At 41.2% G+C, this 72,089-nt stretch overlaps 3 protein-coding genes across 3 annotated transcripts; all 3 read right to left on the bottom strand.

The window, feature by feature from the left end:
* Nucleotides 1-4,698: 4,698 nt before the first annotated feature.
* LOC134496407 (olfactory receptor 6M1-like) lies at nt 4,699-5,679 on the bottom strand. Its single transcript, XM_063302138.1, has one exon. The coding sequence runs from the start codon at nt 5,677-5,679 to the stop codon at nt 4,699-4,701; it is 981 nt and encodes a 326-aa protein (XP_063158208.1).
* A 9,647-nt stretch (nt 5,680-15,326) lies between these two features.
* Nucleotides 15,327-23,338, bottom strand: LOC134496405 (vomeronasal type-2 receptor 26-like). Its single transcript, XM_063302136.1, has 6 exons — nt 23,130-23,338; nt 21,550-21,841; nt 19,727-20,584; nt 18,518-18,745; nt 16,701-16,827; nt 15,327-16,225 (listed from the first exon to the last, which is right to left on the bottom strand). The coding sequence occupies exons 1-6, from the start codon at nt 23,336-23,338 to the stop codon at nt 15,327-15,329; spliced, it is 2,613 nt and encodes an 870-aa protein (XP_063158206.1).
* Nucleotides 23,339-43,307: 19,969 nt separating this feature from the next.
* On the bottom strand, nt 43,308-62,397 carry LOC134496404 (vomeronasal type-2 receptor 26-like). The gene is made up of 6 exons (XM_063302135.1): nt 62,390-62,397; nt 53,966-54,257; nt 47,439-48,290; nt 46,269-46,496; nt 44,480-44,606; nt 43,308-44,206 (listed from the first exon to the last, which is right to left on the bottom strand). Exons 1-6 carry the CDS (start codon nt 62,395-62,397, stop codon nt 43,308-43,310), a joined length of 2,406 nt encoding a protein of 801 aa, XP_063158205.1.
* Between the last annotated feature and the right edge of the window lie 9,692 nt (nt 62,398-72,089).

Below are 72,089 nucleotides of genomic sequence, written 5' to 3'. Positions count from 1 at the left end.
ATTGCAATGCAATCAGACATTAGAATTTAACCTTATCTACACCTCCAAGAAGGCAAAATGGCTGTCTGCTGAGACACTAGAAGTAGCCCAAGAAAGAAGGAAAGCAAAAGGCAACAGTGATAGGGGGAGATATGCCCAATTAAATGCAAAATTCCAGAGGTTAGCCAGAAGAGATAAGGAATTATTTTTAAACAAGCAATGCGCGGAAGTGGAAGAAGACAATAGAATAGGAAGGACAAGAGACCTCTTCCAGAAAATTAGAAACATTGGAGGTAAATTCCAGGCAAAAATGGGTATGATCAAAAACAAAGATGGCAAGGACCTAACAGAAGAAGAAGAGATCAAGAAAAGGTGGCAAGAATATACAGAAAACCTGTATAGGAAAGATAACAATATCGGGGATAGCTTTGACGGTGTGGTCGGTCAGCTAGAGCCAGACATCCTGAAGAGTGAGGTTCAGTGGGCCTTAAGAAGCATTGCTAATAACAAGGCAACAGGAGACGACGGCATCCCAGCTGAACTGTTCAAAATCTTGCAAGATGATGCTGTCAAGGTAATGCATGCTATATGCCAGCAAATTTGGAAAACACAAGAATGGCCATCAGACTGGAAAAAATCAACTTATATCCCCATACCAAAAAAGGGAAACACTAAAGAATGTTCAAACTATCGAACAGTGGCACTCATTTCACATGCCAGTAAGGTAATGCTCAAGATCCTGCAAGGTAGACTTCAGCAGTTCATGGAGCGAGAATTGCCAGATGTACAAGCTGGGTTTAGAAAAGGCAGAGGAACTAGAGATCAAATTGCCAATATCCGCTGGATAATGGAAAAAGCCAGGGAGTTTCAGAAAAACATCTATTTCTGTTTTATTGACTATTCTAAAGCCTTTGACTGTGTGGACCATAACAAATTGTGGCAAGTTCTTAGTGGTATGGGGATACCAAGTCATCTTGTATGCCTCCTGAAGAATCTGTATAACGACCAAGTAGCAACAGTAAGAACAGACCACGGAACAACAGACTGGTTTAAGATTGGGAAAGGAGTACGGCAGGGCTGTATACTCTCACCCTACCTATTCAACTTGTATGCAGAACACATCATGCGACAAGCTGGCCTTGAGGAATCCAAGGCTGGAGTTAAAATCTCTGGAAGAAACATTAACAATCTCAGATATGCAGATGATACCACTTTGATGGCTGAAAGTGAAGAGGAACTGAGGAGCCTTATGATGAAGGTGAAAGAAGAAAGTGCAAAAGCTGGTTTGCAGCTAAACCTCAAAAAAACCAAGATTATGGCAACCAGCTTGATTGATAACTGGCAAATAGAGGGAGAAAATGTAGAAGCAGTGAAAGACTTTGTATTCCTAGGTGCAAAGATTACTGCAGATGCTGACTGCAGTCAGGAAATCAGAAGACGCTTAATCCTGGGGAGAAGAGCAATGACAAATCTCGATAAAATAGTTAAGAGCAGAGACATCACACTGACAACAAAGGCCCGCATAGTTAAAGCAATGGTGTTCCCTGTAGTAACATATGGCTGCGAGAGCTGGACCATAAGGAAGGCTGAGCGAAGGAAGATCGATGCTTTTGAACTGTGGTGTTGGAGGAAAATTCTGAGAGTGCCTTGGACTGCAAGAAGATCCAACCAGTCCATCCTCCAGGAAATAAAGCCAGACTGCTCACTTGAGGGAATGATATTAAAGGCAAAACTGAAATACTTTGGCCACATAATGAGAAGACAGGACACCCTGGAGAAGATGCTGATGCTAGGGAGAGTGGAAGGCAAAAGGAAGAGGGGCCGACCAAGGGCAAGATGGATGGATGATATTCTAGAGGTGACGGACTCGTCCCTGGGGGAGCTGGGGGTGTTGACGACCGACAGGAAGCTCTGGCGTGGGCTGGTCCATGAAGTCACGAAGAGTCGGAAGCGACTAAACGAATAAACAACAACAACACACCTCCATAATTTTCATGGTCAGTGGCTTATAGTTTTAAAGGCAAGGGTTAAAATTTCAAATACCAGAATTTAAAAGAAAGAATTGGTGATTACTGTATAATTATAGTAGAAAATAACAATAGCTACCACTGGACACTGGGTACCACTGTTTCCACAGCTTTATATAGGCTGACCATACATCCCATTTTGAATGGGACAGTCCCATTTTTTTAACATTTCCCAACCATCCTGTCGTTTTAATATAAATGTCAGTTTTGTCCCATTTTTTAAAAATGTTGGAGCCATTATTGGGAAAAGCGGGAAAAAAATAAAATTGAAATTGAAAAGGAGGCTGACTTGGCACTAGTTCTCAATTGGGTGGGAAACCTAGAGTGGAACTGCAGGAACAGCTGATTGGCGGTGAGCAAGAGGAAGAGTTGCTGCTGCCAATCAGTGCAGTAGAAGATGGTTGGAAAAGTGCACCCAGCAGAAAAAAAATCTGATTGGCTCTCAGGCCAAAACAGCAGGAAGAAAATAAAATAAAAAGGTGTGCCACAGAGGAACAGGTTGTCGGGGACAACTGTTCAATAGACTCCTGTGTTCCTGTCCTCCTGTCCCAGCACACCACTGCCCTGAGCCCTCCACTTCTACAGCCTCCTGCCACCCTGTTCCTGTCCTCCCATCCAAGCTCACTGCTATCCTCAGCCCGCTGCTGCCCTCAGTCCTTTGCTTCTCCAGCCTCCTGCTGCCTCATTCCTGTCCTCCTGGCCCAGCTCGCTGCTGCCCTCAGCCCGCCACTTCTCCAGCCCTCCACTTCTCCTACATCCTGCCACCCTGTTCCTATCCTCCCATCCCAGCTTGCTGTTGCCCTCAGCCTGCCGCTGCCCTCAGCCTGCCATCACCCTTAGTCCTCCACCTCCTGCCACCTCGTTCCTGTTCTCCCATCCCAGATCACAGCTGCCCTCAGCTTGCTGCTGCCCTTAGCCCACCACTGCCCTCAGCCCTCTGCTTCTCCAGCCTCCTGCTGCCTCATTCCTGTCCTCCCATCCCAGCTCACCCCTGCCCTCAGCCCACCACTGACCTCAGTCCGCTGCTGCCCTTAGCCCACCACTGCCCTCAGCCCTCTGCTTCTCCAGCCTCCTGCTGCCTCGTTCCTGTCCTCCCATCCCAGCTTGCTGCTGCCCTCAGCCCACCACTGCCCTCAGCCCTCCGCTTCACCAGCATCCTGCCGCATCGTTCCTGTCCTCATTTCCCAGCTCACCGCTGCTCTCAGCCCACCTCTGCCTTCAGCCTGCTGCCGCCCTAAGACTTCCTTCAACCTCTCTGCCCAACACAACCCCTGCACCAGCCTCTCCAGAACCAGCCATTGCCACACCTCCCCCTCCTGCACTTTCCCAGCTTACTGTCGATAACCTTTTTTATCATCTTTTTCATGAATACGGAATATAACATAAGTTTAACCACGTCCCGTTTTGCCAACACAACGTCCCATTTCTGTCTCAAGGAAATATGGTCAGCCTAGCTTTATACCTCTATACAATTAACATGAAGATTTTCTTCAAAAAGCCTAAGCTAAATAAAATGTAATCATTAAACAGTTAAAATGAAATGAAGATGTATAATAGACAAGGGTTGGATAATCAGGTCATGCACACAGAGTCAGATTCTGACAGTTATTTAATGTAGTGTCCATGAAATCAGTGAGATTAAAATTAATCATAAATCAAAACTCATGCAGATGCTCTGTCTACTGACCAGTGTCCACATCATAGTGATTCAAAGTTCAATCAGTCCCTCAAATGCATTAATTATTAGAGCCACTTTGGTTTAGTGGTTAAGGCAACAGGCTAGAAACCAGGAGTCTGTGAGTTCTCTTCCTGCCTTAGGCATAAAAGCTGGCTGGGTGACCTTGGGCCAGTCACCCTCTCTCAGCCCAACTCACCTCACAGGATTGTTGTTCTGGGGAAAATAGGAGGCAGAAGGAGTATTAGACATGTTCACCACCTTGAGTTATTTATAAAGATAATAAAGGTGGGATAAAAATAAATAAATAAATAAATAAATAAAGGATGAATGATGAATGAATGAATGAATGGCAATAACATTAAACCAAACTAAACTGCTGAAGATATTCTCATTGAAAAATCTTCCTCAGTATTTTTTTTTTTCATTTCAAAGAAGTCTATATGTAATAAGTGGTCTTTATTGTCTCTAGAAGCACATAGTATAAATGAAGTGAAGTAATAGCAAGTAGTGAAAGTTGCTCTCCAATACTGCAGGTACCGTAGCTCTTAGGAATTCCACTGAAGGATTATCAGTTTAGGCTGGAGATATTGGGATATCTATGCCCAATAGATACAAAGGGCATTGCATTAAGGGATATACCTCACATCATAGTTATGGTACTGGATTTATCCATCTGCTCTTCAAGAATTCTTCAGATTTATTTGTCTACCTTATGCTTGATTTCACATTGATTTGTCTTTTAAGGACCACTTGAACATTGCAAAACATTCTTAGTACTTGAACAGCATGCAGTTTGTTTAGGACACAGTCCAAGAAAATGAGAGGAATAAAAATATAAATATATTTAAATAGTTAATTAATTGGAAGGATTACAAATGTAGGAAATTTTAAATATTTGCAAAAAATGAAATTTCTTGAGTAGTAAATGAAAAATTATAATAATGAGAACACTTGGTGATCAAATTTCACCAGGTGTTCCCTATTTAGAGTGCCACCACTCCCAAACAGACATATTTACAGATGAAATTCCTTGGATACTTCAAGCTCTTTCTTACTGATCTGCATTCTGAGGATAATTCTTTTCAAGGCTCTTTTCATATCTTGATTCCTCAATGTGTAGATCATTGGGTTGAGCATTGGAGTAACCACACTGTATATCACAGCTATTACTTTGTTCAGGTCAAAAGATGAACGGGTGGTTGGACTTACATACATAAAAATAACAGTTCCATAGTACAAAGAAACGATAGTCAGATGAGAGGCACAAGTGGAGAAAGCCTTGTGACGCCCATGTGAAGACTGTATTTTCAGTATGGTTATGCCAATGTAGATATAGGAGATGATGGTGCATAGAAAAGTGCTCAGAATCACCACTGCAGAAAGTAGGAAGATTATCTGCTGTATCAGTGATGTATCTATACATGCCAGTTTCAATAATGGTGGAATATCACAAAAGAAATGATTGATTATGTTTGGTCCACAAAACGATAAGTTTATTAACATAAGGGCAGCTACCAAAGGGGACAGGCAACCACTTAACCAACAAACAATCACAAAAATAACACACATTCTTCTATTCATGATTACTGGATATCTGAGTGGGTAGCATATGGCCACATACCGGTCATAGGCCATCACTGCAAGGAGGAAACATTCAGCTGACCCAAGGAAGAAGAAAAAGTAAGACTGTGAAATACAACCTACTAAAGAAATTGTGTGTATGTTCATCAATAATATGGAAAGCAATTTAGGAACAGTTGAAGAAGTATAGCCCATATCCAGTAAAGATAAATTTCCCAAAAAGAAGTACATTGGGGTTTGAAGATGGTTATCTGTATGAACAGTTATGATGATGATGATATTGCCAGTCATGGTAAGGAAGTACATAATGAGAAAGACAAAAAAGAGGGCAATTTCTACCTTCCTCGTATTAGGGAAGCCCAGAATAAGAAATGTGGTTATGCTCTGGTTCTGGGGTTCTGTAGAGGACAGCATCTGCAAAACGTAGGAAGATATATGAGTTGGAAGCACTACAGTTACTGTTTTAAAATCCCAATTAATAAATAAACTAAAATATTGAAGAGTTTTGGTTTTTCCCCCTTTCCTTCTAAAATTTACATCTTTGTAAATTATTTGAAAAGCACAAGCTATGTTGTTTTAAATGTACATAGTTTGCTACCCATGCAACCGGTACTGATAGATGTTATGTTTCTAATGTATTGTCACTGTTTCTTGAACTTATTAAGACTTCAGATGGACTAATGCTCCATTGATTTAAATGGGATTAAGATATTGTCTATCTAGCACCATGAATATTAATTCCATGATGTCTATCTGATATAGCTTGTATTAAATTTAGTTAAACTTACAACTGAGTAGATACATATAGGATTACATAGTTCATCTGGAGTGAAATAAACATATAAAATTGAAATTGCTGTGAGAAAACCATTTCTTCTATGTACTTAAGGCTGTGGCATCCTTTTGTATAATATGAGGTTTCACAAGACGAATATTGATGCTGGTGCTTGAATGAATATCATATATCTTTTAATTTTTAATTTTATTTTTTTTAATATTATGTTTCTTGGTGGAAGTGTGCATATAATTCAAGGTTTAGTTTTACACAACAGTTCAAACAGAAGTTCTTCTGGAGTGAAGAATTCAAGGGTATTTGCGAAAAGTAAAGTCTTTATGATATCTGTATCATTTTCATGATGTTATAAAAGAATATATGAAGCTGTTTCCTAAACTTTATGTCTGTTTATTAAATTTACAGACCATCTTCTTTCCATTAATGAACTCATGCTGGTAGATATAGTATGTCCAAGTTGGTCTCCCAGACAAGCAATGAGTTCCGTTATGAAATGTTTAGCTTCAGAAGGTTAACTATGGTTATGCTTTCAGGACAAAAGCAAAATTGTATCAGAAAATATATTTATAGAAACTGTTGTTTATAAGGTGGAAAAATTCCCTTCCCTAGGCTTTAGGCTAGTTACTTTATGCTTATTGAGTAATTTAACTGAATATCTTCTCCTTCCTATCTGCTCCTTTATGTCTCAGCAGTTGGAAACATTGTTTTAGTAAAACAATGATTTTTGTAACATCACGTATCAGAATAGTCATGAATGTTCCTATGAAGCCATCTCAAAGAACTAATGTTTCAATATAGATGTGTTAAGTGCATGGTGTCAGCAGGATTTATACAGGCTAGTCCTCATCAGTCAAAATTAAATTCTAAATTCAGTGGGCTTATTTTCAGCTAAGTATATAAGGAATAAAATTGGCTGGACTACTTTCCTAGTTTCTTTATGTGGTATATTTTGAAAGTATAACAATTAAATACGTTTTATTTATCAATTTATCTTTAATTTTCTTTGGAATTCAAAGGAAGACAATCTTCACTTGGAGGGAAAAATGGAGTGATACATTAAATTAAATTAAATCAAATTCAATCAAATATTGTTTGTTTGTTTGTTTGTTTGTTTGTTTGCAGTCAGGCACAAAAGGATCACTCCAAATTTGGTTCCTTGAAAACAGAAAGCTAAGAAACTTACCTTAAAAACATCACTTGATATTGTAGTAGATAGCTTTATTTTATGTGGTAAAATGGTGAAGCGTGAGTCACAAGCACAATACATATAAGCAGTTATCCTAATATGGATATCCTGAAGAAGCTTTTTTATAAATTAATCTGCTCAAATGGAGGCAATTGTATTTTTGAAAAAAAGTTGTCTTCTTTTTATTCCCCAGGAAAGTGAGCACTGATAGATAAAATTAGCTATAGTAAAACTCTATAGTATATTATACATCCCTTGGGTTTTAAGTGAGTCCAAGTGAAAATAAAATGTGTTTACATCAAACAGTTGAAAGATTAGCAGTCTGCTAATTAGCAGGAATGTCTGCAAGGTGGGTAAAAACAACAACAAGAACAACAAATCAAAATGGGAGAGGCAATTAAGCCCCACCCCTTTTTACAGATGTTGCATCATGACACACATAAAAGTGGCAGGGTTGCAGTTCCATGGTCATGCTTGCCATCTTGACTTTTTGGCCCTTCCTTGCAGATATCTCTATCAACAAGAATAGAATATCTCCAAATGATAGTCATATTGGCTTACTACTAGAATCTAATGAAGTGTGCTTGTCAGAATCCTGAGAACAATGATGTTTCAGTAATATCAGCAATCAAATTTTGCCCAGAGCACTTAAAATGTTATACAGCATTATTATCTCTCTCTCTCTCCCATTTATCTAAATTTGAAATCAGTACTGATAATATCTCGTATAGCTATAGCAATAAGCTTGCATATTTGCTTTTCTATTACTTCATATTAAAACTGAACCTTATATATACGTATAAAACCTTATCTGTTGCAGTATTGAAAAGAGCATTCCTTTCCCCTTTTGATTGTCTCAGTCTCTACAGCTATTACTTTATTATGTTTCTATATGGTCTCATCTTAATAAGAAATTGAAGGTTGACAGATTTATATCAATATAAAATTGGTGTGTTTTTCAGTTTTTGTACTTTTTAATCATATTTTTTTGTAAATTTCCTCCATAGCTGCATTATTATTGTTATTATTGTTATTATTTTGTTAAATGTAATAACAGCAATAATAATGCAGCTATTAGTTGCCACACAGAAAACTGAGAATTTTGCTTAGTTCATTTTTTACAAGAATTTGTCAACATTTACAAATATCTCTACAACAGGTAGAAAAAAAAAGTAATTTAAAATATGTAGAAGAGAGCAAAACTGACAATATACTATAATGTATTTATTTATTTATTTGTCATATTTCTTTATTGCCCAACTGATATTATAATGACTCTAGGCAGTTTACAGACAATTAAAAATAGAAGAATAAAATGTCATTAAAACAATACAATACCATTATCAATATATATATAAATATAAAAGTGTGAAATAAATAATATAAAATTCAAGAGGGCAAATAGTGATGTTATGTTATCGTTAAGGAGCCAACCACCCCCATGATCAGCTATCCCCTCTCCACCCCAAGCAAGGTGCCATAACCAGGTTTTAACACCCTTCTGGAAGGCCAGAAGAATGGGGGCCTGTCTCACCTCTGGGGGTAACTTATTTCAAAGGGCAGGGGCCATGGCAGAGAAGGCTCTCCTCCTGGACCCTGCCAATCAACAATCTCTCATGGGCATGGTCCATAGCATGCCCTCTCTGCCTGACGAGGTGGGATGGTTTGATGTAATGGCGGTGAGGCAGTCCCTCAGGTAATCTGGACCCATGCCATGTAGGGCTTTAAAGGTGATAACCAACACCTTGAATTGGACCTGGAAGCAAACTGGCACCCAGTGCAGCTTGCACAGCAACAGTGTTATATGTGCCCTCCTTGGAACTCCTAGAACAGCTTGTGCAGCCACATTCTGGATCAGCTGTAGTTTCTGGATACTCTTCAAGGGTTGTCACATATAGAGCACATTGCAGTAGTCTATATGGGAGATGACCAGGGCATGAGCGACTGTTTGGAGGGACTCCTGATCCAGGAAGGGGTGTAGCTGGTGCACAACATGGAGCTGTGCAAAGGGTCCCCTGGCCATGGCTGCCACCTGCTCTTAAGCAGGAGTTGTGAGTCCAGGAGAATCACCATTTTCCACACCAGGTCTGTCTGGGTGGTTGGACTTACATACATAAAAATAACAGTTCCATAGTACAAAGAAACTTTAGTCAGATGAGAGGCACAAGTGGAGAAAGCCTTGTGACGCCCATGTGAAGATGGTATTTTCAATATGGTTATGCCAATGTAGATATAGGAGATGATGGTGCATAAAAAGGTGCTCAGAATCACCATTGTAAAAAGCAGGAAGTTAATTTGTTTTATCAATGAAGTATCATTACAAACCAGTTTCAATAATGGTAGAATGTCACAAAAGAAATGGTTAATTACATTGGGTCCACAAAATGGTAAGTTTATGGCAATTTCTACCTTACCACAAAACGGTAAGTTTATGGCAATTTCTACCTTCCTCGTATTAGGGAAGCCCAGAATAAGAAATGTGGTTATGCTCTGGTTCTGAGGTTCTGTAGAGGACAGCACCTGCAAAACATAGGAAAATATATAAGCCAGAAGCACTACACATACTGTTTTAAAATCGAAATTGATAAATTAACTAAAACATTGAAGACACTTTCTACTTTCTTTCTAAAGGATATAAAATATTATAAATATATAATGTCTCTATCTGGTGTAGTCATATTAAGCTTTATAAGTCATACAACTAAGTAGAGATATGTAGGATTCCATAGTTCATAGTCCAGTAAAAATCCAACATTAAAATTGCTGTGATAGAACTATTTCTTCCATATAGTTAAAGTTGACACATAATTTTCCATGACATGAATATTCAGAAGGCAGATGTTGAGTTTGTTGTTTGAATGACCACCATACATATTTACACATTCCAAACTGCTTTTATAGGGCATTGTATATTTCCCCGTAGAATGGCCAGTATAGTCTAAGTTTTAGTCTATAGCAAACATTTATGTAAATTTTCTTCTTCAGTAAAATAATCAACAGTATCTGAGTGAAAATAAGGTGTTTGCAACACCTGCAACAGAGTGTTGTAGAATTCTTCCATAGTTAGAAAGGCATAATAGCACATACAAATCCATTTTGTTCTATTGTCTTTTGTGTATTAAATTTATAGACAACCTGTCTGCCAATAATGAAATAAAATGTCTTCCATTAATCAATCTTCCATAAATAAAATAAAATAAAATAAAATAATAAAATATAAAATAAAATAAAATAAAATAAAATGGATTATCTAGTTGGTCTACCAAGGACTGAGTTCAGCAATCAGTTATTTAGCTTCAGAAAGATATCTAAGCTGATGCTTTCAGAACACAAGGACAATATTTCAAAGATACATTTTTATAAAACCTGTAAATTGTTTCCAAGCTGGAGAAATCCCTTTCATACTTTGTTTCAACTTAATACATTACTTAACTGACCACCATCTCCTTCCTATGTGCTCCTTTATATCTCAACTATTTGAAATGCTAGAGTCAGAGTAATTTATTTTTATCTTTCTTTTTACCGTTTTCATAAAGTAATAATGTGTTAATCACAATTCAGTATTCTAATGTAGTTTCTAATGAACCCCTATAGAAGAAATATTTCAATATAGAAATATTGAATATCTAATGTCAGCAGTATTTATATAGTATCATCCTGTCCAAATTCAATGAGATTCAGTATGATTTTTTTCAAGTAGTAAGTAAAGCCTTTTCTCAGCCTTAGTGCATAGTTACAGGCAGACTGTATCCTTGATTTCTTTTTGTAGAATAAAATTTATCTTAAAAGTGCAGTTCATTCAGATAAATCTATATCTATCTACCTATTTAATTTTTTAAAAAAATGCAAAAATGTGGAATGATAGACAAGCAAGAAGCAGTGCAGTTTCTGCTTTAAAGTCCCAATTAATAAATTAACTAAAATATTCAAGACTTTTAGTTTTTCTCCTTTTCCTGCTAAAATGCACATATAATCAATAATGTGTAGTCTGCAAGAAAGGAATTCTTTGGACATGTGCAAACTGTATTGTATAATGTTTACATAATTTGCTCTTCATGCAACCTGCTACTGATGGGTCTTATGTTTCCAAGCTATGGTCACGCTTTCTGGAAATCATTAAGACTTCAGCTGGAGTGATGTCCCATTAACTTAAACAGATTTAAGTCCCATCTATTACTATGAATACTAATTATACTATTTATTTAAAGGAGAAGGGCTTTCCCATGCAGTGAAAAAAGTGTGGAACAATTAAAAAATAGAATATACATCCTACATTCACTCCATTTTTTCCCTCTATATAGTTAAGACAAGAGATCAAATAATCATGCCATGTTAGGATCCCTGAAAACCCAGAGTCATTTGCACAAGATAGACAGTGAAAAAATGTGATAAATAAATAAATAAAAATTGAAAGCTAAGTAACTCACCTTATAGTCTTAAAAAGTTCACTTAGGGTTGTTGAGGATTGATTTAGGTTTATTTTTATTTATGCTGGAGAAATGTTGTATTGTGAAACATGAGCACAACACTTCTGAGTAGAGGCTTCAAAAAAAAGTAGTTTTTTTTTTTTTTTTCAATTAAGCTACTAAATTAGAAATGGCAGAATTTCTGAGGAAAAGAGTATCATGTCTTCTTGTCTTCCCCAAGAAATAGAGTACTGGCACTGAGGCTAGATGGAATTAACAGTAACATCTCTAAGGAGATTATAGATCTCTTGGGTTTTAATTTAGACTAACTAAGAAGAAATTTATTTACTTTTCCAAAAGTTGGAACAATAACTTAGTAACAAGAATGCCACATTCCCCAATGACAGTGATACTGGCCAACCATGAGTCCCTAGTGAAAACTATGTGTTTGTCTGGAGCCTAAAACCAGTACAGAATCTATTGCTTCAGGAGCATCAGCATCACAATTTTGCCCAGAGCATTCAAAATGTTAAAACCATGTTGTGATGAAATGAAGATAGGGGTGTGCTTGCAACTTTCCTTTCCTATTACTTTCTATTCAGACTGAATCTTTTAAAGAAAGTTTACTGATTGCAGTATTGAAATATACCTTTTCTTCCTGCTTTGATTCTCTCACTTTAAAGAGCTATGACTAAATATGTTTCAATACAGACCAGATTTAAGAATATGTTGAAAGGTTTACTTAGTTTTGTATTAATAACTCATTAATTTATTTTTTGTTTAGTTTCAGTACATTTTAATGGTTAATAGCCATTAATTAATTTGTATTGTCACAGCATTATTATTATTTCTATTGCTGATTATATGTTTGTTGTTCAATTTTATCATAAAAAATACTAATATATATATTTTTAAAAACCTATTACATGGCCCTAGGTAAGACTGAGAAGTTAGTTTAGTTCAACTTTACAATAGATTGCCAGAAATCAGAAAATGTCTCCATGATAAGGTATAAGTATTTGAGACTATTTTCTCTTAAAGTGTCTATGAGAAATCAAATCTCTCAAAGATATAGTAAAAATTTTCTGAGAGATTTGATTGGCTTCAGCTACTTTATCAGGATCAGAGTAATGCTTTTATCTTTCTCATATTCAGACTCTGCACCATATTTCCTTCCACAGCTATTTTTCCTTTGATGCTTCATCTTCAACTTTTAGAGATAAAACAGATATTTTAGAGATAAAAATAAAAATAAAAAAAATTGTTACAGCAAAATGAAGTGCATGATTGTAACGTAACTGCTGAATAGTTGATAATAACTTTTTGAATTGTTCTGTAACTGCTGCACCATATCTAGTTGTTGCTTCAAGTTTTAATTCAAAGGTTTTGAGTCTTTTCTGAAGGAAAGATAACAATTTTCTGCAGAACAGGTCCCATAAATATTTATTAAAACAATATCAATATTGTCCCTTTCAATGACATGAATAATTGAGAATGCTATGATGTCCACTGGTTGATAAAGTTTTTAATAAGAAAAATTAAATTATAAGTGATTTTTAAATTGTCCACCAGACCAACAATTCTGAATTGGTGAATTTTAAGGGTACCTGTGGAGGTTTATATAATCTTAAGAATATGGTGTAAGTGAAAGTGTATTCTCTTTCTCTGTTCCACTTTGTGACAAGGAAAATAATTGTACTGCTGGACTTAAGGCAGGACTAGAAATCAGTTTTCCCCACACTCCTGGTCCAGGGCCTTAGCCACTAATATAAACTGTCATAATAACTCATTTCATCACAGTATTTTTTTATTATTATTATTACTCATAGAATCTGCAGTATGTCAGTACTGGGGAATGGAGAAATCCAATACAAGATACATGCTTGCTTGAAGGAGAATGCAGAATAAGGACACAGGAGCTGGCAAACAGTTTTGTTGAAAAAATCTGATTCTATATTCTGGCGTCATAGTTCTAGAAAAAATGAACCATGATGATCTTTTGCCCACATGCACAAATCACACTATCCTTGTGAGAATTATGACAAAGAGTGTTTGATTGATCAAGGAAAATAGAAGTGCATAAATGGCTAAAGTGAGACCCAAAGATTTTTCATGAAGTAAGAACTTTATATTAGGATATATTATTTATTTATGCATCTATTTATTTAGAATATTTATATATTCTTGTCATCATTTGCACAACAATACTAATATTAGTTATGTTTTATTGATTTGCAGTGGAATACCAGGAAAAAACATACAGTGTGCAGTAAAAATGAAGAACAAAGAGATATTGTTGATGGTAATCTGAAATTATTAAAGTAGCTCAACAGTCTTTAGTTGTAAATAGCAGTTGCTTGTGTACATTTTCTGCACTTCTGCCTTGAGAAACTCTAGCTATAATGAAATAGCAATCACTCTTCTCTTCATTTGTCAGTTCTCTCCTATTCAGTGTGCAAATGAAGACCAGGTACCAACCTTCTTTTCCCTCTTCTTGTCTCAACATGGGAGACAGAGGTGGCCCTCTTCTCTTCCTCTTGGTCTCCTTAGCTAAAAGACCATGCCTGTCAAAAGCCAAGGGAGAACAGGAATTCCCTCAGGCATCAAAGCCCTTGCAAGACCAGTTGCCTGACAAATGACAGAGGAACCTGTCCCCACGCTCCCTCTTTAATCACCCAGCCCCTTTGCCCACCAGGTCCTCCTCCTCCTCCTCCTCCTCCTCCTCCTCCTCCTCCTCCTCCTCCTCCTCCTCCTCCTCCTCCTCCTCCTCCTTCTCCTCCTCTCCTGAGGCATTCTCTAGGCAGTCAGATCACTGGGGTCCTGCAAATGGAAACAGCTAAGGCAAAGAAGTAAATATTCACCAGCTGCAACCTCTCAGGAATGGACAGAATTCAATCCCTTTTTCTAATAAATCAAATATTCCAACCACCCTCACCTGCCCTAAGAATCTAGAACGTCCTCTGCTTCAAACTCCCCCTCCTCATCTACTGAGATGAGAACAATTAGTGCAGATGAAAGTCTTCATATGGGGAAAACAACAACAACAAGAGGGACAGCTAAGGCCTCGGTTCTCTGTTCTTCCTTGGAATACCAAACCCCTTTCAAGACCCAGTGTCAGAAAAATGACAGAAGAGTTGAGAAGGGAGAAGGGAGGAAGAAAGAGCCTCTATTGCTACTACTTGGGCACTCAGGTAGAGGGATTGCCTGGAATCAGCAGAATAGGATTCAAAATATGTCATGGAAGTAGAGCTTTTGAAAGGCCTACTAGCTTCCATATCATTCACTCCTGTCTTCTTATCTCCTGAGCACATGTAAAAAAGCAGCCCCTTCACCCTTCACTTCCCCTTCTCCTTCCAATATTCAAGTGCTGCCATCCAGAGGGAAAAGGTCGCAGCACATCTAATGGCTGTGATCTCCATTTGGTTTGAGGGAACAGCACCCTACTTACACCCTGCTCAAAACATTCCTACTATAAGCACAACAAATTGATAAATAAGGCAGCTTAAAAGGTCTTTAATATTCTAGTTGTTTCCTAATTGCTTCATTCTGTTAGGCCAGACATAAAGACAGCTCCATTTATTTAATATTGTTTGCACAACAGCAATCCACTCCAAGCGTACTATTCATTCTTAAGGGGTTCAGGGCATTATACACCTCAAAAAGGGAACAAGCTTCACTACTGCTTCCTTCTTAAGAACTGCTTCTTGTTCAGCTCAGGTCGCAACAAAATGATGTAGCATTTGGGGAAAAAGAGGCAACCCAACAATCCAGCACTGGAAGATAAGATACAGAAGATCTCCACCACTACTATATATTTTCCTTGGGCACTCAAGTAGGTGGGGACAAAAGTGAACCAAACACTACAAAACACCAACATGCTGAATGTGATAAGTTTGGTTTCATTAAAGCTATTTGGCAACTTGCGGGCAAAAAAAGCCACGGTGAAGCTGGCAATGGCCAGGGAACCCATGTAGCTCAGGACACAATAAAACATGACTGGTGATGACTCATTACACTTCAAAACAATTACTTCAGGGACTGAATGCACGTCAGTATCTGGGAAGGGAGGAGAAGTTGCCAACCACACCAGAGAGACACTTACTTGAAGAACAGAGCAAGAAAGAACAATAGAGCAAGCCAGGCTGTTCCCTACATACTTTTTGAGCCTGGATCCTGGCTGGGTAGCCATAAAGATGAGAACCACGGTGATGGTTTTTGCTAGCACACAAGAAACAGCCAATGTGAAGACAATGCCAAAGGCTATTTGCTGGAGGAAGCACGTTGCCTTCTTTGGCTGGCCAATGAAGAGCAATGCACAAAGGAAGCACAGCATGAGTGAAATGAGAAGGGTGTAGGTAAGGCCACGGTTGTTGGCTTTCACTATGGGAGTGTTGTGATACTTCAGAAATATGCCTAGTATCATAACTGTTGCCAATGAAAATGAAAGGGCACTAGTACCTAAGCTGATACCCAAGGGTTCTTCATAAGACAAGAAGCTTATAATCTTGGGAACGCAGGTTTTCTGATCTTCACTAGCATAGTATTCATCTGGGCATCTGAAACAGTCAGCCATGTCTGAAAAGGAGAAGTTTTCTAGTGAAATTATATTATGTTGACTCCAGGATCTTGAAGGAGGCATGGAGACAAAGTATGCTTTAACATTTGAAATCAGCCTCACAAACCCACCTCACACATTACTGGAGTCAATTGCATGCCAGCATTTTATGAATAGATACGTTTGTAGGGAGTGGAGTAAAGGGGAAGGGTAAAAATAAACGGTCAGGGGAAGAGACAACAATATTCCAAATGACATTGGAACATAATAGGTTAGATATATGTCTCTTCCTACCCTCCATCTTTTTTTTGTGGGGGGGGACGACACTATGCAAATGTAGCATAAACCACAAATCTAATACAGAACTGTTTAAAAATAAAGAGCATAGATAGATACATGAGCAGGACAAGGCTTGGATGACCTATCTGTGTATCTTCCATGAATGTTTCTTTTGAAAATCAGCTCTGTGATATCTCTTAACACGTTAAATCTCACCCTTGTGTGGTGATATCAATCCTTTAGGGCACACAATGCAGTCATAGCAGCAGAAGGGTTCCCCTTCTTTCCTTTTTTTTCTAGATCCAGGTTGGCAGTGAGCATTACAGACTGAAAGAGGCAATGCCTGTCCACCAAAGAAGGAGCAACAAGTTAATTCAGGGAAACATAATTTAAATTGATTAACTTTCAGGAAAAAAAAATGTAGTACAAACTATATTGTGGACATGAGGTTTGTGGAGGACAGAAGTATGCAGTAACAAAACTTTGCCAGGGTTTTTCTTTCATTTGTTTTTTTTTATTTTAGCAGAACCCATACAGATCCCCTCCAAAACTTGGAAGGAAATTGTAGTTTTTAATGTGAAAGAAGGAAAAAAATAAATAAATCCATGGGACATCACCATGTTGTTACAAGTAATATTATTTCCATTGGATTGAAATGTGAACTAATATTAATGAGATTGGAATGAAAAAAATAATTAATTCAAATCCCCCTGTTATCTGAGATACATACATTTCTTTTTCCCAGCCCTGCCTCTTTTGGGAAAGGGACCTCAGGATAGCCCACAAGCACCAAGTCACCTGGTACAATTTTCCATGAGTTGTAATTTTTTAGTCATGGAATGTTAAGATCTACGTGCGTGCAATGGAAAACAGGTAATCACCTGATAGGCAATCCCGCCCACCTCAACATTACCTGTATAGCAAATATACTCCTGTGTCTCAGTATTTGTAAGGGTTGAGACTGATGAGGCACGAACCAGCGGTTCACAGGCTAAAGAGAACCATTATGTCAACATATTTCAACTGCCTCCAAAAGCCATCAAGAAACCTGCCAAATGTCAATAAACTCAGCAGGTGGATCACAAAGCCTGAAAAAGCCTGAACTTTGTAATATACTCTTCCTCTTAGTTGTACTGTAGAAGATGGTGACCTGTTCTATTTAAGGCTTGATTCTAGCCTGTAATAAAGATTCTAATCTAGCCAAGTTTGATGTGGAAATATTTTGCCAAGTAAAGCCAAGGTTTGAAAAAGGGATCAAGCGTCTTTAGAATGAAGATTTCCTGTTGAGCCCTACTGTTAAAACTGACAGTGTTCACATACTATTTTTCTAACCAATTTGAAGATGGAATGCTTTGAAAATGGATTAAGGAGAAATATACTTTATAAAATGCTTAGGTGAAATGCCTTAATTTTTACATTTGGTATCTTGTCACATTATGAGGTTTCCATTAATAGAGAAAATCTATGTCTATTAGGGTTGGTTTGTTCCTTATTGGCATTTCTATTTCTCCAACTGAGAAAAAAATACCCAAAATGATGTAGCATCATTTGAGGGAACATTACATCCAGAGGAGAGAATTTGGTCTCCAATGACTCCAAGCCTAGGGGTGATCTGAGGCTGAAGCCCAGGAAAACTGGGCATGTTCTGTTTTTTTGTTTGTTTTTCTGGTTTTATATTCTGTTTATTGTTTTTAATCTTTTCTTGCTTTTGTGAGCCACCTAGGGTTATGTTTCATTAAATGGGTAGCTATACAAATCTTCCAAATAAACAAAGAAAGAAAGAAAGAAACATTAGGGATAGTTCAATTAATTAGTTTCAGTGGATCTACTCATCTAATAGCAGACTGATTCTGATGTATAAAATATCTGTAATTTATAGAAATTTTACCACTCTATGGAATGGAGCTCTTGAATACAAAGATAAGCAAAAGAGAGAGAAAAAGAGAGAAAGAAGGGGACAAGACCTTTTAATTCATCTGGACAAAATATGAATATAGGAAAGATGTAAAAAAATATTTTCAGTGAACTCCTACCTGGTTAAACCAGCTTTGCCATACCATTACGTCTTCATTTATGGTGAATGCTTCCTCTGGAGCAGATTGAGGGTCCATTTTTCCAACTTTCACTCTGGTGAATGTTTGGTTTGGAAAGATCACCCAGTTGATGATGTCAAGTTCTTGAACTAGCTCCCTATTCTTATCAAAGAAAATCCTTTCACCAGCACTGTTGTTAAATGATACAGCTTTCATAAAATGAAATAACTAGATCAGAAAATAAAAGATTTTAACAAACTTTGCATATAGCAGCCTTATTATTATTATTATTATTATTTTATGTATTGCCATTTTTTATTAGATTTACTCTAAGTTCCTGCTCAGAGACTCTGGGCTGCTTACAGCTTATCCAATGTTCAATTTAAAAAGTTAAAAACATAACAACAAAATATAATGGCCCAGAGAAGGGGACAACCCTAACCATTAAAAACTATAGCGGGGTTGACATAAACACTAACCCCAGGTCTAGTAACACAGCCTTAAGGGCCTTCTGAGACCCTAGGAGAGTGGGTGCTGATGTTCTAATTCGAACACCTGTTGTGGCACAAAAACCAAACATGTTCTCAATGGGTTTCTTATGTAAAGTCCTCAACAGCTGTCTTTATAAAACCTTTTACTAGTGTACAGATGACCAGTAAAACTGTTTTCTTAATGAAACATTTTACAGCATGAAACACAAGAACTACCAGTGACATTACTGAGGCCCTGATGAGAAAAAAATATAAAAAGGAATGTTAAATTCCAGAAGAAAAGTATCAAAGAAAACTATCAACATATGGAAGAAGAAAAAACAAACAACCAAACAAAACACTCAAGTAATATTAGGGAGACTCATGGTCTGTTCTACTCCTAAAAATAAATAATACATTTGAAAGGAGTTCGTCTTGGTAGAGACTATATAGAAACTGTATTGAATCATCTCTTATTCATACGAATGTGGGTCCAACATAGTGCTTGAGATTTTCTATAGTTTATGAATTCAGTCTGCCCTTTAAATATTACTATCAATGCCATTCATTCTTGACAGTTCAATTCTATCTCTCAGAGGAAAAAACATCTTTTCCAACATGATCTGTACTAGTACAAGAATTGTTGTCATGTAGTCATTCTTGCCATGTGCAGAGAATTAATGTATAGGGAATGGCAATACATGGAGTAGACCATAGACAAAACTGTTGAGTCCATTACCAGCCAGAGCCCATGATTATGAAGCTTCCTTCCTTCTCCTTTCCTTACTGTCTTTCTTCCAGATGTGGATGAATACGTGGCGTGCAGAGCATGAGCCACAGCATAGACAGCATTGTAGATGCTATAGCTGTGGCCTGTTATTCTTTTTGGGAAAACGTGCTCAGGAAGGCTCTCTAGCTTCTCCTCTCCAGTGCAAACATCCTCCACCTCAACTCCCAGATCAGAATCTTGAAATGCACATCCAAATGCATGAGTCCAAAACTCCTCGATAAAACCATCTTCTTTAACAGAGGAAGGCTTTCTGTCCTGAATATGTTGTTGGAATCCTTTCAGTTGTTTGGCATGAATTGCAAATGATATGGCACCATGGAAGTCCTGCAAATCCCAGTTCTTTTTACTCGGAAAAAACTTCAACTCCATCCCAACAGTCAGGATCCATACCTTCCCTTTTGGGTTTCCCATTAATTCTTTATAATCTGTATTTAATAAATATCTCAAAAAGATCATGGAACGCATATCTCCATTAAAAACCATGACACTGACTTTGTTATCCATTATTTTCTCATAAAATGCTATTATACATTTTAAAAAAAATCCTGTATTGCCATCATAACATGAACTGGTGAATAACTCTATGAAGGCAAAGCAAATGCCTTTTTTGGAAAACTCAGGAACCAGGGTCTGCATGAACCAGTCTAAGTTCATCCCATTTGCGACAAGGAATCCGATCCACCTCCAGTTGAAATGTAGAAGTAAGTGGAGGATCCCTCGATACTGGTAAAGTCCATTTGGAACCATTTGAAAGAAGGAAGGGAGATTGCTGTCCCCTGTTTCAACTCTAGCAGATCCATACATGAGCTGGCAAAAAATGGAATTGTAAGGCAGAATGTTTTTTATTATGGCATAAATATTGAATGTGAAACAGAAAAGAACAAAACCTTTCCACTGAAAAGTGATATAGTTTCGAGTTCATAGCAGGTGGCAGCATAAAATAAACTATATCTGTACTTGAAAAGGAAAAATTGTAGCCATCATACACCCATACTTTAATGGGTGTAACAAGAAATTGCATGGCTATTGTTTAGGCTTGACTGGGAGGGTAAGACAATATCCTTGTCGTTGTCATCATCATCATCATCATCATCATCACCACGACCACTACCAGCCCAGAAGGAATCAATGCCTACTCACTTCCTGCTACTGCAAAAAGACACCATATCCATTTCCATGTAGTCACCGAGAGTGAAGCTTGACTTGGGGGAGACATTTACTTTTCATTTTTAAAAAAGAAATGATTTATAAGTCCTATATTTTAAGTGTAATGAATGTAAAGTGGATTTTCTCCTTTCCACAATAGTGACAGATCAGGTACAACTGGACTATATATGAACTAGACATTAAGTCCTAGTTGTTGTTTATTCATTCAGTCACTTCCGACTCTTCATGACTTCATGGACCAGCCCATGCCAGAGCTTCCTGTCAGTCATCAACACCCCCAGCTCCTCCAGGGACGAGTCCGTCACCTCCAGAATATCATCTATCCATCTTGCCCTTGGTCGGCCCCTCTTTCTTTTGCCCTCCAGTGTACTGTAGTATAAAAGTGTAGTGTAACACATATCAGGAACAGATTTAAAATTATTTAGAAGGTCAGAAAGAACTCCTTCCAAAACTTTTGAAAAAAGTGAAGGCAACAACAATTATTTAGTAACACATTAAATTATCATCAATATTTGTTATAAGGAATAAAAGAATTGGGGATTATTGAAAACAAATACATGACCCCAAAAACACCACAATGTGCGGGGGGAGGTGGGAGGACTTACCTGTGGAATTTTATAAAGACTCATAACAATTGGAAACTGGTGTATGATGTCTGAGACCAATCCCTCAATAACTGCAAAAAGGTTGTCCTGCATCATGCACTTATAGTTGGGTAAAAACTTGCTGTTTGGAGAAATCAATTGCATTGCCGCGTGATAAGTCCACTTTGCATTCAGGTGACTATCATAAATATTGATTCCCAAGGTGACATTGGGTAACATTTGGGCATTTTCATTGATCTCCTTCACAGCAAATTTCAAAGCCAAGACATGCTGGTAGTTCTCAGTCACTACACTGCAAAGGAAATGATCAACCTTGGATCACACTCATCTCTTGCAGCTTCTAAAGGAAGCAACATGTGTTTATTTATTAAGAATGCACTTATATTTATATTGCAAAGGATCTATTAGTTTCCTAAAATACTTTCAGCAAATACTTTCCTCATCCCATTCATGGTCCTTCATTATACAGATACTCATGACCTAACAAATGTTATAGTAATCCCTGAATGCAAATATGGGAGTGAGTTTGGAAAAGAGTGGGAGGCATGTGGCCCTCCAGACTAAGCAGATTATGAAAAGGAGAAAATCATTGGAGCTAATGTAGTTTGAAATGACCTTAGAAAAAAACGCTTGAGGGGGTGGAGAATAGAGGGGGGGGGAAATAATTACAGTGAACTGTATGTTCAATTTGGTAAAGGAGACTTAAAAGAAAGTTCTTCAGACATGTAATATGGCAGAGAAGAAGGAAGAGTAAAAAACAGGAGGGAATGAAAATATAAAGCAATAAATAAGCCTAAAGGAATATTAGATAGCACTTCCAGCCAGAGGTAGGCAACATGTTATTCTCCAGGTGATTTGTGAACATTCTCTGAAGGTCTGGGTTGAAGTCCTAAACATCTAAGAGCATCAGATTGGTTACCTTTGTTTTATAGTCTAAATGTAATTTAAGAAACTTGTTTGCATTACTGCTTATGTTTCCCCACTTTTTAGAGCAGTGTTTCTGAACCTTACAAAATTAAGATGTGTGGACTTCAACTTTGAGAATTCCCCACTGAGCATGCATCCCCAGTGGCTGGGAGATTCTGGGAGTTGAAGTCCACATATCTCAAAATTGCTAAGGTTGAGATACACTGCTTTAGAGGCTAAGATTTATCTATCTAATTCTTCTGTTCAAACACAGAATATGAACTTTAACAGCTTTAGCCTCCATTCATTCTTTTACCAAATTTGGATCATTTTGTGAGTTACACTATTCTTTTTCTTCCATGTCAAAGCAAATCAAAAGGGAAAAAAAAAAAAAAAACAGAATCAAACCATCCTTTCAAAGTAAATACATGAATGAATGTGTCCTCCACTTCTCTTTTCAAAGCATTTCATGAGGAAGAATGGCTTCGGTACATATTCAGAAGAGGAATGGACCAAGAAGGATTTGCTCTACTGCAATACAATGGTGTGCTTCCCCAAGGCATTTGCTATATCAAGTCACAGCAATTGCCTCTATATGGTGAAGCACCTTGTCAAGGAGGATCACAGGTGAGCTGTTCACTTCCATATTGTAGAGAAAAAATACTTATACAAACATTTTTCCCAAAGGTGGCCCAGAAGGATATTTCTGGAAGTTGTATGGATTCATATAGAAGGCAGTTTGATAAAGAATGCCTCCATAGATGAAATCTCCTGACTGATAATACTTGGGAACAGTCAGCTGAGTGTGCCGTATCCCACATTTAGCATGCCCAACCTTGCATCCTATATCAGGCAGCAGCAGCAATAGTATTAACAGCATCATTCTGGTTTCTAATGTGTTTGCTGCAGACAATTCTCTCTTTGCAGCTATTGTACTATTGGTAGAACGTTCAGAAGAAAAAAGTCACATTGTGCCTTGTCAGTTGGAACTCCTGATGCTGTGGTGCTTGGAGATACATTTGCAGCATCCTTTATAGATGTTCATTTCGTAATTGGCCATAGCAATCCCCAAGGGGAATTTCAAGGCTACAGAAGCAATTGCAGCCCTTCTGGTAATTGCAGGGGACATTGTTTGTTCTCTGTGATATTGCTGAACAACTACTTTTGTGCCCACTCAGAAACCGGAAGTAGAAACAGAAGACAGGAGCAAATTGATCAGATTAAAATCATTATTATTATTATTATTATTATTAATTTATTTTTAAGTCAACTGAATGGAAAAATTTTCAGCAATTTCTGTGTAGAACTCACTTGGGTTACCTGTTCAGCAAGGATATCAGGTCTTCAGATATTAAGCCAACATGAGCACAGCACATGAGCAAGTTAAATGTTGCATGTAGATATGCCCAATATGGATATATCCACTGGATTATTACAATTTCCCTGAACACACATAGCCTTTTCTCATTGATATAAGCCTTTCATTCACCATCTGTCTGTGGAATAAAGACCTGTAGCTGTCCTACCTTATCAATTGGAGAAAGGTGATTATAGCAGGCTATGGAACAATTTTCCTGGCCTAAAGCTTGATCCATTTTAGAGAAATTCACTTGAGACATTTTTCCTTCCCTTTATTTATTTAATTTAAGACAACCGACAGGACAAGGACAAGGATAGGACAGGAACTGGACTAAAACCTGTAGACCATGAGTTCTAATTCTGCCTTAGGCATGAAGGCAGCTCAGTGACTTTGGGCCAGCCATTCTCTCTCAGACATAGGAAGAAGGCAATGGAAGCTGCTTTTGAAATTTGTTGGAAATAAAAGCCATGGAATTGTCTGCCTATCAGCTAGGAGTCAAGACCACCTTTGGCTGCAAAGGATGTAGTCAATCTGATTTTGGTGTTGTCCATCTGCTGAAGTCCATGCATAAAGCCATTCTTCTTGGAATGACTTACTATCCAAAAGTGATTTCAGCATGGAGAGTTTTTAATATGCTGCTATTAGACTTCTGTAAACTCTAAACTGCAGAACAGAACCCATATAGTGTACTGGCTGTGGTGCTGAACATAGAATAGGTTCAACTCACCAGTCAAATATGAAGCTTCTTGCTTGACTTTAGCATTGTTGTTCTCTCTCTCAACCCAAATTGCCTTGAAAACCCCCATGCAAGCAGCCTTGAGGTCTCAGAGGCAAAACAACATAAGTGGCAAATCAAATCAATCAATACATGATTCACTATGACTCATTTATTAATTAATACCATTTGATATCATTGGCTAGCTGTCATGTTCACTGATTCAATGTAGTTTATACATCATAACGTTTCACATGCCATGGTGCTGATGCATGTTTCTGTTTGGGACAGAGCTGCTGTGAAACCTTGTACCAAGCTCTGTATGTGAAATCAGTACAATGGAATGTGTTTGGGTTATGTTTTCTGTTCAAAGCCTTTTCCCGCAGACCATCAGAAACCGTTAGGAGCACCTAGGATTGTGAACTTGAGAAGATTCTATGGGGGGAGGGATTTCATTTGCACTGAGGGTTTTTAGTTTGAATTTTCCATGCTTTCATCATTCTCAGCTTTCTCTGTGATCCTGCATAACATTCTTTAATAAATCAGATATCTTTGAATTCCCATTTATGAGTCCGATAGTGTTAGAATAGGCAATCATTACATACCCGGGTCGCAAGAATGGGAATCTTGCATGATACCTCTACACCAGCGGCCTGGAGAAAGTCCTTCTGTAACTGAGAAGGAACTTGCACTTTCTGCTTCCCAGACTGGCCTGGGGGCGGGGTCGTCTGTGCATGGGTCTGGCTCCAAGTGACAGCAACCAAGCCCAGTTGTGGTTCAGTGAGAATAGTCCCAACCACATCTGCCATCTGGTCAAGGTCCTGAGGTAAATGTGACAAAGCATCGGCCAGAAAGCTTTTCTTTCCTGGGATAAATTTTAACTGGAAGTTAAAATGACTGAAAAACTGAGCCCAGCAAATTTGTTTAGGACTGAGACACTGGGGTGTGTGAAGGGCTTCCAAATTCCTGTGATCAGTCCAATCCTCGAAAGGGCATTTAGCGCCTTCAAGGAGGTGATGCCAGGTTTCTAAAGCGGCTTTTACAGCAAATGCCTCCTTTTCCCATACATGCCAATGGTGTTCGGTTTCAGAAAATTTCCTGGACAGATAAGCGGAGGGTTTTAAGTGATTTTCAGAATCCCTCTGTAAGAAAATAGCCCCAACTGAGGAGTCAGAAGCATCAACTTGGATCACAAAGGGGCGTTCAGGATTGGGGTGCTGTGGAATAGGCTTAGCAGTGAAAAGCGTTTTTAATTTCTCAAATGCTGCCTGGCATTCAGGAGTCCAATTCAGCACGGCTTCAGGGTGTTTTACTTTGTGTGTCTCCCTCAAGCCCTTGGTACAGAGTAAATCAGTGAGTGGCAAGGCAATCTCAGCAAACCCCTGGATAAATTGGCAATAATAATTACTGAACCCTAGGAAACATTGCAATGGCCTCTGGGTGTGGGGACTTTCCCAACTTAGAATCACCTGAATTTTTGCAGGGTCCATCTCAATGCCCTTGTCAGACACTTGATAGCCAGATAGTCAAGATGGGTTTTGTGAAATTAACATTTGGAAAGTTTGGCATAGACTTTGGCATCTCTAAGTTTGCTTAACACCTGTTTGAGGAGGCCTTCGTGTTTCTTCTCGATTTCAGTGTAAATAAGAACATCATCTAAGTAAACCAGGACCACTTTAAACAAATGAGCATGTAAAACTTCATTAATCAACTGCATGAAGACTCCGGGTACCCCTGCTAACCCAAAAGGGAGGACTTTGTACTGAAACGATCCTAGTGGGCAATTAAAAGCGGTTTTCCACTCATCCCCAGCTCTTATGCGAATGCGGAAATAGGCTTCGTGAAGATCGAGCTTGGAGAAAATCTTGCCCTTTGACAAATAAGCTAACATGTCCTTCATGAGAGGGAGAGGGGACTTGTTGACAATAGAGATGGAATTTAACCCACGATAGTCCATACAGAGTCGAAGCGTGCCATCTTTCTTTTCCCGGAAAAACACAGGGGCCCCAACTGGGGAATTAGCAGGTTCAATAAATCCCCTGGACAGATGTTTGTCAATGAAGTCCCGTAATGCCTCAAGCTCCTTCTGAGTCATCGGATAATTTTTTGGCTTGGGCAATTGAGCATTGGGGACCAACTCTATTGCACAGTCAGTTTTCTGGTGGGGGGGTAGCTGATCTGCTTCCATCTCCCCAAATAGGTCTGCAAAGTCTTGGTATTGATCAGGCAAGTCTTCTAAATGTGCCAAGTTAGGGTGTGGCATGGCGATCGCAGCCCTTCCAACCCCCGAACGTGCAACTATCTCCACTGTAGGAGCTTGGTAAAATCCATCTTTACAAGTCACAGTTCTGTGCTCCCAGTTCATATAGGGGCTTCAATAGGTCAACCAGGGGATCCCCAGGATTACCAAGGGGTTGCCAACAGGTGCCACCATGAATTTCAAAGTCTCACGGTGGCTGCCCATTTGCATTGCCACAGTTCCAGTGAAATGGGTTGCAGGACACACACACACACACTGTTGAACCATCCAACTGTGTGAAGATCAAAGGCTGCTGGAGTGGGAAGCTAGGCAGGTCCAGAGCAGCAACCAGATCAGGGTGAATTAGACACCTGGAACAGCCAGAGTCCACTAAAGCCCATACCTCTGTAGTTTTTGTGTGGGAACCCAATTTCACTTTCACTGCTAAAGTGGGACAGTCAGCACTCACCATAGCATCTTCGCACCCATCCTCCTCCACCTGCCCACAGGTGCTCTTCATGGCAGGTGGCTGGCGTTTCCCTCCAGCTCCTTAGAGTTGTCTTCAGCCTCTTCCAAGAAGTAGATTACTTCCTCAGTGTCAGCTGTACCTTTGGCTGCTGTCATCCGCCACGAGGGGGGGGGGCGATTTGGCCGGTGGCTTCCCCGCTTGATCTCCAGCTTTGGCTTTTGAGCAATCAGCTGTTTGCTGGCCCTCCTTTCTGCATCGGAGACACTGACCCCTCTCAAAGGGCTGATCTCTCTCCTCATCCCAAGCTCTGTAGCTTGGCTGGGCAGCAGTCGTAGCACTTCGGGGTCCCCTCATGGTGGCAGGTGATCTTTCAGATTTTCTAGTTTGCATGAAGGTATGCTGAGCATGCTCAGCCTTCCCTGCCAGACAGATCCAGTCATACAATGACTCTGGGTCATCTCTACACAATGCCCACCGTAGGACGTCCTAGTTGAGTCCCTCTTTAAACCGTTCTATTAAGGTTGACTGAGACCAGTCAGGGATTTTCCCAGCTAGAGCCTTAAACTCTAGGGCATAATCAGCTACAGTCATTTGGCCCTGGGTAAGTTCCTTCAGCACCTTCTTAGCTCTTGCCTTGGCCAGAGGATCCTCAAAATGCAGCTTTAATGCCCACATGAAATCATTGAAATAATCAAGTGCAGGGAAGTCAGCATCACTTAATTGAACATACCGGTCAGCCACTCGACCCTTCAACTTGGTGGCAATGGCAGTTATCTTAGCCTCTTCAGAAGGGAAGTATGCTCCAAACTGCCTCATGTAACTTTTAGCATTAGTTAAAAAAAAAAAAACTTTGTTGGATCCGCATCAAACTTGTCAGAAAATTCTGTCACCCCTACTCCAGTTGGAGCAGAATTGGCAGCTGCTTCAGTGGTTGGGACCCAGGTTACGGTAGTTCTCCCTCTTCTGGGTGGGGACACTGGTGATCAAGACCTGCGGGGTGGGGATTCATCCAGGAGCCATCTCTGGCCCTGCTGCACCGGCGGTCTGGATGGGAGGATGGGGGGTGGTTGCAGGAAGCTGGGATCTCCTCCTCACCTCCCCTGCCCCTCCAATGACAGAGACAGGATTCTTAGCATGTACTCTATTGATTCTACTTTGGCCTCCATCACTCTTAGCCTTTCAGGGGTTTGAGAGTCCTCCCTCCCTCGCGAGTTCAGCTTTCTCTCTGTTGACACTGTAGTAGATCCTTTGTCTGGGGTTAGCGGGAACCGATACTTCCAGGATGCCCCTGACGTCCCTGGCTGGGGTTCCTCTACTTCATCCAAGGTGATCAACACTGCAAGCAATTCACTGGGTGCCGGTTGCTATGGCTCTTCCCCATCATTAGATTACTCCACATCAGAATTGGAACTTGATCCATCCCAGGAGTCTAAAGGTTCTGGGGTGAGGTTCAGTTCTCCACTCTTGACCATCGACTCGGGCATCAAGCTAGCCATCTCCTCAAGTCCCCCGGTTGTGAGCTTGGACTCAGCCATCGTTAACTATCTTCCCTCACAAGAAACTGATCTTGGTAGGAGCTAACGGTACAACTTTGAGGATTCTCAGCTTTATGTAATGATTGCCTATTCTAAAACACTATCAGACTCATGAACAGGAATTCAAAGATATCTGATTTATTAAATAATAGTATGCAGGATCACAGAGAAAGCTGAGAATGATGAAAGCGCACAAAATTCAAACTAAAAACCCTCGGTGCAAATGAAATCCCTCCCCTCGCAGAGAATTTTCAAGTTCACAGTCCCAGGTGCTCCTACCAGTTCCTGATGGTCTGCGGGAAAAGGCCGTGAACAGGTAACATAACCCAAACACATTCCATTGTACTGATTTCACATACAGAGCTTTGTACAAGCTTTCACAGCAACTCCCTCCCAAACAGAAACGCGCGTCAGAGCCATGGCATGTGAAACATTACGATGTATAAACTACATTGAATCAGTGAACTTGACACTAGCAAATTTTTGAAAAGGAGAGGCGGTACTCTGAAAATCATTCTGTCGTTCTTCTGATTTAATTTTTCTGTAATGATAGGTTCATTTGCTCTATTTCTAAATTATCTAGAAGAATAGATTTAGTTAGAATAAATGTCAGATTGCTGAATTTGAAACTGAATGTTTAAATTGCAAATTTTTGTTCAAGAGTTCATGTCAGAATTGGAAGTTTGTTTGCTTTCCTATTTTTCTTGAATTTTAACTAATAAGCAAGACTTTAACTAACAAGCATGACTCCCTCCTGAATGCCCTATTTTCTGGTATATCACCAAGAGTACAGTATTGAAGAAACCAGAACTACCCACTATACCTGCATTGTCTTTTCAACAGAATTCTAAGATTGGTTGGGATTGCTTTTTATTTAAGGCTTATTTTTTTTATTTTTTTCTGCTGCTGGTTAGATATTTTTTGATTATCTTTTTTTTTAGTTCATTGTCTTCTTATTTTGATTTTTTACAATTGGATTATCCTATTTTAAATGGTAATAACTTTGAGTTTGATTTTCTCCTGCAAAAGTAAAACAAAAGCAAAATAAAACAAAAACAAAAAATAAACCTACCACCCATTAGAATAAACATGATATCCAAATCAATCCTTCCCCCCCACCCCACCACACAAGATTCACTGTGTGAAATCTTGTATTTTTTATTTTTTTATTTTTTTATTTTTGGTATAGCAACACTATGATTCTTCAGCCAGGCTCGTTACCTTATCATGGTGCTGGAGATTGAGCACCTCAATGATGCCATGAGCTAAACCATGAATGGTCACCCAGGATGGGAAGATCATGATAGAGAGGTCAGACTAAATGCGATCCCTGGAGGAGGTAATGGCAACCCACCCCAGAATTCTTGCCATGAAAACTAAATGGATCAGTACAAGCAAAGATATGTCAGTATACCATCAGAAGATGAGACTCCCAGGTCAGAAGATGGTCAAAATGCTACTGGGGAGGAACAGAGGATGAGTTCAACTAGCCCCAGATGTGATGACGCAGCTAGCTCAAAGCCGAAAGGACGGCTAGCAGCTGACGGTGCTGGTGGTGATCAGTGAATCTGCTGTTCTGAGCATGAACACACCATTGGAATCTGGAATGTAAGATCTATGAGCCAGGGCAAATTGGATGTGGTTATTGGTGAGATGTCAAGATTAAAGATAGACATTTTGGGCGTCAGTGAACTGAAATGGATGGGAATGGGCCACATCACATCAAATGACCACCAGATCTACTACTGTGGACAAGAGGACGACAGAAGAAATGGAGTAGCCTTCATAATTAATAGTAAAGTGGCTAAAGCAGTGCTTGGATAGAATGTGAAAGACGATAGAATGTTCTCAATTCAAATTCAGGCCAAGCCATCTAACATCACAATGATTGAAATATACGCCCCAACCACAGATGCTGAAGAAGCTGAAGTAGAGCAGTTCTATGAGGATCTGCAGCACCTACTGGACAATACACCTAAAAGAGATGTTATTTTCATCACAGGAGACTGGAATGCTAAGGTGGGCAGTCAAATGACACCTGAAATTACATGTAAGCATGGCCTGGGAGAACAAAATGAAGCAGGACATAGGCTGATAGCTTGCAAACCCAATTGGGGTTCTGTCCACAGTGTACCCACAACGTCAGGTGCCTGGACCGAATCCTGGGGCAAGCAGGAAAGCGCATCAGCCAGGAAGTTTTTCTTGCCCGGAATGAATTTCAACTTAAAGTCAAAGTGACTGAAAAATTGAGCCCAGCGGATCTGCTTAGGACTGAGCTTACGGGGCATGCTGAGCACTTCCAAATTTTTATGGCCAGTCCAAACCTCAAAAGGACATTTAGCCCCCTCTAATAGGTGGTGCCATGCCTCCAAAACAGCCTTGACTGCAAAAGCTTCTTTCTCCCAAACATGCCACCACCTTTTCATCTCAGAAAATTTCCGGGACAGATACGCACACGGCTTCAGGCGGTTGTCAGCATCCGCTTGCAGCAAGAGCTCTCCAATTGAGAAATCGGAAGCATCCACTTGAACCACAAAGGGTTTAGTTGGATCAGGGTGTTGAAGAATGGGTTCAGCAGTGAACAGGCTTTTGAGTTTGTCAAAAGGCAACTGGCAGTAAGGTGTCCAATTGAGCAATGCCCCCGGGTTCTTTACCTTGTGTGTGTCCCCCAACCCCTTCGTACATAACAAGTCAGTTAGAGGCAATGCACTTTCTGCAAACCCCTGGATGAATTGGCGGTAATAGTTGGAAAACCCAAGGAAACTTTGGAGCTGCCTACGGGTGCGCGGGCACTCCCACCCTAAGATGGCTTGAATCTTTGCAGGATCCATCTCAATGCCCTTGTCAGAGATCCTGTACCCCATGTAGTCAAGCTGAGTCTGATGAAATTCACACTTAGAAAGCTTAGCAAAGAGCTCAGCCTTTCTCAGTTTGCTAAGCACCTGTTTCACCTAGCGCTCATGTTCCTCTTCTGTTTCAGTATAAATCAAAACATCATCCAAATAAACCAGTACACCCTTGAACAAATGTTAATGTAACACTTCATTGATCAATTACATGAACACCCCTGGTGCCCCCACCAACCCAAAAGGCAAAACTTTATACTGAAAAGAACCTAGTGGACAATTGAAAGCAGTCTTCCATTCATCCCCCTCCCATATGCAGATGTGGAAATAGACTTCCTGCAAATCCAGCTTAGAGAAGATTTCCCCCTTAGCCAGATGTGCTAACAGGTCTTTTATTAACGGCAGAGGATATTTGTTTAATATCGAGACTGCATTTAATCTGCGGTAATCTGTACAAAGTCTCAATGTCCCATCCTTCTTTGCTCGAAACAAGATGGGGGCGCCCACTGGTGAATTTGCTGGTTCAATAGAACCCCTGGCCAAGTTTTTGTCCACAAACTCCCTCAAAACCGCCAGTTCCTTTTGAGTCATGGCATAAATTTTTGGTTTGGGCAGTTGAGCATCGGGGACCAACTCTATCGCACAGTCAGTTTTTCGATGGGGTGGGAGTTGGTCCGCTTCTTTCTCACCAAACACATCCACAAAGCCTTGTTATTGCTCTGGCAAGCCCTCCAGTGGTGTGACACCGAAATGAGGGTTGCTGCCGCCACCCTCCCCACTGCAGCCTCCGGAGCATCGTCCTCCCCATGGGCTTGATAGAAACCATCCCCAAAAGTCAAAGTCCTGTGTACCCAATTTATATAGGGGTTTTGTTGGACCAACCAAGGAATCCCCAGAATGACTAAGGGATGCCCCACAGGCGCCACCACAAACAGCAGCCCCTCATGGTGGCTGCCCATTTGCAACGCCACCATGCCCGTGTAATGGGTGACTGGTTTCCCCCCCGCTGTAGAACCATCCAGCTGGGTGAAAATCATGGGACATTGCAGTGGAAATCTGGGTAACTCCAAAGCATCCACCATGTCAGGGTGCATCAAGCAACGCGAACATCCCGAATTGATCAATGCCCAAACTTCAACGGTTCTTGTGTGGGAGCCTAACTTCACTTTCACATTCAGTGTGGGATAGTTGGCACTCACCGAAACATGTTCGCGCCCATCCTCCACCACCTGCCCACAGGCGCTCCTTAGAGCAGGTGGCTGGCGTTTCCCACCAGCTGGTGTAGATCAGGCTCCCCCTCGCCCCCGAAGTAAGGAACCTCCTCCACTTCAGTTTCAGCCATGGCTGCCTTCATTTTCCTGGGTAGGGAGGGAGATTTCCCCGTCGGCTTCCCCGAACGATCATTGGTCTTGCCCTTCGTGCACGCCGCCATTCGGTGACCTTCCTTTCCACATCGGAGGCACTGCCCTTTCACATAGTGGCGCTCCCTCTCCTCCTCCCAGGCACATTGACCGGACTTTCCAGTAGGTGCAGCAGGGCGGGAACCCTTGCTGAACCCAGAATATCTCATCACCTTCCTGTGAGCGAAGGTTTCATGGGCATGCTCAGCCTTCCCTGCCAACTGTATCCATTCATACAGGGTATCTGGGTGATCCCTACCGAGCGACCACCTCAGGACCTCTGTGTTCAGACTGTCCTTAAAAAGTTCTATTAAGGTAGATTGGGACCAATCCTCGACCTTCCCAGCCAGAGCCTTAAATTCCAAAGGATAGTCTGCTACCGATTGTGGCCCCTGGCTAAGCTCCCTCAGTGCCCGATTTGCCCTTTCTTTAGCTAACAGGTCTTCAAAGTGTAGCTTCAATGCCCACAGGAATTCTTTGAACTCCTCCAGGTCAGGGGCATCTGATTGACATAACTGCACATACCAATCGGCAGCCTGCCCCTTGAGCTTAGTGGCAATGGCATTAATCTTGGCTCTTTCTGAACAAAAATACAGTTCCCATTCATCTATATAACTCCTTGCATTGGTAAGGAAGAACGATAGCTTAGTTGGATCTCCATCAAATTTAACTGTAAAGTCCTTAACCCCCACTCCAGGCGGTCCCTTCGCCACAGCTGGGCATTCGGACTTTCTTTTTGCTCCCAGGGATCTCCTCTCTCGAGGAGGGGACCTTGAAATTCTAACCCTCGGTGCCCTTACCTCCTCTCTGTGCCGGGTCCTACTCCTTTCCTCCGGGGAAGGTGGGGGCAAAGAAGGAGTCAAATACCTATTACTGGACTCCTCTCTCCTCCTCTCCCGGGGACCCCAGTCCATTGACATTTTCTGAAACATAAATTCTAGTGACTCCAATTTGGTCTCTACCAGTCTTATATGGTCAGGAGTTTGGGAATCCTCCTTTCTCTCCTGCCTCACCACAGATGGGGAACTGGGGTACCACTGTTTACAAGAAGTTTTGGACGTCCCTGGTAGGGGTCTCTGTGTTTCATCCAAGGTGACCAGTTTGCCTGGCGACTCTTCGGTTGGTTCAGGGGCTCTTTTACCTCCAACCTCCTCTTCTCCCAGGCTGGAGCTTGGCACCTCCTGAATTTCTGAGAGCTCGCGAGTAGGGACCCTCTCTGTTCTTATCACCGTGGAGTCAGGTTCCCCCTCGCTCGATTCCTCACTTTCTGTGGCTTGGGGATTTGTTTGCTCATCGCTAGCACTTCTCCCTCACAAAATAAATCTGGAAAGGGGCTAACGGAAATTTGTTTGAGATTCTCAGCTTTATGTGAGGATTGCCTACCCTAATAGACTCAGACTCACAAGCAGGAACTTGACGATATCTGATTTATTAAAGAATAGTATGCAAATACAGAGAAAGCTGAGAATGAGCAAAAGTGCACCAAATACAAACTAAAAACCCTCGGCTCAAATGTAATCCCTCCCCTCACCCTGCCGTTGCAAACTCCCCCCCCCCTCCACGTGCCAGGTGCTGGTAACCATTTCTGCTGATGTCCTGGGTAATAAACCTTGAACACACGAGATAACCCAAACACATTCCAATCCAGCTGCTAACATACTACAATCCCATGAGATGGAATCCTCCTCCCCTCCCAGACGAAACACGAATCAGCCAAATGACATGTGAAACATTACGATGTAATGGTAACATTGGAACGGTGAACATGACACATTGCTAATAAGGCAGCAGGAGACAACAGAATCCCAGCTGAACTGTTCAAAATCTTGCAAGATGATGCTGTCAAGGTAATGCATGCTATATGCCAGCAAATGTGGAAAACACAAGAACGGCCATCAGATTGGAAAAATCAACTTATATCCCCATACCAAAAAAGGGAAACACTAAAGAATGTTCAAACTATCGAACAGTAGCACTCATTTCACATGCCAGTAAAGTAATGCTCAAGATCCTGCAAGGTAGACTTCAGCAATTCATGGAGCGAGAATTGCCAGATGTACAAGCTGGGTTTAGAAAAGGCAGAGGAACTAGGGACCAAATTGCCAATATCCGCTGGATAATGGAAAAAGCCAGGGAGTTTCAGAAAAACATCTGTTTCTGTTTTATTGACTATCCTAATGCCTTTGACTGTGTGGACCATAACAAATTGTGGCAAGTTCTTAGTGGTATGGGGATACCAAGTCATCTTGTATGCCTCCTGAAGAATCTGTATAACGACCAAGTAGCAACAGTGAGAACAGACCACGGAACAATGGACAGCTTTAAGATTGGGAAAGTAGTACAGCAGGGCTGTATACTCTCACCCTACCTATTCAACTTGTATGCAGAACACATCATGTGACAAGCTGGCCTTGAGGAATCCAAGGCTGGAGTTAAAATCTCTGGAAGAAACATTAACAATCTCAGATATGCAGATGATACCACTTTGATGGCTGAAAGTGAAGAGGAACTGAGGAGCCTTATGATGAAGGTGAAAGAAGAAAGTGCAAAAGCTGGCTTGCAGCTAAACCTCAGAAAAAGCAAGGTTATGGCAACCAGCTTGATTGAGAACTGGCAAATAGAGGGAGAAAATGTAGAAGCAGAGAAAGACTTTGTATTTCTAGGTGCGAAGATTACTGCAGTTGCTGACTGCAGTCAAGAAATCAGAAGGCACTTAATCCTTGGGAGGAGAGCAATGACAAATCTTGATAAAATAGTTAAGAGCAGAGACATCACACTGACAACAAAGGTCCGCATAGTTAAAGCAATGGTGTTCCCTGTAGTAACATATGGCTGCGAGAGCTGGACCATAAGGAAGGCTGAGAGAAGGAAGATCGATGCTTTGGAACGGTGGTGATGGAGGAAAATTGTGAGAATGCCTTGGACTGCAAGAAGATCAACCAGTCCATCCTCCAGGAAATAAAGCCAGATTGCTCACTTGAGGGAATGATATTAAAGGCAAAACTGAAATACTTTGGCCACATAATGAGAAGACAGGACACCCTGGAGAAGATGCTGATGCTAGGGAGAGTGGAAGGCAGAAGCAAGAGGGGCTGACCAAGGGCAAGATGGATGGATGATATTCTAGAGGTGACGGACTCATCCCCGTGGGAGCTGGGGGTGTTGGTGACCAAGAGGAAGTTCTGGTGTGGGCTGGTCCATTAAGTCATGAAGAGTTGGAAGTGACTAAATGAATAAACAACAACTTGGAAACAGCTAAGGCAGAGGAGCAAATATTCACTGTGTCATGTTCATCGTTTCAATGTGCCTGGTACATCGTAATGGTTAGCATGCCAGAGCGCTGACACGTGTTCCTAGCTGGGAGGGAGCTGCTGAGAAACCTTGCACCGAGCGCTCTATCTCTGTGCGCTAAGCAGGAATGTGTTTGGGTTATCTTTTTGTGTCAAGGTCTTTTTGCCCGTTGATCAGCAGAACTCGTTAGGAGCACCTGGGAACGTGAAGTTCTGATGGTTGAAGGGTTGGGTGGGACTCTGTTTTTAATGGGGCTATTTAGTTTGATTTTAGGTGTGCTTTTCTCATTCTCAGCTTTCTTTATGTTTGCACTCTATCCTTAATAAAACAGAACTTATACTTTGTTTTTGAGTCTGAGCAATTTATTGGGAAAGGCATTCATTACATAAAGCTGAGAATCACTTTAAAATAGCTCGCTAGTCTCTACCAAGAAATTTTCTTGCAAAAGAAGTTAGCGATGGGAGAATTGAAACAGGAGTCCACGGGGTTGAGAGAGGCAACTAGACAGCATTCCCAAGCTGGGATCCGAGCCCCCTCCCTTCTCACCTTGCCCGCTACCCGGTGCATTCCAGCTCCAGCCTGGAGTTGGGTGGGTCAGTGGAGGGGGGAGAAATGGAACAATCCATAACAACTGGCTCCCCTCCTCCGGAGATGATGGGGGATACGATGGGGGATCCCCGACCGGGGACGTCTCACACATCTTGGAGACTCCATTATTCCCTGACTCCTGAAGTGGAGTCTATGACGGTGGCGGCAGGACGACAGCCCGAGACTCCACGACAGGGTGAAGCTGTCACGCCTGAAAGGATAAGGGTGATAGAGGCGAAGCTGGAATCGATAGAATAGATGTTGAAATCGATTTCCTTGGCAATGGGTGGCCAGGCAAGAGACGAGGGGAGTCCAGGTCCCAATCAACCCTCCCCCATCCCCCCTCCCCTGCTGCAGTTGCTGCGAGGCCGTGGACAGCCGCGGGACACATCCCCACCACGGAAGGTTCCACCGTCAGTGTCCTGGGGGGCACCTGCTCATCCCGCGGCCAGACCCACACCAGCTGGAGGGGTCACGAAGGACTTTTCCTTTAAGTTTGATGGTGACCCTACCAAGTTATCCTTCTTCCTCACCAATGCCATGAGCTACATGGAACAATTCAAGCATTGCTTCATGTCAGAAAAGGCTAAAATCATGGCAGTGGCCACGAAGCTTAAGGGCAGGGCAGCCAACTGGTATGTGCAGTTAACTGAGGCAAAAGCCCCTGAACCTGGCTCTTTTAATGATTTTTTGACTGCCTTAAGGTGATATTTTGAAGATCCGCTTACTAAGGCTAGAGCCAAGGAGGCTCTGAAAGATCTCGTTCAGGGCCACAAGTCAGTTGCCGACTATGCCCTAGAGTTTAAAGTCTTGGCGGGAAAAGTGCCCGAGTGGTCACAAGTGAATTTAGTGGACAGATTTAAAGATGGGCTCAATCAAGACGTTCTGAAGTGGGCGCTGGGCAGAGATGACCCAGAATCACTACATGATTGGATCTGTCTAGCCAGTAAGGCTGAACATGCCCAGTGTACCTACATGCAAGCCAGATGGCATGACAGACCACCTTTCATGGGGAAGGGACCCTGAGAGGGAGCTGCAGCAGCGTGGGACGATGAAAAACAATGCCGGTATGCCCATGGCCAATGCTTCAGATGTGGCAAAGCAGGGCACCAGGCCGCAGACTGCCAGAAGGGCAAGCCTGGAGAGCGCCCGCCAAAGGTGCCGCCAAAGGCGCCTACCCCCCCCTCCCCATCGACTGACTGCGGCCAAGGCAGCGGAGGACAAAGGAGGAGGATGTCTACATGACAGAAGATGCACAAACTGCCTCTGAACAGCCAGTGGGAAAGGTCTTCCACCTGCCTTAAATGGCGCCTATGGGCAGGTGGTGGAGGATGGGTGCAAGAATGACCTGGTGAGTGCTGACTGCCCCATTTTAGCTGTGAAGGTCAAGTTGGGCTCCCGTACCAGAACTGCTGACGTTTGGGCTCTAATTGACTCAGGGTGCTCCAGATGTCTCATCCACCCTGACCTAGTGGCCGCATTGGAGCTAACTTGCTTTCCCCTCCAGCAGCCACTGGTTTTTACCCAATTGGATGGATATACGGCGGGGGGTGGGCCGGTGACACAATTCACTGGCTCAGTGGCATTGCACATGGGCAGCCACAAGGAAACTTTGAAATTTATTGTGGCACCAGTGGGGAACCCACTGGTAGTCCTGGGGATTCCCTGGTTAGCGAGCCGCAACCCCTACATCAATTGGGTGCACCGAACTGTCACTTTTGCAGACGGATTTTATCAAGCCCCAGTACCAGAAAGTTCCATAACTGTGGGAGTGGGGCGGGCTGAAATTGTCGAACCCCAGCCCTCCGGGCTGTCTATGGATGGTTTACCTGCCCAATACCAGGACTTTGCTGATGTGTTCAGGGAGGTGGAGGCGGACCAATTGCCCCCCCACCGCAAAACTGACTGTGCCATAGAACTGCTTCCAGACACTCAGTTGCCCAAACCAAAGATCTATGCAATGACCCAGAAGGAACTTGCTGCATTACACGATTTCATTGACAAAAACGTTGTGAGGGGTTTCATAGAACCAGCTAACTCGCCGGTTGGGGCGCCCATGCTTTTCTGCGAAAAGAAGGATGGCATGCTTAGACTTTGTACAGACTACTGCGGGTTAAATTTGGTCTCAATTTCCAACAAGTACCCTTTGCCTCTTATGAAGGACATGTTAGCCCATTTGTCCACTGGTAAAGTCTTCTCCAAGCTCTACCTCCACGAAGCGTACTTCCACATTCGCGTTCGGGAAGGGGATGAGTGGAAAACAGTGTTTAACTGTCTCTTGGGTTCTTTTCAGTACAAAGTCCTCCCTTTTGGTTTGGCGGGGGCCCCAGGTGTTTTCATGCAATTGATAATTGTTCAAGGGGGTCTTGGTCTACTTGGATGATGTCCTCATTTATACTGAAACAGAGGAAGAGCACAAGTGGCTCTTAAAACAAGTATTGACCAAGCTCAGAAAAGCTAAGCTGTATGCCAAACTTTCGAAGTGTGAATTTCATAAGACTCAGCTTGACTATCTAGGTTACCGGGTCTCTGACAGGGGTATTGAAATGGATCCTGCTAAGGTTCGGGCTGTTCTAAATTGGGAACGCCCCCACACCCGGCGACAGCTTCAAAGTTTTTTGGGGTTCACCAACTTTTATCGCAGTTTCATCCAGGGGTTCACGGAAATTGCATTGCCCCTCACCGATTTACTGCACACCAAGGGGCTGGGGGAAATGTGTAGGGTAAAAAACCCAGGGGCAGTGCTTAACTGGTCTCCTGCCTGTCAAACTGCTTTTGATAAGTTGAAAGCCCTTTTTACATCTGAGCCTATTTTGTCACACCCCAATCCTGAACGACTCTTTGTTGTCCAGGTTGATGCTTCTGATTTTTCTATTGGGGCAATTTTGCTTCAAAAAGTTTCTAGTGAGCACTTGAAGCCTTGCGCTTATCTCTCCTGTAAATTTTCAGAGACTGAACGCTGTTGGCATGTTTGGGAAAAAGAAGCTTTTGCTGTTAAGGCTGCCTTGGAGGCTTGGCATCACATTTTGGAGGGGGCTAAGTGCCCTTTCGAAGTTTGGACAGATCATAGAAACCTGGAGGCTCTCCGCACTCCCCAGCATCTCAGCCCTAAGCAGATCCGCTGGGCTCAATTTTTTAGCTGCTTCAATTTCCAACTATAATTCATCCCAGGTAAAAATATTTTTTTGGCTGATGCTTTGTCCCGTTTACCCCAGGACTCTGGACCAGTGTCCGATGTGGTCGGCACCATCCTCACAGAACCTCAATTGGGTTTAGTCACTGTCACTAGGAGCAGGACCCGTGCACAAGCACCCTCCCCCTCCCAGCCTATCCCACAAATATTTTCGGCTGGGGACCCTACTAGATGGAGGCGTCTGCAGATGCCTGGTCAGCTGCGCACTGATTTCGTCTCTGTTTTAACTTCTGATCCCTGGCTCTTAGCAAATAAGGACAAAGTCTCTTTTGACCATGACCTAGCTTGGGTAAGTAAACGGTTGTACATCCCTGACTCTCAGCGGGCTGCCGTTCTCAGCCGTTCTCATGACAGCAAGCTGGCTGGTCATTTTGGCTTTCTCAAGACCCTGCATTTGATTCGGCACCAGTTTTGGTGGCCGACCCTGCGACGTGACGTCAAAGACTATGTCCCTTCTTGTCCTGTTTGTGCCATGTCTAAATGGCAGCCTGGCAAGCCTCAGGGGCTCCTGCAACCGGTTGCCAACCCCTCTCGCCCTTGGGAGGAGATTTCTATGGATTTCATTGTGGATCTGCCCCCCCAGCCAAAGGAAAACTGTCATTTGAGTGGTCAAGGATTACTTCTCAAAGCAAGCCCATTTCGTCCACTGTGTGTCCGTTCCCTCCACGCAACAACTTGCACGTTTGTTCCTCGTGCATGTCTACTGTGCCCATGGATGCCCCTCCTGTTTGGTGACCGACAGAGGGACACAATTTACTTCTAAGTACTGGAAGGCTTTTTTGAAGCTAATTGGTACTGAACAGGCATTGTCCACCTCTTCGCATCCCGAGACTGATGGATCTACTGAGGTCCTTAATGCCACCCTTGAGCAATTTCTTAGATCCTACATTAACTACCATCAGGACAACTGGGTAGACTTATTGCCTTTCGCTGAGGTGGCATACAACAATGCTGTTCATCTGGGTACTGGTCAAACCCCCTTTCAAGTGGTTTCTGGTTGGGAGTTTGTTCCCATCCCTGAGCTGCCGCAACCCTCCTCCCCCTCAGTATCTGCCTGTGACAGGGGTGCTCGGCTGGTTGATTCATGGCCGGTGATTAAACAGGCTCTCGCTGATGCTCAGGCTTCTTATAAGCTCCATGCTGACAAGCACCGCTCGGTGCAGCGTGCTTTTCAGGTCAGGGACCTGGTTTACCTTTCCACCAGATTTATCAAGTCCCCTCAACCATCCAAGAAGCTCGCTCCTAAGTTTATTGGTCCCTTTCCTATCACTGACATTGTCAATCCTGTCACTGTTCATCTGGATTTGCCTCATAATTTGAAACGATTGCACCCTGTCTTTCATTGCAGTTTACTTACACCTGTTCATGACTCTACACTCTGGCATCCATGACCTCCCCCCCCCTGCTCCTGTCATGATTGACAGACAGCAGCACTTTGAGGTCAAGGAAGTTCTGGACACTCACAGACTTCGAGGAATCTTGTTCAATGGAAACACTTCCCCCACCCCGAGTGGGTGCCTGCTCGCCACATCGCTCCTCCTGATTTAGTGCACACTTTTCATGTTAATTACCCTTGCAAGCCTGCTGCTTAATTTTCTGGGGAGGGCGGTATGTCATGTTCATCGTTTCGATGTGCCTGGTACATTGTAATGGTTAGCATGCCAGAGCGCTGACACGCATTCCTAGCTGGGAGGGAGCTGCTGAGAAACCTTGCACCGAGTGCTCTATCTCTGTGCGCTAAGCAGGAATGTGTTTGGGTTATCTTTTTGTGTCAAGGTCTTTTTGCCCGTTGATCAGCAGAACTCGTTAGGAGCACCTGGGAATGTGAATTTGAGATGGTTGAAGGGGGACTCTGTTTGTAACGGGGCTATTTAGTTTGATTTTAGGCACACTTTTCTCATTCTCAGCTTTCTTTGTGTTTGCACTCTATCCTTAATAAAATCAGAACTTAAACTTTGTTTTTGAGTCTGAGCAATTTATTGGGAAAGGCATTCATTACACACTGGTTGCAACCACTCTGGAATGGATAGAATTCAATTTCTTTTTCTAATAAATCAAATATTGCAAACATCCTAAGAATCTACCCTAAAAATCTAGAATGTCCACTGCTTCAAACTCCCCCTCCTCATCTACTGAGATGAGAACAATTAGTGCAGATGAAAGTCTTCATATGGGGAAAACAACAACAACAAGAGGGACAGCTGAGGCCTCAGTTCTCTGCTCTTCCTTGGAATAGCAAAGCCTTTTCAAGACCTGGTGCCAGGAAAATGACAGAGGAGCTCTGAAGGGAGAACTGAGAGAGGAAAGGCCTCTATTGCTACTACTTGGGCACTGTCAGGATGAGCCCCCCACCCCCACCCCAAACAGGGTACCATTCTGCCATAAAAAAGCAAATCACCAGCAGGAAGGGGCTGCCTTTCGAAACATGCCAGACTGCATGGAGCCAGCCTGCCATAAAGTGGCTGAGGCTTGGCCAGTCTGGCATGGTACCAGAAGGAAAGCACATATCAGCCCATTGATATAAATCAGCAAGAAGAAAGAGCAAACACATGAAACATCACAAACCTGACAGTACACAAACTTGTACTGTCACAGGTGAATCACCAGTTATTTGGATCTTTAACGTGTTTTGAGTCACCTGCCCAGTAAAGACTCTTTCATATACCTAACCAGTCTGTGCCAAGAGTTCTCATTTCCTGGATTTAGAACCAAAGCCACGACAGGAACTCAGAGAAAGAGGTTGCCTGGAATCAGCAGAATAAGTTCCAAAACATTTCTTGGGAGTAGAAATTTTGGAAGACCTGGTAGCTTCCACATCATTCACTCCTGTCTTCTTTTCTCCAGAGCACATGTAAAAAAGCAGCCCCTTCACCCTTCACTTCCCCTTCTCCTTCCAATATTCAAGTGCTGCCATCCAGAGGGAAAAGGTCGCAGCACATCTAATGGCTGTGATCTCCATTTGGTTTGAGGGAACAGCACCCTACTTACACCCTGCTCAAAACTTTCCTACTATAAGCACAACAAATTGATAAATAAGGCAGCTTAAAAGGTCTTTAATATTCTAGTTGTTTCCTAATTGCTTCATTCTGTTAGGCCAGACATAAAGACAGTTCCATTTATTTAATATTGTTTGCACAACAGCAATCCACTCCAAGCATACTATTCATTTTTAAGGGGTTCAGGGCGTTATACACCTCAAAAAGGGAACAAGCTTCACTACTGCTTCCTTCTTAAGAACTGCTTCTTGTTCAGCTCAGGTCGCAACAAAATGATGTAGCATTTGGGGAAAAAGAGGCAACCCAGCAATCCAGCACTGGAAGATAAGATACAGAAGATCTCCACCACTACTATATATTTTCCTTGGGCACTCAAGTAGGTGGGGACAAAAGTGAACCAAACACTACAAAACACCAACATGCTGAATGTGATAAGTTTGGTTTCATTAAAGCTATTTGGCAACTTGCGGGCAAAAAAAGCCACGGTGAAGCTGGCAATGGCCAGGGAACCCATGTAGCTCAGAACACAATAAAACATGACTGGTGATGACTCATTACACTTCAAAACAATTACTTCAGGGACTGAATGCACGTCAGTATCTGGGAAGGGAGGAGAAGTTGCCAACCACACCAGAGAGACACTTACTTGAAGAACAGTGCAAGAAAGAACAATAGAGCAAGCCAGGCTGTTCCCTACATACTTTTTGAGCCTGGATCTTGGCTGGGTAGCCATAAAGATGAGAACCACGGTGATGGTTTTTGCTAGCACACAAGAAACAGCCAATGTGAAGACAATGCCAAAGGCTATTTGCTGGAGGAAGCACGTTGCCTTCTTTGGCTGGCCAATGAAGAGCAATGCACAAAGGAAGCACAGCATGAGTGAAATGAGAAGGGTGTAGGTAAGGCCACGGTTGTTGGCTTTCACTATGGGAGTGTTGTGGTACTTCAGAAATATGCCTAGTATCATAACTGTTGCCAATGAAAATAAAAGGGCACTAGTGCCTAAGCTGATACCCAAGGGTTCTTCATAAGACAAGAAGCTTATAATCTTGGGAACGCAGGTTTTCTGATCTTCACTAGCATAGTATTCATCTGGGCATCTGAGACAGTCAGCCATGTCTGCAAAGGAGAAGTTTTCAAGATAAATTATATTATGTTGACTCCAGCATCCTATGTGTGTGGTGGGGTGTTGGGGGGGGGGACAAAAATCAAATGTACCATAAACCAGAAAAGTAATATACAACTGGTTAACAATGAAGATGGATACATGAACATGGATAGATGGATAGATACATGAAGATGACAAGGGTTGCATGACATATCTATGAATCTTATATGCATGTTTCTTTTGGAAATGAACTCTGTGATATCTCTATACACACGGATGCTCACCCTTGAGCAGTGATATGGATCCTTTGGGGCACGGACTGCAATCATAGCAGCAAAAGGGTTTCCCTTCTTTCTTTTCTTTTCTAGATCCAGGCTGGCAGTGAGCATTACAGACAGAAAGAGGCAATGCCTGTCCATCAATGAAGGAGGAACAAATTAATTGAAGGGAAGATAATTGTAAATATACTTAGTTTCAGGAAAATACATGGTACAAAGTACATTGTGGCCAGGAGGACTGTAGTGGAGAAAAGCATGCAGTAACAAGACTTTACCAGGGTTCTTTCTTTCTTTTTGTTTGCTTTTCTTTTAGCAGAACCCCTACAGAGCCCCTCCAAAACTTGGAAGGAACTTGCAATTTTTAATGTGAATGAATGAAATAATTGTTAAATCCAGAGGATATCATGATGTTGTTAGAATTAATATTACTTCCATGGGATTAACTACTTTTAATGAGATTGGAATGGAAAGGAAATAATTCACATTCCCCTGTTATATGAGATGCACACATTTCTTTTTCCCAGCCCTGCCTCTTTTGGGAAAGGGACCTCAGGATAGCCCACAAGCACCAAGTCACCTGGTACAATTTTCCATGAGTTGTAATTTTTTAGTCATGGAATGTTAAGATCTACGTGCGTGCAATGGAAAACAGGTAATCACCTGATAGGCAATCCCGCCCACCTCAACATTACCTGTATAGCAAATATACTCCTGTATCTCAGTATTTGTAAGGGTTGAGACTGATGAGGCACGAACCAGCGGTTCACAGACTAAAGAGAACCATTATGTCAACATATTTCAACGGCCTCCAAAAGCCATCAAGAAACTGGCCAAATATCAATAAATGCAGTGGGTAGATCAAAAAGCCTGAAGTGTGTAATATACCATCCCTCTAAGTTGCACTGTAGCAGAGGGTGAACTGCTCTATTTAAGGCTTGATTGTCAGTGACAGAGATTCTAATCTAGCCAAGTTTGATGTGAAAATCTTTTGCCAAGCTAAGCCAAGGTCTGAAAGTGGGATCAAGCATCTCTAGAATGAAGATTTCCTTCTGAGCCCTACTGTTAAGACTGACAGTGTTCACATACTATTTTTCTAACCAATTTGAAGGATGGAATGCTTTGAAAATGGATTAAGGAGAAATATACTTTATAAAATGCTTAGGTGAAATGCCTTAATTTTCACGTTTGGTATCTTGTTACAGTATGAGATGATAAGGAGTGTCTATTTCCATTAATAGAGAAAATCTATGTCCAATAGGGTTGGTTTTGTTCCTCATTGGCATTTCTATTTCTCCAGTTGAAGAAAAAAAAATTCCAAAATGATGTAGCATCATTTGAGCAATGTTAAACTCAGAGGAGAGAATTTGGGCTGCATTGACCAGGGAAACAAGCCATACTTTACTTTTTTTTCCTACTAGATAGTTGCCAAGCATGATTGAAAATAGTTTGGGAAGGAAAGTCAGAAAAGGGACTGATTGTGGCAGACTCTTGTCCCTCAAATGTTGCCATCTAGTGGGACCTCTGCATTTTGCCTTCTCCCTAGTGGCCCCTGTCCTTTGGAAGATTCTTCCCCCTGAGACCTGGCAGACACCTATTCTCATGGCCTTCTAAAAACCTATAAGACCTGGCCTTTCCTGCAAGCCTTGAGGTTCCGCTCTGTGGAATGGAGTCCTTGAATACAAAGATAAGCAAAAGAGAGAGAAAAAGAGAGAAAGAAGGGGACAAGACCTTGTAATTCATCTGTACAAAATATGAATATGGGAAAGATATAAAAATACTTTTAGTGAACTCCTACCTGATTAAACCAGCTGGGCCATACCACTGCATCTTCATTAATGGTGAATGCTTCCTCTGGAGCAGATTGAGGGTCCATTTTTCCAACTTTCACTCCAGTGAATGATTGGTTTGGAAAGATAACCCAATTGATGAGGTCAAGTTCTTGAACTAGCTCCCTATTCTGATCAAAGAAAATCCTTTCACCAGCACTGTTGTTAAATGATACAGCTTTCATAAAATGGAATAACTAGACCAGAAAACAAAAGATTTTAACAAACTTTGCATGTAGCAGCTGTATTATTACTATCACTATCACTATTATTATTTTATGTAATGACATTATTTATTAGATTTCCTCTAACTGACCACTACAAGAGACTCTGGGCTGCTTACTACATAAGGGCTGCTTACATAAACAGCCCTTGCTACATAAGGGCTGCTTACTACATATTACAATATACAATTAAAACAGTTAAAGACATAAAAGAAAAATTTAACCCTAACTGCATTGAATCATGTTTGAGTCATATGAATGTGGGTCAAACATAGTGTTTGTTTTTTATTGTTTATGAATTCAATTTGCCTTTTCAAGATTGCTATTAATGCCATTCATTCTTGGTTCTTTAAAGTTTGCTTCAGATCATTTCTATTCTGTTGATTTTGTTATGACTTTCATTCAAACCATTCATGGATGGTATTCATATTCTTATATTAATCCTGTGGTTATTTATGTATTGTAGTCAATGATAGTTATGTTCTCATATATTCATATTTTCTTTCACCATTTCCAACAGATATATCTTCAATGGCTGTGGGAAAAGTCATTGTACCAATCCAATTACTTTGCTCATTTTTGCAGATGATAAATTCATACCTTCTACAAATACTGATACCCATAGTAATCACAATTTCTCCTATATTTGTTCTATAACTATTTTTTTTTTAAAAAAAAACAGACCTGGGACATGAAGGAAAAATGCTAGGAAGAAAAAAAAAATGCTAAGAAGGGGACCATCAGTTGTATCTCCCCTGGGGTGGGGGGATCTTTTTCCAAGTAGTACAAGTAGTACAATCCCAAGTAGTACAAGTATTCTGAACATATATTCATTCTTGCCATGTGCAAAGAAGTGATGTATAGGACATGGCAATACATGGAGTAGACCATAGACAAAACTGTTGAGTCCATTACCGGCCAGAGCCCATGATTATGAAGCTTCCTTCCTTCTCCTTTCCTTACTGTCTTTCTTCCGGATGAATACATGGCCTGCAGAGCATGAGCCACAGCATAGACAGCATTGTAGATGCTATAGCTGTGGCCTGTTATTCTTTTTGGGAAAACGTGCTCAGGAAGGCTCTCTAGCTTCTCCTCTCCAGTGCAAACATCCTCCACCTCAACTCCCAGATCAGAATCTTGAAATGCACATCCAAATGCATGAGTCCAAAACTCCTTGATAAAACCATCTTCTTTAACAGAGGAAGGCTTTCTGTCCTGAATATGTTGTTGGAATCCTTTCAGTTGTTTGGCATGAATTGCAAATGATATGGCACCATGGAAGTCCTGCAAATCCCAGTTCTTTTTACTCGGAAAAAACTTCAACTCCATCCCTACAGTCAGGATCCATACCTTCCCTTTTGGGTTTCCCATTAATTCTTTATAATCTGTATTTAATAAATATCTCAAAATGATCATGGAATGTGTATCTCCATTAAAAACTAAGACACTGACTTTGTTATCCATTATTTTCTCATAAAATGCTATTATACATTTAAAAAAAAATCCTGTATTGCCATCATAACATGAACTGGTGAATAACTCTATGAAGGCAAAGCAAATGCCTTTTTTGGAAAACTCAGGAACGAGGGTCTGCATGAACGAGTCTAAGTTCATCCCATTTGCAACAAAGAATCCGATCCACCTCCAATTGAAATGTAGAAGTAAGTGGAGGATCCCTCGATACTGGTAAAGTCCATTTGGAACCATTTGAAAGAAGGAAGGGAGATTGCTGTCCCCTGTTTCAACTCTAGCAGATCCATACATGAGCTGGCAAAAATGGAATTGTAAGGCAGAATGGTTTTTATTATGGCATAAATATTGAATGTGAAACAGAAAAGAACAAAACCTTTCCACTGAAAAGTGATATATTTTAGAGTTCATGGCAAGTGGCAGCATATAGTATACTTTATGTGACCTCAAAAAGTAAAAAATGTGTACCTTTGAGTATTTTAATGAAGACTACCAGGAAATTGGAGGGCTACTGTATAGGCTTGAGTGGGAAGATGAGGTACAATATCATCATCATCATCATCATCATCATCATCATCCCAGAAGAAAGCAATGACTAATCACATCCTACTATTGCAAAAAGATATCATATCCATTTCTGTTTAGTCAACGAGAGTCAAGCTTGACGTGGGGGAGACTTTTTCTTTTCAAGTTTAAAAAAGAAATATATTTATAAGGCCTATATTTTACTTGTAATGAATGTAAAGTAGGTTGTCTCCTTTCCATGACAGTGACAGAACAGGTACAGCTGGACCATATATGAACTAGATAAGGAGAGATATCTGTTATGAATTTTAGTACCACAAAGGGTCAGGAAAAAAAAATTCTACGGTTTGTTTGTTTGTTTTAAGTGCTTACAGTCCCCATATTCTAACATCAAGAAAGCCAGTTTGGTGCGGTGATTAAGGCATCAGGCTGAAAATTGGAGGAGTGTGAGTTATAGTCCCACCATAGGCACACAGCCACCTGGCTGACCTTGGACCAATCACTCTCTTTTAGCCCTAGGAAGGGAGCAATGGCAAACACCCCTGACATGTTGCCAATAAAACTGCAGGGACTGGTCCAAGCAGTCATGAGGAATCAAGAGTGACTCAAAGGCATATAGTAGTAGTAGTAGTAGTAGTAGTAGTAGTAGCAATCCACTTTAATATAACATCAACAATAAATTATAAAATAAATTATAAAATTATAATATCAAGATCTATCTGCAAATTAGAGTTGAAAGATTATGGCATAAACTGGCGATGGTGGTCCCAGTGGTTGCACACTGATGCACACTGATGCACACTGGTTGCCAAATCAAAAAACCTTGGACCATACTTAGAAAATCTGCACATTGACAAAATTTCCATCTGTCAATTACAAAAGGCCACATTGCTTGGATCTATACTTATACTCTGTTGATACATTGCAGCCTCCTAGGTTCTTTGGAAGAACTTGTTGTGAATACCCCCAACACCAGCTAAAGAACTTGCAGCTGTGATTTCACATTGTTGTGTATATAATAATAACAACTTCAGTAAATTTCCGCACAAAAATATAAACAGTCTTCTTCGGAATTTACTGTGCTTCAGAATTACTATGCAACTGACATATGAAATAATATTTTCTTATTTTTCAACAGTTATACTTTTTATTCTATATTTATTATTTGGGAATATATCCAATGAATCTTCCAAAAAACCCAAAAACTTTAGCTTGGTGTCTTGTATAGTTTTAAAGTGTCATGTAACATATATCAGGAATAGATTTAAAATTATTTAGAAGGCCAGAAAGATTTTCTTCCAGATATCTTGAAAGAAGTGAAGGCACCACTATTATTAATGTATGAAATTATTATCAATATTAGTTATAAGGAGTAAAAGAATTGGGGATTTTTGAGAAACTTATACACGACAAAAACATCCAACCTCTTGTTTATATTAAAAACTGCTTTAATATCTAGAATAATTCTAGAAATCATTCAGGTTTATATATTAATGCCAATCAAGATAAAATGGCAGAGATTAGCTATGTTTTCCTCTATGGTGTAAAAATAAAAATCATCCCTTGGTATTTCATTTGCAATTAATTTTAAACATAATGTAAGCTTTTTGGCAGAGAAAGAGAAACATATTTCTGTCTATATTTCACGAAGTTAACCCTACAGTGAAAAAGAACATGAACCAAGAAGGATTGTGATTCTTTCCAATCATCATCAACATCATCATCATCATCATCATCATCATCATCCCCTCCAAAGGAACAGTACCTCATTGTGGTAGAGGGTCCTGCATGCTCTAGTGATGCTGAGGGGCCTGCATGCTCTAGCTCAGCTATGCTGAACATGTGCAACCATTTCAGACATGTCTTAGCTTAAGAGCTAGACTAAATCTGTTCCAAAAAAAAAAAAAAAATCCATATGGTGAGAGTACAGAATTTATATTTCATACTGGATTGACTGTTGTCCAGATTAACAAGAGTTGCACTGGATGCTATTGCTCCTGGGTATTTATTGAAAAATGTGCTACAGGGCTCAGCTTCCTCTCTAGGCAACCAGGGAATGGAGCTGACAGGCTACTGGAAGGTAACTGAAAGCAAAGAATTTGGTCAAAGGAAGAAAACTACTTAATTATGGAATGTTTCAATCAATTGGAACCATTGAACCACAGATTTCAAAAATGAATGTACCAGCTTTGGAAAGAAAGACTGATTTAGAGGTTAATAACCAGAGACATATGGACCAAAGACATGTAATTTTGAAGCACAAGTTCTTTACCAATGCTGAATTGAAAGCATTTGAAAAACAAGCAACTCAAAATTTAGGTTTATTCAGAACTATCAATAACAATAAAAATATGCAGAGTTAGCACAAACAATAGAAAGTAAAGAGACTATTGATGTTAATGAAGAACAACAAGGAGAAGAAACTAATGTTGATAAATAACTGCAAGCATGATCAGTCAATGAACAACTAGTTGGAAAAATCAAGGACCAAATGAAAGAAGCCAAAAGAATAAGTTTGCCAAAATGAAGTCAAATTAACAAGAAGACTTTGGCTAAAATAGTGAAGAATATTAATGAAGCTGTCAAAATTATTCCAAATGAAACATTGACACAAATGAACCAACTGCTGCATGCTATAGCCTATGTAACTATTGAAGAATTGGTACTTAAAATACTAAGGAATGAAGCCATTAAAACAGGAAAACTAAATGGAAAATTCACTTGGAATTGAAGATAAGGAAAACTTGCATGGATTTGAGCAATCTGAAGAATTTGAGGCAAAGAAATTTGAAGAATAAGAAAACCAAAAATAGCCTTATGTGAAGTACAACCTGGAGAATAAAATAATTGCAGAGATTGTAGAACAATTGAAACAAAGAGTTGTGGCTATTACAGAGATGATCAAGCAATATGACAATCAAATAATCCAGTTCCAGCAGAATTCGCAGTTTAGAGCAAATCAGCATCAATTCTACAATACCTTTGAAAATGGGAAAGGATCAACCACAAATAATGAACAGCCTGACAAAAAAAAAGGCCCTGCAATTCTGGGCAAGCTTGTGGGAAAACAACAGGAGTCACAATAGGAATGCAACATGGATTAAGCAAGTTGAAAACACAGTGAAAGTACCCACCATTAGGATAACTGAGGAAATGATAGGAAAGCAGTCAAAGAAGGTCAAAAGCTGGAGTGCTCCTGGACCAGATGATCTCCATGGATTCTGGCTAAAATCTTTGACAAGTCTATACCTGAAATTGGGAGACCAGACAAACAGAGTTTTGGAAGTATCAGTAAATGTAGGATGATTAACAACTGGAAGGACATTCCTAATCCAGAAGAACAAGGGGAAGGGAAATGAGCCGGGAATCTACAGGCCCATAACCTGTTTGCAAACAACATACAAACTACTTGTTGGCATAATTGCAAATCAAATTTATAGCCATGTGATAAGGAAAGATTTTCTCTCTGTAGAACAAAAAAGGTACTGCAGAAATTTGATGGGAGCAAAGGACCAGTTATTGATTGACAAGTTGATTTTGAAGAATTTGGAAAAAAGAACAAATTTGTTTATGGTTTGGATAGACTATAAAAAGGCATTTGATTCTGTTCTTGTAGCTGGATTGAGAAATATCTCAAACATTCTCCAATTTATGAATATTTTAATGAAGTTTTGGTGAATGAAGTTGATGGTTAATGGGGAAAAGTTAGACAAAGTTGAAATTAAATGTGGAATTTTACAAGGTGACTCATTATCACCTTTACTCTCTATACTATCAATGATCCCATCAACAACAATTTTGAACAAGACAAACTGTGGATATGAATTGGCTGAAAAAGTAAAATAAAAATGCATTTACTCTATATGGATGACTTGAAACTATTTGGAAAAATGGAGGCTGAACTCTATTTCTTCCTAAAAAGAAGTAAATAATTCAACAAAGACATTGGAATGCAATTTGGCATCGACAAGTGTGCAACTATAGCAATAAAGGCAGGCAAAATTGTTGAAGATGATGGAATACAGCTGATAATAAAGATTTGATAAAGATAGTAGCACCAGAAGAAGGCTACAAATGTTTAGGAGTTTTGGAAGCATCTGGTTTATTACAGAACTAAGTCGAAGAAAGTACTTCTGCCAAAATATATTAAACAAGTTTGAAACATTTTGAAACCAAAGCTAAATGGTGGAAATATCATCCAACCAATCAATACATGGGCAGTTCCTGTTATTTGATATAACGCAGGAATAGCTTACTGAATCCAGATGAAACTTGATAACTTGGATCAGACAAGAAAACTAATGACCGTATACCATGCTCTACACCCAAAAAGTGATATTGATTGGCTGTGTTTGCCAAGAGCTGAAGGGGGCAAGGAAAACAAACTGTGGAGGAAGGAGAACATGGTTTGAATGATTATATTAAGAAAAGCAAAGACCCCTTAGTGAAGGAAGTCAATCAAGGAAAGCTTTTGAAAATAACAAAGGTGAAGTCAAAGCACAGAAAATAAACAATTGAAAATCAATTGGTTAATTGAAAGAAGAAGCCAATGCATGGTCAATACTTGAATGGTACAGAAGGAAAAGCCGATAAAAACCTGACATGAAGCTTGTTAAGATCAGGAGTGTAAAAGGAAGTGAAGGTTTTCTTTTAGTGGCTCAAGAACAGGCATTGCCAACTAATAGTATGAACGTGAAAATCGAGAATTCATCATGTACAAAACAAGAGCAAATGTTGCCTTTCAGTGAAAAGTATGAAATAATTAATCATTTGATCAGTGGCTGCAGCAAAATTTCACAAACTGACTAAAAGCAGAAACAGGACTGAGTTGCCAAAATTATTCTTTGGAAACTTTGACGGAGGTTTTGATTTCAGTGTAGCAAGAATCACTGGGATCATCAACTTGAAAAGATTTTGGTAAAGGGGCAGATTAAGATCTTATGGGACTTTAAAAACTAAACAGACAGGGATCTTCTTCATAACATGCCTGATACAACACTCATTGAAAAGAGAAAGTCTGGCTCACTGATGTTGCTATACCAGGTGATTGAGGAAAAGCAATTGGAAAAAAAATTGCAAAGTACTGGGACTTGCAGATCAAAGTTGAATGCTTATGGAAAAAGAAATCCTCTGTTATACCAATTGTGATTGGAGCCCTTGGAGCAATACCTAAAGGACCCCGTCAATATTTGGAAATTTTGAATTTATCATACCTAAACATCTTAATTTTTCAAAAAAAATTCCCTGCTTGGGACTACCTATATCCTCAGACACTAACTTAATAATTCTTATGTCCTTGGTTAGGACTTGAATTATTAAGTTTCCACCAATCTTTGACTGTGAATCTAATTGTAAATTAATAATATTACTAATAATAGCAAACACACACAAACACAAGCACAAAAAAAAAAAAAAAACAGTCCAAAGGGGAGAGGAGCGGGATTTACCTGTGGAATTTTATAAAGACTCAAAACAATTGGAAACTGGTGTATGATGTCTGAGATCAGTTCCTCAACAATTGCAAAAAGATTGTCCTGAATGACGCACTGGTAGTTAGGTAAAAACTTGCTGTTTGGAGAAATCAATTGCATTGCCGCATGATAAGTCCACTTTGCATTCAGGTGACTATCATAAATATTGATTCCCAAGGTGACATTGGGTAACATTTTGGCATTTTCATTGATCTCCTTCACAGCAAATATCAAAACCAAGACATGTTGGTAGTTTTCAGTCACTACACTGCAAAGGAAATGTTCAACCTTAGATCATATTCATCTCTTGCAGCTTCTAAAGGAAGCAACATGTCTTTATTTATTGAGAATGCACTTATATTTATATTGCAAAGGATCTATTAGTTTCCTAAAATACTTTAAGCAAATACTTTCCTCATCCCATTCATGGTCGTTCATTATACAGATACTCATGACCTAACAAATGTTATAGTAATCCCTGAATGCAAATATGGGAGTGAGTTTGGAAAAGAGTGGGAGGCATGTGGCCCTCCAGACTAAGCAGATTATGAAAAGGGGAAATCATTGGAGCTAATATAGTTTGAAATAATCTTAGAACAAAACACTTGGGGGAATGGGGAATGGAAGGGTTTGCAGTGAAATTTATATTCAGTTTTGTAAAGGAGACTTCAAAGATTGTTTTTCAGACTTATAATATGGCGCAGAAGAAGGAATAGTTAAAAATAGGAGGCAATGAAAATATGAATCTATCAATAAGCCTAAAAGAACATTAGATGATGATTTCAACCAGAGATAAGCAACCTGCTATTCTCCAGTTGTTTTGTGAGCATTCTCTGGAGGTCTGGGTTGAAGTCCTAAACATCTAAGAGCATCAGGTTGGTTACCTTTGTTTTAGAGTCTAAATGTAATTTAAGAAATGTGTTGACATTGCTGTTGTTTTAAGGTTTCCCACTTTTTAGAGGCTGAGATTCATCCAACCTAACCTTATGTTCAAGTACAAAATAAGAGCTTTAACAGCTTTAACCTCCTTTCATTGTTTTGCCAAATTTGGGTCAGTTTGTGAGTTCCACTATTCTTTTTCTTCCATGTCAAACAAAATCAAAAGGAAAGGAACAGAATCAAACCATCCTTTCAAAGTAAAGACATGAATCAATGTGTCCTCCACTTCTCTTTTCAAAGCATTTCATGAGGAAGAATGGCTTCGGTACATATTCAGAAGAGGAATGGACCAAGAAGGATTTGCTCTACTGCAATACAATGGTGTGCTTCCCCAAGGCATTTGCTATATCAAGTCACAGCAATTGCCTCTATATGGTGAAGCACCTTGTCAAGGAGGATCACAGGTGAGCTGTTCACTTCCATATTGTAGAGAAAAAATACTTATACAAACATTTTTCCCAAAGGTGGTCCAGAAGGATATTTCTGGAAGTTGTATGGATTCATATAGAAGGCAGTTTGATAAAGAATGCCTCCATAGATGAAATCTCCTGACTGATAATACTTGGGAACAGTCAGCTGAGTGTGCCGTATCCCACATTTAGCATGCCCAACCTTGCATCCTATATCAGGCAGCAGCAGCAATAGTATTAACAGCATCATTCTGGTTGCTAATGTGTTTGCTGCAGACAATTCTCTCTTTGCAGCTATTGTACTATTGGTAGAACGTTCAGAAGAAAAAAGTCACATTGTGCCTTGTCAGTTGGAACTCCTGATGCTGTGGTGCTTGGAGATACATTTGCAGCATCCTTTATAGATGTTCATTTCGTAATTGGCCATAGCAATCCCCAAGGGGAATTTCAAGGCTACAGAAGCAATTGCAGCCCTTCTGGTAATTGCAGGGGACATTGTTTGTTCTCTGTGATATTGCTGAACAACTACTTTTGTGCCCACTCAGAAACCGGAAGTAGAAACAGAAGACAGGAGCAAATTGATCAGATTAAACATTTTATTTATTTTAAATTTAACTGAATGGAAAATTGATCAGCAAATTTCTGCGTAGAACTCACTTGGGCAACCTGTTCAGCAAGGATATCAGGTTTTCAGATATTATCTTAAGCCAGCATAAGCACAAAACACATGAGCAAGTTAAATGTTGTTTGTAGATATGCCCAATATAAATATATCCACTGGCTTCTTACAATTTCCCTGAATTCACATAGTCTTTTCTCATTGATATAAACCAGTCACTCACCATCTGTCTGTGGAATAACTGCCAGTAGCTGAACTTCCTATCCAGTTGGAGAAAGGTGATTATAGCAGGCTATGGAAGAATTTTCCTGGCCTAAAGTTTGAACCATTTTAGAGAAATTCACTTGAGACATTTTTTTCCTTCCCTTTATTTATTTAATTAAACACAACTGACAGGACAAGGACAAGGATAGGACAGGAACTGGACTAAAACCTGTAGACCATGAGTTCTAATTCTGCCTTAGGCATGAAGGCAGCTCGGTGACTTTGGGCCAGCCATTCTCTCTCAGACATAGGAAGAAGGCAATGGAAGCTGCTTCTGAAAATTGTTGGAAAGAAAAGCCATGGAATTGTCCCCCTATCAGCTAGGAGTCAAGACTGATTAAAGGGAATGTACTTACACACACACGCACACAGACACTGGGATATAGATGTCTATTCAAATGTTTCAATAAAGGATGGTCATATGTTATCCTAATTGTCCATACATAGCTTGTGTCTGTAAGAAACTCATTCATGAGTCACAGGTAATATCAGTTTTTCAGTCACTGAATAATTGGACCAAAATTTATTTTTCCACTGTTGAATGATATTTCTCTTAGCAATAAGAAAGGCACAGAGAATCCATTTCTATTTTATAGAGCAGCCATCAATTTCCAAGTAGGAAGAATATAATTGAAATGAATGAGAACATCCAAAACTATTAAAACCCATCTCAATGTAAAATTATTATATGAAATGACTTATCCCAGAATATAACTTTAGGATATTACAAAAACATACTTTATATTTAAATAGAGTTTCTGTTCAGTTCATATAAATGAACTTTCTATCTGCAAACTTGAAGCCCCTGACAAACTAGGTTCTTCTTGGACTGACTTACTATCCAAAAGTGATTTCAGCATGAAGAGTATTTAATATTGCGCTATTAGATTTCTGGAAACTGTGAACTGCAGAAGAGAACCCATATACTGTACTGGTTGTGGTGCTAAACATAGAATGGGTTCAAGTCACCATTCAAATATGAAGTGTCTTGCTTGACATTAGCATTGTTGTTCTCTCTCTCAACCCAAATTGCTTTGAAAAACCCCATGTAAGCAACCTGGAGATCTCAGAGGCAAAACAAGATAAGTGGCTAGAAAAATCAATCCATACATAAATCAATATGATCCATTTATTCATTAATGCAGTTTGAATCACTGGCTAGCAAACTTTTGAAAAAGGAGACAGGGTACTTTGCAAACCATCCTGTCATTCTTTTAATTTTTGTAATGATAGGTTCATTTGCTTTATTTCTAAATTATCTGGAATAATGAAATTGGTTAGTATAAATGTCAGATTGTTGAATTGGATACTGGATGTTTAAATTGCACCTCTTTGTTCAAGAGTTCAAGCTAGAATTGGAAACTGGTTTGCTTTTTTTCCTTTTTCTTGAGCTTTAACTATCAAGCATGACTGCCCTCTGGGCCGCCCAGTTTCTGGTATATCACCAAGTGTAGGGTAGAGAAAATATCTGAATGATACACTTTCCCTCCATCTTCTTTTAAATAGAATTCTAAGATTGGTGGGGATTGCTTGTTATTTAAGGCTTATTTTTCTTGCTTCTGTTACTGGTTACATACTTTTATGATTATCCTTTTATTCTGAGCCCATTTTTCTCTTATTTTGATTTTTTTTTTTAATTGCATTATCATATTTTAAGTAGTAGTAACTTTTGAGTTTGATTTCCTCCTGCAAAAGCAAAAACAAAAAAATAAAACTCACTAGCATTTATTTGCCAAATTTCTCTGCTGCCCACCTCATATACAATGACTTTGGGCAGCTTACAGATAATAAGAGGACAATCAGTAAAAACACTACAATATAATATAAATATAAATATAAATACACATAAATACAAATACCTATATAAAAATACAAAAAAATATAAAACATAAAATATAAAATTCAAGATGGCAATAGGATCTTATCATTGGCCCCATTATGATACCACCACCCCTCCCCATGAATGGCTATCCCCCCTCCCATCCCAAGTGAGGTGGCATAACCATGTCTTCACCACCTTCCAGAAGGCCAGGACAGTGGGGGGCTGTCTTACCTCTGGGAGTAACCTGTTCCAAAGGGTGGGTGCCACGGCAGAGAAGGCCCTCCTCCTGGACACTGCCAATTGGCAATCCCTCATGGACAGAGTCCATAACATGCCTTTTCTGCCTGACCAGGTGGGACAGGTTGATGTAACAGGCTGAGGAAATTCCTCTGGTCACCTGGACCCATGCCATGTAGGGCTTTAAAGGTGATAACCAACACCTTGAATCAGTCCAGAAGCAGACTGGTACCCAATGCAGTTCACACAGCAATGATGTTCTATGTGCCCTTCTAGGAGCTCGTAAGACTGCTCTCATGGCCACATTCTGGACAAGCTGTAGCTTTTGGATACTCTTCAAGGGTGGCCCCATGTAGGCCACATTGCAGTAATCTATGTGGGAGGTGATCATGGCATGAATGACCCTTCGGAGGGAGGGGCATAGCTGGTGCACAGCATGAAGCAAAGGCTCCCCTGGCCACAACTGCCACCAGAATAAAAATGATATCCAGATCATTCTTCTTTTTCCCTCTACCACACCTGCATTCATCTTGTGGAATCTTGTAGATGCCAAAACACTATCAATCTTATGGGAAAACTTATTTTACTTTATCAATATCATTGTAATTACCCTGTACCATGTCTGGTCCATGTTGTGTGTAGATGACTGTCATGAAAATTGAATTTCAGAGTGTGTTTTGGGATTATAGTTTATTTACTTAAAAAAAAAAAAAAAGTAATAGCCAAGATGTCCAAGTCAAGTTCCCATGTGGCATAACCATGTGTCTGTTGCCACAATCTTCCTAATTTTTCTTTGCCATACAACATGGTATATAATATGTTTTATGATGCAATTTTTACTTCCAAATAGATTATGGTATAATAAGAACTAGAATAACTATCCTGGAAGCAAAATTTTATGAAGAAAGCTTAAGGGAACTAGGTGAGAAGGCTGAGAAGAAATATGATAGCACTCCAAACAAGTTTATTTATTTATTATCAATGTTTTCTTGCTGGTTCAATTGTATGATTCTAAGTGGCTTACAGAATATCTCCCTCCCTCCCTCCCTCCCTCCCTCCCTCCCTCCCTCTATCTATCTATCTATCTATCTATCACATTACAATAAATATAAAAATTCCAAATTATCAGACATACCAATAACAACAACATTATTAACATAAATTCAACTTAATAATTAATATTTATAATATCATAAAAGCATAATGTAACACAAAGCATCTAGATGCATCTCCTCAGGTACAATTCTCATCTTGACCTCAATCCCCAAAGGTCTAAAGAACAATGAAAAGTTATTTTTCAGATATGTTCAAAATAAAATAAAAAAATAGCATGTAAGGTGTTCAATTAAGGGATCAAAATGCTAGCAAGAAAAGCAAATGCAGAATTATTCATCTTTTAAAAATTATTATTATTCTGGCTCTGTCTTCTCTTTCCAGAGGGTATATATGTTATTAGGATATTACAATAAACTGGGTGAAGAGGCAGTAGTGATGTGTCAGATCACTAGAAACTTAGTAAGGAAATATCTGTTTAATCTAAATAAATTTAAATTCTCAAAGTCAGATGTTGATCTGATCAAACCTTTAAGTTTTATTTTTGAGAAATACTGGAGAATGAGTGAAAAAACTGATGACTGGAGGAGGCAAATGTCTCTCTTAAAAAAAAAAGGAAGAAACGTAAAAGGAATGATCTAGGAATATCTCTAGATCAGCCATGATATTCTTTTGGGGGCTGGGGTGAGAGGCACCATTTTGCAGTGGTTCTCCTTCTTTATCTGTGTCAATTTCAATCATTGTTGATGGGAGGGGTGGCTTGATAGCCATGGCCTCTCACATGCAGAGTGCTCAGAGTCCCTAACTTGTGGGGTTTCTCGGGCTCATTGCTGTTATTCCTTTTGTTTAACATCTACATGGATTCAGTGGTCATCCATTGGTTTGTGGTCTGGTATCATCATGATGCTGATGATACCCAGTTGTAAACCTCAACCTCAGGCTGATCCAGCAATGCTGTTAAGGTCCTGGCCCAGTGTGGGGTGGTTATGGGTGTCTGGATGGGGAGGAACAGACTCAGGCTCAATCCTGATAAGTCCAAGTAGTTGTATTTATTTGGTGTTCCCTAGCTCTGGGGATGTTCTATCATAGTCTTGAACTGAGTTGTACTTCCCCATGTGAGACATGAGCACAGTCTGGATATCTTTTTGGACTTACAGCTCCTGCTTGAAGAGCAGTAGGTAGCTGTGCCCATTCCTGGACTGATAGGTTCTTCAGATAGTCACATCTTGGTCACTTCATGATTAGATTGCTGTAATGTGCTTTACATGGGGCTGCCTTTAAACATCACATGTAAACTACAGCTGGTTAGAGTGCCACTGCATGAACAGTGTTGAACATGTCATAGCATGTTCATGTGTCACCATTGTTCAGTGAGCTGCACTGGTTACCAGTTGGCTCCTGGGTTTAATTCAAGGTGTTGGTTGTCATCTATAAAGCCGTTTTTGGCAACAGAGCCTGCTATTTGAGGGACCAGCTATTTCCAATTGTTTCTGCCCACCAGGTATGATCAGGCAGAGTGGATACACTCTTGGTATGTTGATTAAGCAGACCCCAAAGCATGTCTTTTCAATTGTGATGACATTTGCCCACAGAAATCCATATGGCTCTCACCCTAATTAGATACCAAAAATGATTAAACAATTGGTTGAGTGAAGCCTTAATCCCTAGCTCTGAGATTATACAGGGGAATAAAAGAACTAAATCAAATCTACCTATCATCCATCACCTATCCATCCATCTATTTGCATTTGAAAATTTACCCATCACTACTTAACAGCATATGAGAACCATGGAAAAAATATTAATTATAGAATTAAAAGAAGAAGGATGAACAAAACAAAAAGCTAGCATCATTAAAAAATAAATTAGTTCCTTGGCACATTCTAAATAACTTTTTTATTTTTGCACAGAGGAAAGTTTGTTTCTTAAAATCTCCTTTTGCATTATTCATGTTGACAGCAAAATAACAAAACAAAGGATTATTCAAAAATTCAGTGCCCGTGTGTGTCCAGAAGTTCAATTATCTTAATGAGCTACAATCAGGCTTGTGAAAGTCTACAGCTGCATCTGCTGCTACCATGCATACTATGGACAGTAACGGAGATCAACTGAGAACAATAGCCTAAGGAAAACTATCCATATACATTTTACTGGTACTGAATCTAAAAAATGCTTTCTGAAAAATCTTCTCATATCCTGACTGATAATTCCATACCCCACATTGAACAACATATAGCAAAAGTAACATTCTCATTACCACCATTTTGACAAGAAATATATTCCCTATACACAGATTCCCTGGTTTCATCTACCTTACTACCATTACTATCACTCATAATTGCTTAGACTGAAATTGTAATCTTTTTATTGATAGGCTTCAAGATAGCAATGTAAAATGTATGGTAACAAAACAATATAATGAAACCTTATTAATTTCAAAACCATAGCTCTGGATCTTGAATGTATGGGATTTTTTTTCTAAACTTTTCATAATTCCCAAGTGGATTGATAAGCAACAGAATTAAGCATGGTTCGCTTGATAATTACAAAGCATCCAGCTCAATTCTCTATAGAATTACTAACAAAAACATGTTTGTCATGTCTGAAAAAAGAAGTATGATTCCACTGTAAGCTGGACAGCAATGATCTTACATATTTTGCTCAGCTCCTAGGCAACTGCCTAACACTGAAAGTGATGAACCATTTACAGTCACAATTCTCACAAAATTCTTTTTAGAAATAAAATAATAAAATAAAATAATTCTCTTCAGCACGACTGAGTTGAATGGAATAAGATTACAAGTATACCATCAACTAAATAGTTTTAAATTTAGAACCAATCTATATCAATGTATATTAAAACAGAGACATAAAATAGATTTTATTATTGTTGTTTTAATTGATTACTGTAAACGCCCAGAGCCCCACAATGGGAGGAGATGGGTGGGGACAAATTAGATAGATAAATAAATAAATAAATTATGATTTCCTTTCTAACTGCCTTTCTACCATATGATCTGGCAAGGAAGCAGAGCTCTTCACTCATAGTTGCTTACCTCATCATCTCCTGATTGTCTATCTAGAAAAGAACTCTTACATATTTTCAGTAGCATTATTCTGTTTTTCTTGATCTGAAGGAGGGAAAGAAGAAATGACTGCCAAATCATGCCTAGTATGGATACTCTAATGTGGTGTTCAGGAACTTGTCTGCAATAATAGGGCTGATGACATATATGGTTAAAAGATTAAATTCAAAAAGAATTCATCTGAATCTCCTAATCAAATTGGAAGGTCAAATCAGATCACTCAATTGAATTGGAGACCTCTAAAATGCGTAAAACAAAAACAGAATAATCCACTTCAGTGATTTGAGTCAAATCATCAAATAGAATGAAAAATTTAAATTGATTCAAATTCTTGAATAAGTTTCATAATCTGAACTTGATGATTGATGGTTAAAATGCACATCCTTATATAAAGGACTTCTCACTGGATAGTTATGGGCAGCTGGCATATAATGTCCAAACTACAGACAAATGAAGCCATGAGTTTATTGGGAACAGTTTCAAATTATTCTAAGGAAATATTCAAGAAATAAAGCTGTTGGAATGAGTCAAAGGTTTGTATCCTCAGGGCACTGCTAACAGAAAAGCAGATCTTTAGGAAGGAAAACATTGGAAGCTGGTGGGATCTTGTATTTCAATTCCATACTCTAACCGAAAGCTATAAAGGTAGTAAATGTTCTTTGGTATGTAGGTATTAAGGAACCAGCATTTTCTGATATAGTGTGGAAGTCTAAATTACATATTAGTCCTTTGCTATATGATTTTTCTGTTGTATATGAGTGAAAACAAAGAAGAGACATTGTAGGCCTCTAAATACTGGTACTATCATAATGCTTTTATTAACAGAAAAGATTCTCTTTGGGTGGTGCCTAGAGATATAAAGCTATCATCATCATCATCATCATCATCATCATCATCATCATCATCATCCATGCATCTTTTTTCCTATGGCTTCCCTGAGTTGTCATCTTAAACATTTCAGTTATTTACCCTATTTTCCCTATTTTATTTTGTTTATTTAAAACAAAAATAATGTGGTGGTAAAAGGTACCCCGATACACATGTGAAGATGGCGACAGGGAGCTGATGCCAGCTGCTGGGCTGAGTAGGACACTGGTTTAGAACCTGGAGACCCCTCCTTACACCATCCTTACCCACCTTGTTGGATGGTGGTCTTGTGGGGATCTTGAGGGGTGCCTGGGTAGCCATGGTGGAGGCATTGGATGCTGGAAGGGGTGAGCAGAGCAAGCATAGCCCCACAGAGTCTCCCAGAGGCATGGTGCAGTGGACGAGTGGTAGACAAGTGGTGTGGGTGGCTGCAACTGTGGGGAGACCAGCAGGTGTGCAGTGACTACACAACCACCTGCTGATGGTTGTGGGGAGCCCTTGGAGTACAAACTGACTCCCACGGAGCCTCCTGGAGTGGTGGAGCAGAGGAGGCATGGTGCAACAACTGAGTGATGCAGGTGGCAGCAGCTTCAGCAAGACAGAGGACTACAGAGTGCTGCAAGAGCTCCTGGAGCACTGGGGACACAGTGAGAATCATGGGGGGATTCCAGCAGATGCAGATGGAACCCCCACAGAACTTCCCACAGTGCCAAGTGGTAGAAGCGCAGCATGATGACTGGGTGAGACATGTGGTTCCAACAAGGCTGGGAGGGATGCCAAGCAACCAAGCACAACAAGGACCCTGGGTCATCATGGCAGACTCAGGGCAAAGCCCCTGAAGCATCAGAGGCATGGCACAGTAGCCAGGTGGCATTGAAAGTCTTAGCGGCAGCCCATGAACCCAGCACAGGGTGCCTTGGAGAGTGGCCCTGTGAACCAAGATGGTTTCCCCCAGAAGAACAGAGGTGCAGCTCCTCCTGGAACAAGGAGTTGAGTGCCCTGCTCAGGTCAATCCAGTGTGATGAGTGGGAAACTCCCTCCCTGGTGTGAGAGACAGGGAGGGAGTCTGAGGGAGAATGAGGTACATATGTGAGGATCCTCCCTGCAAGTGAGAGTCAGGGAGAAGGACAATGAGTGTGGCACTCCTTGCTGGCTAGTGAGAGAGGCTGGGGAAGGGGTGAGGTAGGTATAGGAGTGGTGGTCAAGTCCTTGGAGAGCTGAGAGTTGGAGCTGGAGTCCTGGAGAATGCACCACCACCCTGTGATTGGTGTCTGTTTGTGGTGTGATTGGATGGAGGGACCTCTAACCAGGGTACTTGGAGGGCTGGGATTGGGGGGAGATAGAACTAGGAATTCTGGGGGATTTAGGGAAGGTTGCTCTATTCAGGTGGTGATGGGGCGGAGGTGCCATGGCAGGAGTCAGAGGGTGGGTTATCTTTGGGGAAGATGCCCCTGGTGTTTGGTACTGGTGGTAAGTTCCAGCCCCCTGTTCTCAGACCAGGGCACTGGACAGCAGATCCATTGAGCCCCTGGCTTTTGGCTGCTGCTTCTTAATGCCAGGTCAGTTAACAACAAGCCACCCCCCTTATATGTGATCTGGTCATTGAGGAGGGGGCAGACTTGGCATGTATTACTGAGACCTGGGTGCCCCTTTCAGAAATGTGCCCAGCTGGGTTTATGGTATGGCACTAGCTGAGACTCCAGGGCAGGGAAGGAGGGGTTGCTGTTGTCATCTGGGAGTGTCTAGTGGCCTCCAGGGGTACTGCTCCACAAGTGGCTGGTTGTCAGACCCTGTTCTTCAAGTATGGTTCTGAGAACAGTTGGGAGTGTTGCTACTGTACCAGCCTCCCTGCTGCATAGCAACCTCCCTGCCTGAGCAACTAGAGGCCATCTCGGGGTTGGCGGTGGAGTTCCCCAGACTTATGGTTCTGGGGGACTTCAACCTAACATCCCTGGGGCATGCCTCAGAGGTAGCTTAGGAGTTCACGGCCACCATGGCAGCCATGGACCTGTCCCAGATTATTTGGGACCAATTTGAGACAGTGGCCTCATGCCAGACTTGGTTTTCTTGTCAGAGCAGTGGCAATGTGATCTGAAGGGAGATTTGGATCTATCCCCCTTGTCATGGTCAGATCATGCCCTGGTGACCTTGAGATTGTCCTATGCTGACCCCCTCCACAGAAAGGTAGGAGCCATTCAGTTGTCCACCCCTGGGGACTGATGGACCTGATGCGGTTTCAGAGGGAGCTGGGGATTGTACCTGAGGATCTGCTGCTGTGAGGTTTTTATTTTAAGGCCTAATTTCAGAAACTCACAGCACAAGCCATACAAGTAACATATAAACAATCATGATGGCTCCATAAAACATAGAAACCACTATCAGATGAGATGAGCAAGTGGAAAAGGCCTTTTTCCTCCCAATGGTGGAAGAATGTGAGTTTTTTATTTCAAGGCCTAATTTCAGAAACTCACAGCACAAGCCACGATGGATATGCAAAATTCTTTATTAGGTCTTTACCTCAGACTGTCAAAGCCACAACTGGATCCACTTCCTCCCACCTCCCTCCTTTGTCTTCCCGCCTTTTCTTTGTCCCACCCCTTCCTCTGCATTGACATCTTGCATGATGGTGGCTTCTCAGTCTCTCAGTTCTGAATGGGGTTGCTGCCATCTGCTCTCTTCTTATCCCTTGCCCCTTCATTGCTTGTAGTCTCTCCTCTATCCTTCTTTCCCTTTGATGTGTAAGGTTAGAGCACCCAGGTGCAATTAACCATTGTCCCTGGGTTCTCCATCCTTACATGCCACCACCCTGTGGAAAGATGGCCTCCCCCCAGTTTCTCCCCTGGATACAGAGGCACCTGGCAAAAAAAAAGGATCTCTTTCTATCAGCATATTTTTTTGTAATCGGCCTTGGCATCGTCAAGCGCCTTGACAATTGTAGGCCAGCTGTCCCTGAGTTATGCAGTCCAATCATCCAAGGAGAGTGTTTCAGTGAGAAATTCTGGGAGTTCTGGGATGGGCACGAAGTCTTGTCTGGTGGCTACCTGAAATGGTGTAAATCCTGTGCTCATGTGTACTGCATTATTATATGCTACCTCAGCGAACAGAAGTAAATTAACCCAATTGTCTTGCTGGTGGTTGACATAGCAGTGCTAGTATTGTTTGGGGATTTGATTCCTCCATTCACTTGCCCTGTCAGTTTCTGGGTGGTGGGCAGAGCTTAGGCCTTGGTTGACACCAATTAACTTGAGAAATTGCTTCCAGAATCTGGAAGTAAATCGAGTTCCTTTGTCACTTATGATACGTTCAGGAGTATCTTTCCATCTTTCCACTTTGGCATCATGCTCCAGGATGTTCCTTCATAGGGTCTCTGGGATGTACAATTTCTCCCCTTTCCACCACAGTCCCATCCTTTCCATGAGGAAAGTTTTACTGGAAGTCAGCCAGATATCTTGTTGAGAGTTAAGTTAGATCTTGGCTTTCAAGTCTTTGTCCACCTTTGCTGCTTCTGTTTGGCTCTGCGTAGAAGCTGCCAGCCCAAATTGGGTAGTTGGAATGATGGAGTCGACTACCTCCTACTGTAAGTTGTTGTGTTGGGTTAAGTGAGAGGGCATCCGCCAAGAAGTTCCTGCCTCCTGGTAAGTATTTCAGTGTGAAGTTAAACCATTGGAAAAATTGTGTCCATTGTATCTGCTTGGGGTTCAATTTCCGTGGAGATTTTAGAGCTTCTAGGTTCTTGTGGTCCATCCAAACCTCAAACGGGTGAGAAGCCCCTTCTAGTAAGTGCCACCATGTCACCAGTGCCCACCAGACTGTGAATGCTTCCTTCTCCCACACGTGCCAGTGTTGTTCGGTGTCTGAGAATTTTTATGAGAGGTAAGTGCACGGCCTCAATTCACCAGCATCATCCTTCTGTAGCAGAATGGCCCCAATTGCCACATCTGAAGCATCCGCCTGGACTTCTAGGGGTTGTGTGGGGTCAGGATGGCATAGAATCAGTTCTGACGTGAACTGTCATGAGTAAGGATGGCGAGCAGGGGGCTCCCATCCAGACTGTCAAGCACATGCGTAGCACTGAGGAATTGGTTAGCCATTCAAAGAGACACAGATCGGGACCGCCTTAACCTTTGGGGTTTATATGTCTGGGTTTTCCCATGCTTCTTCAGTTTGTTAGGATTCCTGTTAAGTACTAGCAATAAATATTAGAGACCAGTTCCTTGTCTCAGCGTGTTTCCTGGCTGTTAGGACATGAACAATAGTTTCAGTTGGTCAAATGCATTCTGACAGTCAGAAGTCCATTGGATCAGAGCTCCAGGCCTCTTCACTGCCTTTGAGTTCCCTCGTTCCTTTGTTTTCAGGAGGTTGGTCAGTGGTAAAGCCACCTGTGCAAACTATAAGATGAATTGTCGGTAAAAGTTTGTGAATCCCAAGAAGCTTTGTAGTTGTCTCCTGGTTTGAGGAGGTTCCCAGGTGATAACATCTCTGACTTTAGCCGGGTCTATCCCAACTCCATCACTGGATATTCTGTATCCCAAGTAATCCAACTGCTTCTTATGAAATTCACACTTCGATAACTTGACATATAAGTGGTTATTTAGCAGTCACATTAAGACTTTGTTGACAAGTACCACTTGGTCCTCCATTGTTTCAGAATAGATGAGGATGTCGTTCAAATAAACGAGGATGCCCCAGTATAAAAAGTCATGTAGAATCTCATTTATGAGATGCATGAAGACACCTGCCTGCCCCCCCCCCCAGTCCAAACGGCATCACAAGATATTCAAATGATCCTAGCTGGCAGTTGAAGGTGGTCTTTCACTCATCACCCTCTCTTATATGCACCCGGTAATATGCCTCCCATAGGTCACGTTTGGTGAAAATTTTGCCCTTTGAAAGGTGGGTCAACATATCCCTCATCAGGGGAAGAGGGTATTTGTTCAAAGTGCAGACCACGTTTAAGCCTCGGTAGTCTGTGCAGAGCCATAAGGACCCATCCTTTGTAGTCCTAAATAGTACTGGTGCAGCCATAGATGAAGTAGCAGGGTGAATGAAGCCCCATCATAAGTTTTTATTGATAAACTCATGAAGGACTTCAAGCTCTTTGGTGGTCATGGGGTATAGTTTTGCCTTAGGCAGTTCTGCCCCCAGGATAAGTTCTATGGCACAATCTGATTTCCAGTGGGGTAGTAACTGGTCTGACTCAGTTTTGCCAAAGACATCCTTCAAGCATCTGTATTGTCTGGGAATGTGGGATCCCTCATTTGCAGTTTCCTTCTTAACCGATTCCTCAAGCACTCCCATGAGCTCAGATCATGTGTTCAGTGGCCCTACGGATAATTGGTTGTGGCCCCCATTGGCAAAATAGATTTCTCCTGACCTCCAATCTATTCTCGGATTGCATTCTCGGAGCCAGGAGAGCCCTAGAATCATGGGGTGGTGGGCAATTGGGATTATAAGGAATCTCAGGACTTCTTTATGCTTCCCCACCTGCATCACTATTGGCTCAGTACAATATTTCACAGGGCCCCCTTTCATATCCCCCCCCCCCCATCCAGCCAGGTGAAGGTGATGGCATTGTCTAACTTATCCACCCATAGCTTTAGTCTGGCTACCATCGTAGGATGAAGAAAGTTGTGCATGCACCCTGTATCTAGTAGTCTGGCTATTGGGATGGGGTTCCCACCTCTTAGTGTTTTCAATCGTGCACGCACAATCGCTACTGGGTACTTCCCACTTCTCATGGGGTACCTGCGCCTATCTTTCTATGCCTGCCCTTCAACACTGTTTAGAGCATGCTCACTTTGTTTCCTGATGGGGAGTTCATCTTTGGTAGAGACTTTGGAGTCCTCATATGACTCATGCCATCCCCTCTCAGAGGCTGCTGCTGCCGGTGTCTTGTGTTTCTTAACTGGGGCCTTTGGGTTGCTTGCATTGATCTTGGGCTGCCCCTGCTTCATGGGGTCTAGGCAGTTGGCTGCTCAGTGTCCCTCCTTCCCACATTGAATGTACAAGCCTCTATGTGTTCTTCATTCTTTGTCTTCAGCCCATGGCTGGTTCACCACCCATCGTCTGCTGGGGTCTTTTGTAGTGTTGTAGCACTGTCCTGTGAAATATGATCATTGTTGGCATCACACTTAGGTTCACACTTCCTCTATCTCTCCTGCTAGTTATATCCAGTGTCTCAGTGATTTGGGATTTCCTTGAGCTAGGGACCACTCTGGGATCTCAGGGCATAAGCCTCCCTTGAAATAATCTTTAGGGACTCTGGCCAGTCAGTTAGCCTTCCTGCTAGAGTTTTAAACTCTATAGCATAGTCAGAAACTGATTTGTTCCCTTGTCTTATGATTTTCATGCTGGCTCTGGCTCTCATTGTAGCCAGTGAGTCCTCAAAACATTATTTTAGTGCCTTCATGAAATTCCAAAGGTTTTGGAGTTCAGGAGCTGCTGCCTCATGTAGTCCCTCCAGCCATTCAGCTGCCTCTGCCCTGAGGTGCCCCGATACATAGCGCACTTTGGCATCCTCTGAGTGAAATGTTCCTTCAAATTCACTCATAAGCCCTTTAACATGTGTTAGAAAACATGAAAGTTCCTTGGGGTCTCCAGTGAATTTGATATTGAGGCCTCTGTCCCCAAAAAACTCCTCCCTCATTCTTGGGCTGCTAAGCCCCCCACCTCACCCCTTTATTATTGGTGGTTAGCTGCATGGTCCAGTGGAAACCCTGGCTGCTGCCTGGAATACGGAGGTGGGCAGGGCCTTGGACAGGATCCTGCCTGTGTGACCTCTCTTCACCCATCGAACCCAACACTCCCCATCGTTTACGGAGGAGCTGAAGATTCTGAAGAGGATTAAGAGATGTCCAGAACACTGCTGGAGGAAGACAAAGACCGAATATGACCAAACACAAGCTAGAGCCGCTATTAAGGCCTTTGTTGTTGTTGTTGTTTATACGTTAGTCACTTCTGACTTTTGTGACTTCATGGATCAGCCCAAGCCACAGCTTCCTGTTGGTCATTACCAAACCCAGCTCCCCCAAGGTCAAATCAAGGTCAATATTTCTTTGCTCTTATTGCATACACAGAATGCCACCCAACAGCGCTGTTTAACATCACTCAACCCCATCTGAGAAAGGTGGGCCCAGTGACCCACCTACAGGGCCGAGGAGAGGAGTTTTCTGGGCATCTGCAGGATAAGATCACTCAGATCCATTCCAAGTTGATGCCAAATGCAAGACATGGTCTGTGGAGATGCCTGGGGAATGTACTAACCCAGTTATCTGGGAATGGTTTGACCTGTTGGGTCCGAGGATATGGACAGGGTTCTCCAGACTGCAAATGCCACCACTTGCCAATTAGATCCTTGTCCCTCCTGGCTGGTGAAGGCAGCTCAGGAGGTGATGTGTGGGTGGGTCTAGGTGATGGTGAATTCATCCTTGGAGAAGGGAGTTTCCCAGTTTCTTTTGAAAAGGTGCTGGTATACCCCCTCCTCAAAAAACCATCACTGAACCACACTGTGTTGGACAATTTTCATCCAGTATCCCACCTCCCCTTTTTAGGGAAGGTCATTGAGAAAGTGGTAGTGTTGCAGGTCCAGAGGGTACTGGATGAAATGGATTATCTGGACCCTTTTCAGTCAGGTTTCAGGCTCAGATATGGGACAGAAAAAGCTTTGGTCACACTTTTGGATGATCTCTGGCAGAAGTGGGATGGTGGCAGTGCATCCATCCTCACTCTTCTTGACCTCTTAGTGGCTTTCAATACCATTGACCATTGTATCCTTTTGGGATGGCTCAGGGATTGGGGGTGGGCAGTGTGGTTTTGTGCTGGTTCACCTCCTTGCTCCAGGGCCAATTTCAATCAGTGGTGATAGGGAGTGAGAGATCCAGCCCTCAGCCCCTCCTTTGTGGGGTGCCACAGGGTTCAGTACTCTCTCCACTCCTCTTTAATATTGTCCTGTTCAGACTAAGAGGTGGCCAGGCAGATTTATTATCAAAACCACTCTTTATTAAATAACTATTTATAATAAATAAGTCCTTATGGTCAAGAGCTAGGCTGGTTCCAATCAAGACCAACCAGGTAAAAATGGGGTAACTGGTAAGGTTGCAGGAGGAGACTGCTGTAAAACAGTGGAGCAGGGTTCAGTGATGGGAGCTGGAAAACTGGAAGAAGCTAGGACATGTGGCACCACTGGAACTGGAGACGATCATCCACAATATGAAACACCACTTGAACTAGGCTGGCACTGGAGAACTGGGGGAGACTGAACTGGAACTACTGGGCAAGGTTTGGTTCTAAAGGCAGGACTGGACTGAATTAGGCAACTCAGGCTAGACTGAGTACACTGGGCTGGAGGCTCAGAACAAGGCTGATAATTCGAAGCAAGGCTGGACTTGGCTGGATATTCTGGGCTGGGCTGGAAGCTTGACACAAGATGAGGCTGGACTGGAGGTTCTTGACTAGGTGAAGAGCTTGAAACATGGCTGGACTGGACCACAGGTTCTAGACTAGATTGAAAACCTGATTTGCAACCAGATAGATCTAAGTTCCTGAACAATGCCAGGAAACTGGGACATGGCTAGGCTGGATTGGAGATGTAAGGCAAGGCTGAAGCACAACAAAGCTGTACTGGAGACTCTGGACATGGCTGGAAATTTGAAGCAAGTCTGGAAGCGTGTCTGGAATATGCACAATGATGATGAAGAGGTCCAAAGCTGGATGTGAGGCTGAGATTTGCTGGGTTCAGCAGGGAGAAGATCCTCTGTGGCAGCAGTTACAGGATCCAAGTCCTCTGTGATAGGAAAAGAGTGGT

The sequence above is a fragment of the Candoia aspera genome, chromosome 4, assembly GCF_035149785.1.
Source record: "Candoia aspera isolate rCanAsp1 chromosome 4, rCanAsp1.hap2, whole genome shotgun sequence".
NCBI classification, from domain to species: Eukaryota; Metazoa; Chordata; class Lepidosauria; order Squamata; family Boidae; genus Candoia; species Candoia aspera.
This window is presented reverse-complemented; position numbering and strand designations above follow the sequence as displayed.

Excerpts from the sequence above, each read along its gene's own strand:
- LOC134496404 (XM_063302135.1), bottom strand. Across the intron at positions 48,291-53,965 it reads GTCTTTATAAAATTCCACAG|CTCATGTATGGATCTGCTAG; the intron begins GTAAATCCCGCT and ends CATTTTTGCCAG. Across the intron at positions 44,607-46,268 it reads GGCCCAGCTGGTTTAATCAG|GCATTGCCTCTTTCTGTCTG; the intron begins GTAGGAGTTCAC and ends ATTGATGGACAG.
- LOC134496407 (XM_063302138.1), bottom strand. The coding sequence starts at position 5,679 with ATGCTGTCCTCTACAGAACCCCAGAACCAGAGCATAACCACATTTCTT.
- LOC134496405 (XM_063302136.1), bottom strand. The coding sequence starts at position 23,338 with ATGATGCTGTTAATACTATTGCTGCTGCTGCCTGATATAGGATGCAAG. Across the intron at positions 20,585-21,549 it reads GTCTTTATAAAATTCCACAG|CTCATGTATGGATCTGCTAG; the intron begins GTAAGTCCTCCC and ends ATTTTTTGCCAG. Across the intron at positions 16,828-18,517 it reads GGCAAAGCTGGTTTAACCAG|GCATTGCCTCTTTCAGTCTG; the intron begins GTAGGAGTTCAC and ends TTTGGTGGACAG.